General features: G+C 36.5%; 7 protein-coding genes across 7 annotated transcripts; 5 read left to right on the top strand and 2 right to left on the bottom strand.

Moving 5' to 3' along the window:
• The first annotated feature begins 559 nt into the window (after positions 1-559).
• Positions 560-1,519, top strand: LOC130025268 (olfactory receptor 51I2-like). The gene has a single exon (XM_056116220.1). The coding sequence runs from the start codon at positions 560-562 to the stop codon at positions 1,517-1,519; it is 960 nt and encodes a 319-aa protein (XP_055972195.1).
• An 11,043-nt stretch (positions 1,520-12,562) lies between these two features.
• On the top strand, positions 12,563-13,513 carry LOC130025294 (olfactory receptor 51Q1-like). The gene has a single exon (XM_056116250.1). The coding sequence runs from the start codon at positions 12,566-12,568 to the stop codon at positions 13,511-13,513; it is 948 nt and encodes a 315-aa protein (XP_055972225.1). The 5' UTR covers positions 12,563-12,565.
• A 7,054-nt stretch (positions 13,514-20,567) lies between these two features.
• On the top strand, positions 20,568-21,521 carry LOC130025306 (olfactory receptor 51Q1-like). The gene has a single exon (XM_056116262.1). The coding sequence runs from the start codon at positions 20,574-20,576 to the stop codon at positions 21,519-21,521; it is 948 nt and encodes a 315-aa protein (XP_055972237.1). The 5' UTR covers positions 20,568-20,573.
• Positions 21,522-33,321: 11,800 nt separating this feature from the next.
• On the top strand, positions 33,322-34,269 carry LOC130025305 (olfactory receptor 51Q1-like). Its single transcript, XM_056116261.1, has one exon. It carries the CDS (start codon positions 33,322-33,324, stop codon positions 34,267-34,269), a length of 948 nt encoding a protein of 315 aa, XP_055972236.1.
• Positions 34,270-41,974: 7,705 nt separating this feature from the next.
• On the top strand, positions 41,975-42,937 carry LOC130025299 (olfactory receptor 51Q1-like). The gene has a single exon (XM_056116256.1). The coding sequence runs from the start codon at positions 41,984-41,986 to the stop codon at positions 42,935-42,937; it is 954 nt and encodes a 317-aa protein (XP_055972231.1). The 5' UTR covers positions 41,975-41,983.
• Positions 42,938-51,565: 8,628 nt separating this feature from the next.
• On the bottom strand, positions 51,566-52,513 carry LOC130025437 (olfactory receptor 51I2-like). Its single transcript, XM_056116384.1, has one exon. The coding sequence runs from the start codon at positions 52,511-52,513 to the stop codon at positions 51,566-51,568; it is 948 nt and encodes a 315-aa protein (XP_055972359.1).
• A 7,095-nt stretch (positions 52,514-59,608) lies between these two features.
• On the bottom strand, positions 59,609-60,553 carry LOC130025205 (olfactory receptor 51I1). Its single transcript, XM_056116151.1, has one exon. It carries the CDS (start codon positions 60,551-60,553, stop codon positions 59,609-59,611), a length of 945 nt encoding a protein of 314 aa, XP_055972126.1.
• Between the last annotated feature and the right edge of the window lie 11,536 nt (positions 60,554-72,089).

The raw sequence follows: 72,089 nt of genomic DNA, 5'->3' as shown, positions 1-72,089 counted from the left end.
TCTGTTCCAGACTTTGTGGTCAGGGATTGTTTCTGTTGGGGCTCAGGGAAACATATATGGTATCAGAAATTGATCCTTGGGCCTCTCACATACAAAACATTTAGCTCAAAAATCTATCTCCCTGGCTCTGTGATAAATTTTGTTCCACAATTTTTTTCTAGGAAAGCCCTGCTCACCTTTTCCTGATGTTATTTAGATCTTTCACTGAAAGGGTCTACATAAGCCTGTTCTCCCAGCAACTTTATAGGGCCAGTTATCTTCACACCAGGATAAGCAAGCCATTTTTCTCTAAGCAGATACACAACCATACTATAGTTTGAAGAATTAGTTTCTTCTTGCACTTAACTTTTCTTTTTGGAAGATTGTAACCCGCTTAAGAGTGGAAATGTTTTTATAGTTGTCATCAGTCAATTTTTATTAAAAGTGACTTTAGCTACCTGAATTTTCATTCTTCTTTCTTATCCTTGGAATTTCAATGTTTCTCACACTATTAATGGCATCTGACTAGTTTGTTTCTAATTTTGATGGTAGCATCAATCCTATGGGATAAGATTTCAACATGAAGACTTCCAATGATTCTTTTGGATTCTTACCTACAACCTTTATCCTTGCTGGCATCCCTGGGTTGGAAGCAAAGCATATATGGATATCAATCCCATTCTGCCTGATGTACATTATCATCTTCCTTGGGAATGGCACCATTCTTCATGTCATCAGAACAGAAGCTTCCCTACACCAGCCAATGTACCTCTTTCTTGCCATGTTGGCATTAGCTGAGGTTGGCGTTTCTGCATCTACTCTGCCTACAGTGCTAGGCATCTTCCTTTTTGGTACCACTGAGATTGATTTTGATGCATGCCTTTTCCAGATGTTCTCCATCCATTCTTTCTCCATTATGGAGTCAGGTGTGTTATTGGCTATGTCTGTGGACAGATTTGTGGCCATCTACAGTCCACTGCGTTATACATCTATCTTAACTCTGCCCCGTATCCTTTGCACAGGGATCATAATTGGGCTAAAAAGTGTTATGCTCATGGCTCCATTACCCATACTCTTAAGACGCCTGCCTTTCTGTGGTCATAATGTCCTTTCTCACTCTTATTGTCTCCACCCAAACCTTGTTCATTTGCCTTGTGCAGACATTTCCATCAATAATATCTATGGACTTTTTGTTGTTACCTCTACATTTGGACTAGATTCAACACTCATTGTGGTATCCTATGTACTCATACTCCACACTGTATTGAAAATAGCCACTGGAGAGGGACGGAGGAAGGCACTCAACACATGTGGCTCACACGTCAGTGCTGTGCTGGCTTACTATGTGCCTATGATTGGCTTGTCTATGGTGCACCGTATTGGACATCATGTACCTGTATCCCCTTTGGTTCATGTAATGATGGCCAATGCTTACCTCTTCTTCCCACCTGTTGTAAATCCCATTGTATATAGCATTAAGACCAAGGAGATTCGCCGGAGCATTGTTCGATTGCTATCAAAAAAGAGAGTCGAAGTTTAGACAAGAACAAAGTAGAAAGAACTTTTTCCTATAATCAAACGTGATTTTAGCTCACATGTTCAGCAAATAATCATACCATAAAATGTGGTTTATAACTAGAAGTTCCCCATAACCTGGCAGTGAACTGGAAAGGGGGTAAAATTAGAAGTAGATTATATATGTCAGAGCAGTATCCTAATGGAGATTATTTTTAAACATGTTAAATAATGTGAGTTCTTCCAGTACCTTACTTAGCGGTATTAGAAATGCAGAAGAGTATTTATGAGAATATGGCATTTCCCATAAGGAAAAACTAATCAGGAGTTGGACAGTTTCCTTATTGAGTATATATTCTAGAGAAAGAGGAAATAAAATAGTTTGTTTTCTCTTGATTTACTTTAACCTGAGCTCACTAAGAAGAAGACACACTGGCTAGCTTAAAAGATCTTTTAGTACCGGTTCTGATGTGGCAGTGACTCAAACTCACAAGACTCCAAATTGGGAATCAAAAAGAAATCCTTTGCATTATGTAAATTTCTGAAGATCTTGCCACTCATAATGCAGAATCTTTCCAAAAGGCAACCACTTGTAAACATTAAAATCAAAATAGTCTGTTCGCATGGATATGCTTTTGCAGATATTTGAAAAAAAAAAAGAAACAAGTAAATATTTTAAATTCATAATTTTTTTTAGAAAAGGAACTAGGACTTTTAAATGTGAAATTATGTTAGATACTTTATGTTCATTATTTCAGGTGATCTCTATAATAATTTTATGAGGTAAGGCTAATACAATATCATTATTCAAATTAGAAATAGTAATTCAGATATAACAAGTATCTTGCTCAACACCATATGTTTAATAGAATTCAGTTGTGTCAAACTCCAAAGTTTAAGTCATTAAATATGAACAATACTGTCAACTAAATAAGAAATTCAGTTCTTTATATCCTCTTAGTAGTTAGTAGAATTGATAACCCACTCTATGGGTAAGACAATATCTGCATCTTAGAGGTTAAGCGGAATAATTATTCCCTCCTGAAGTTTAGAAATAGTTTAATTCTATCTTTGCAGAGATCTACTTTGTATTTCCTAAAATGATAGTTAAAACTAATTTTAAATAGATCCAACAACGCTAAAACATATGAATAAAATTTTTGAATATGACTATTAAAGATTTTTGTTTTTTTCTTGCTATTTGGGTCATACCCAAAAATGCTCAGGGGTTACTCCTGGCTCTGCACTCAGGAATTACTCCTGGCAGTTCTGAGGAGACCATATGGGATGCCAGGAATCGAACTCGGGTCCGCCACGTGCAAGGCAAACGCCCTACCCTCTGTACTATCACTCTGGCCCCGAATTTAAAGTTTTAAAACATTTTGCTCACATTGCACTTTGTGGAGATGCCAAAGCAGTCAAGGATTTCTTCAACAAAATTAATTCTATACTCTACCTCCAGATTTCCAAATACTTTGTTTACATAAATTCTGACCAATATTCTGTTGACGGTATTTATATGCTAGATTCATACTCCTCTAAATGTGGCAGAACTTTACAGAGAACTATGACTTAGAAATAATCAAACTGGTAAGATATCAAGCAGGGACACATTCTAGATGATTTCGGTAAATAGTGGTCATTCTTTGAAATGAGAAGCACCAAGAGGATGTCATGAGAGTGCCTGTCAAGGAACAGTTTAAGATAGCCAGCTAGCTTAGCCTCCAGTGAGAATCTTAAGCATTCACTTCCACTTTCTCTCTGAGATTGCAGAGAATTTTTTGATTCTTATGTGTAATACTCCTATGTTGAAGATTACCAAAGATATTAAAATTCTTAGTGTAAAGGGTTTGTTTTTTCTTAGCTATACTCATGTCTAATTTAATTGATATCTTCTAGCTCTATCCTAGAAAGGACTTCATCTTTGATGTCCTCTCTCACTTTACTCTTTACCAACTTTGTCATTCTGTCTGCCTGAAGTTCTGTTTCAAAGGCAACCTCAATATTATACAAAACTACAAAATCACAGTGAAGCATCCAGAAGTCTCTAGGTATCTATGGAGCTGAATAATATTCAGAATCCAATATTATCACATAAGAAATATTAAATTTAAAACCATTTATTCTGTTCTTATATTGCTATCTTAACTTAGAATGCAGATATTTTATATGATCTTGATCATTTATTCTTCGGTAGGATCAAATAAGTCATATTCAGGTAGACATGAAGTTATGAAGCTATTTTATAACATAAAATGATGCATGAACTACTACAGAGAGGTTGATATTTATCATGCATATGTGACTTTATTTGAGACCAATATTTCTACCAAGAGAAATTTTAGAAGTTAGGACATAATCACCCACCTGTACGAAAGGGAAAAGTTTACCTTTACATCTAACTTACAGTCATATTGATTTTCTTTCTATTGAATCACCATGAGATAGTTACAAGCTTTCATGTTTGGGTTACAATCACACAATGATCAAACACCCAACCCTCCAACAGTGCACATTCCCCACCACCAATATCCCCAGTATATCTCCCCTTTTTCACCCTCCCCCTGCCTCCATGGCAGACAAGTCATATTAATTTTTACAAACATCTCCAGTTTTATATCCTATATAGACTTTCTGTGTTCCAATGTCTTTAATTGATAAGGATTTCTGAGTCAGTAAGACTCTTTAAATTTTACTCGCTTTTTTTTCAATTAATGATGTTATATATATGGGCTGGAGTGATAGAGCGGTAGGGTGTTTGCCTTGCAAGCCGCCAGCCCGGCCAAGCCAAGTTCAATTCCTCCTCCCCTCTCAGAGAGCCCGGCAAGCTACCGAGAGTATTTCGCCCGCACGGCAAAGCCTGGCAAGCTACCCGTGATGTATTTGATATGCCAAACACAGTAACAACAAGTCTCACAATGGAGACATTACTGGACCTGCTCAAGCAAATTGATGAACAATGGGAGGACAGTGCTACACTGCTACAGATGTTATATTATCATTTTCTGCAAATGAGTTGCCATTCATCTATATGCTCTCTAAATCTTGTTTTTTAATCTTTCTCATTTGTCATTGAATCTGAATTATTATATGTGTAATTTGAATATACACTCGTAATTATCGTTTATATCAGAAGTAAATGCTAGACATAATCGACCTATTTGATTTATATATTTTTGATTTCCATATTTTTCCATGATGTCAAATTTAAAATATTTTAAAATCATTTTTCCTTTTTTGTGTTATAAATTACACTTTTATTATTTGGATAAACTTAAAAGTCATTCAAAATTCCTTTAACTTCAAATAAATAAAGTTTGACATACTTTATAATGTCATTAAATTCTTTGTCTGTTATTTTAAACAATGATTAATTTTGTATGTCTATTCTATATGCTACTATTATTGACAATGTTAGCTATCAGTGAAAATTGTGTAAACTATTCTATTTGATTTTTTAATATACTGTATTCTTTGAGATGATTCACAACTATTACATAAAGGGAAACATTTACTTTGACTTATTATTCCATTTGCTTAATTATATTGGCTTAATATTAACATTGCGTTGTTTCTGCTACATTGTATATTACTTGAATTTATTTATAATTCCAAGCTGATGAATATCTAATTTACAAAAAATTGGAAATGACCTTAGTGTTCATTGATGGGTAAATATGCTATGAAGTTATATGCAGCTATAAATAAATATAAAATCTAGCCATTTACATCAACATGGATAGATATTGTTAATTATTGAAAATATTGTTAGTGAAACAAACAAGTCAGAGAAAGAAAAGCACCACATGATTTTATTTATATGGGTATCTGAAACAGATGAGCTGAATAAAGCAAAAATAAACTTTTTAGGCTAGAAGGTCAGATATTACTTATCAAAGCAGAGGAGAAATCAGGACAAAGTGGATACATGTTGATTTGTATTTATGATCATCTAAAATTTGTATAACATCATAAAACATTGTTGCATCTATAAAATAGATATAAAACGATTACTACCTGATTATATAAAATAAAGTTAATATTTTATTTATACAGAACTTCATGATTGTTATTATTGTTAATAGTGAAATTAATGAATTTCCCTATTCACCACCACCTATTTATCATTTTTAAAGTGTTTTATTAGTGATGTGTACAAACATAAAGAGAAAGAATACTATATGTAATACCCATGTGTTCTCCATGCAACTTCAACTTCAAGAATTACTAATTCTTATATTGACTATTTTTCCATATAATAGTAAATTTAATGTCCAATTTAATATTTCCCTATCTGATTTTTATATTGTTTTTTAAATCCTTTATTACTAAATATGGGTAGTCACATGTTAATACTGTACCCCAAGTGTCATTCAATATTTTCCTCCAAGTTAAATTATATTTTTGTATTTAATTTCTATATTTTAGTGTTTATAATTTCATATTCTACTCTGTTCTTTACCTTATGAGGCATAATAATAGAACAAGAGGTGGATTTTTCTTGGAGCCAGGAAAAATTCTGAAACTATAAGGAAGTCAGATACAAGAAAAATCACTAATACATGCCATTTTTGACAAAACATTGTCCCCATAGTGGGAGAAAATAAAAGACTTCATGGTGATTATAGACCCAAATGCCAATTTCCATTATTACTTTCATACTAAAATCCCAGAACAATTGAATCCAGAGAATATAAATCACAGACCCTTTTTATCAGTGTAGAGCTTTAGCCTTCCTGGCAAGGCATAAAATTCAGTAAAAGTTGAGGCAAATACTTGTAGATCATTGGGGCTGGAAAGATAGTACAGTAGGTGCTTGCATTACACAAAGTTGACCAGGATTCAGTCCTCGGCACCCCATATGGTCTTCCAAGCACTAATAGGAGTAATTTCTTTTTATTTTTTTATTTATAAAAATTTTGTCCATTTTTTAATTCTTTTTTTAAATTTTTATTAGTGAAACACCATGAGGTACAGTTGTAGACTTACAAATTTTTGTGCTTGGTTTTCAGTTATACAATGATCAAGTATCCATCCCTCCACCAGTGCCCATTTCCCACCACCATGGGTCCCAGTTGCCCTCCCACCCCCTTATCCCCCCATCCCACTCTCCCTCTGTGGCAAGGCATTCCCATTTGTTCTCTGTTTCTTTTTGGGTGCTGTGATTTGCAAAAGAGACATTGAGTGGCAATCATTTTTGGTCTATAGTCTACTTTCAGCATGCTTCTCCCATCCTGGGAGGATCCTCCCAACACCCTTTATTTGGTGCTCCCTTCTTATCTGAGCTGCCTTTTCCCCTAGCCTGTATGGCTGGCCTCTAAGCCATGGAGTAAAATTCCTGGTACTAATCTCGGCCATTCTTGAGTGTTAGTCTCCTATTTTGTTACTTTATGTTCCTCAGATGAATGCAATCTTTCTATGTCTATCCCTCTCTTTCTGACTCATTTCGCTTAACATGATACTTTCCATGTAGTACCACTTGTATGTAAATTTCATAACTTCATCTTTTCTAACAGCTACATAGTAATTAGGAGTAATTTCTGAGTGCAGCCAGTAGTAACCTCTGAGCTTCACTGGGTGTCACCCAAAAACTTAAAAAAAGAAAATACTAGTAGGATAAAAGGAGAAATATTTCTATTCACTTATAAGAGGAAACTTCAGTTTGTCTTTCCAATTTAATTCCAGAGATAGTTGATATCGTCACCAAAATCTTCAAACTAAATCAATTCTAAATTTGGTCAATTTACAATGTCAATGACAAAGTTCAATTCTGTTCTAACCTAATAGTCCATCTTAAAACCATAAGCTGCAGCAAAAGATGACTCAACGGGTGCCAGCACAAGCTTTGCTTTAGGGAAGCCTGGTTTTAATCCCAACAACACAGGATCTCTCAAGCACTGAGACTGGAGTAGCACTGAACAAGACCAGGTGCAGACTCCCCAAACTGGAGTAAGTAAGTAAGTAAAGGCCCTCCCGTTGATCATCGATTTGCTCGAGCGGGCCCAGTAACGTCTCCATTGGAGACTTTGTTGTTACTGTGTCTGGCATATCGAATACTCTCGGTAGCTTGCCGGGCTCTCCGAGAGGGGCAGAGGAATCGAACTCGGGTCGGCCATGTTGGCTGCGTGCAGGGCAAACACCCTACCGCTGTGTAGCACTGAACAAGACCAGGTGCAGACTCCCCAAACAAACAAACAAACATATATCATGTTGTAGTAAACAAAAAGGAATTATCACAAGAAAAAATATCTAGCAGACCTATACCTCACAGCCACCACCATGCAAATTAGCTTTACAGCTTCATGACTAACCTCTACAGAGATGCCACACTGAGGAAACTTCCAGGTTCTCCAGGTTTTGGTCTGAAAAATCTGGGTTCTCTGTGTGGGAGTGGGTCGCCCTCACTCCAGTAGAGCCTAAAGGCTCAGCAGCCACACCTACATCCCGTAGCCTCTGCCATGTAAACACTGGCCCAGCTTCATAGTCTCTCAGTTTATCTCAAAATAGAGATGAAAGCCAAGCTGTTGAAACACACCATCTATGTCTAAAAGCTGAAAATTCTAGGGGTCCCTTGGGAGTGGGGCAGACCGAGAAATTTCCCAGTTCTACAGATACTGGAATTCCTGAAGAATGTGCAATGCCTCCAAATTCTACGATACTGTTTGTCAACCCAGTAGGAGCACACCAAATTAGATGGGAAAGTAGCATAGAAGCCAATAAGCTCAATAAACAAAAACAAAATCACAGAAGGCTGAACTAGTAACAAATAGCTCAATATACCCCCAAGCAAATGACTTTAATGACCCTATTGTAAGATATAACAATATTCTCAAATTTTCTTTTACTGAAGTATTTTCCAATAATTCCACTAGCCATTTTGTTGTAATAAGCAATATATGATAAATTATTTTGTGACAAGCGTGGTTGGTGGATGAGAGAATTGGAATAATGGTGTAGGGAATGTCATACTGATGATGAGATTGGTGTTGAAACACTGAATGCTCAAAACAACTGTATTCTGATAAACTTTGTAAACCTTTATTTAAATAAAGTTAGAAAAGAAACATATGGGCTCCCATAGCACCCAAAATGCACAATGTCTTTTTCATGTCATCTAACAAAACCCTAACTCGATTACTGCTGCATGCCAAACACAGTAAATATTATATATTATGTAACATATATAAATATGCTGTATTTATGTAATATTAGCACTGTCCACTGTCTGTAATATTATATTTATGTAATATAATAATACTAATTATATCATAAGATTATTATAATAATTATACATTAAAACATATATAGACTTAAATAATTACATTAACAATAACTGTTACTTTCCTGATTCTGTCCCTTGGGGTCTTAAGTCTCTATACACAACCTTATATAAGATGCTTCCTGAGGTTTCCCCATCTGCCTCCTGTGTTTAAGACAGGGATCTTAAAGATCATATAGCCACACTGAGGCATAGAACAAAGAATAGAATCTAAAAAGAACACTAAAGGAACAAGAAAACATAAAGGTAAGTTTGGACCACTTCATAGATGATCAATAATCAGAGAAGGTGGACACCTGGGCAGAGATTCCTGGAGACAGTCCATAAAGACTAGGAAGAGAAAAAAGTCAACCCAGTTTAGAGACATACTGCCAAGTTGTGGGCCTGGGATGGGGGAATGTGACAGTCAAGGGACATGAAAGAAAGCAGTTCATTGATATATTTATCACTATCCTTGAACTGAAATTAAAAATAGCTTTAATGTAATTATTGTCTCAACACCAAATCAAACCTGCAGTCAACAAAACTGAAGTGTTTTCAGTGCCTGCTGGTAAATGCCAACAGATCTATCAATAAATCCTTGAAAATTGGCAATTTCTGGGTGTGCTCCCTCCCTACCTACTTTTATTTATCCTTTCTTTTATCTTGCAAATGGATCATCAATATTTTAGAAAGAGGGTTTCAAGGGCATAATAAAAGCATTTTAAATGAAGAATGACTAGAAGGAAGCAAGAACCAAACAGAGACGTGTGAATTACACTGTCTTTTTACTTGTGAGAATAATAGCCTATGTGATAATAAAGAAATGACTTACAAAATATTTACCAGTTAATGAGTGCAGACCTAACACACAAGTCATAGAAGCATAGAAAACTAAATATATAAATAAACAATTTCTTCATTTAAATCAGGAATCCATACAAGCCATAACAATTGTTACTATCTTGAAGGGCTAGAGCAATAGCACAGCAGTAGGGCATTTGCCTTGCATGCAGCCAACATGGCCAACCCAAGTTCAATTCCTCCTCCCCTCTGGGAGAGCCCGGCAAGCTACCAAGAGTATCTTGCCCGCATGGCAAAGCCTGGCAAGTTCCTCATGACGGATTCGATATGCCAAACACAGTAACAACAAAGTCTCACCATGGAGATGTTACTGGGCCCACTCGAGCAAATCGATGAACAATGGGAGGACAGTGACAGGACAGTGACTATCTTGAAAGTTAGAGTTGCCTCAGAGACCAATATCGACTGTATTGCAGTAGAATAAAATTATTATCAACTTTTTACAGATACTAAAACTTTTCACTTTTTTTCCCCTCAACATACATTGGCTTTGGATCTGGCTTGGGACAGAAAATAAGTGTCTGATATACTTTGCAGTGGTGCATTTATGTCATCTTTCTTGTCCAACTCTCTCGCTTTCTCTCTCTCTCTCTCTCTCTCTCTCTCATACACACACACACATACACACACATAACACCCATAAATATGCACACACTCAACAGTATTCACAGACATATCTCTTCAGTTTCTTTTTGGGGTAAAAAAAGTAATTTCTAATTTAATTTAATCTTGTTTTGGTTGTGCTCAATTCTAAACAAAAACTGTATTATTACTCTGACTCACATCCTTTTCCTTCTATTTCAGTTTTGGGGACACACTTAATGTGCTCAGGGGTTACTCCTAGTGGGACTTAGGGGACCATATGGGATGCCAGGAATTGAATCTTGGTCAGACACATGCAAAGCAAGTACTCTACCCACTATACTATTGCTCCAACCTCTCTGTGACTTTAAACTTTTTGGGTGGTCCTATTTTATCTTCCAAGACTTTTCTCTATTTTCATCTTTTCTAGATCAGTCCCCACCATTTCTGCAACTGTGGATCTACACTCAGGGCCAAAAGTGGACTGGAGAACATCATATCTCACAGGTGTAAATTTATAAATTCTCTCCCCCTTTCTATTCATTTAAGGGTTTGTTCAAACTATAAAATAACTGATAGAGTATTTCTTCCATCATATACATATTTGCATATATATTTATATATATTTAGTGGGGGACCACAACCAGCAATGCTCAGGGGTAACTCGACTCTGCACTCAGGAATCACTCCTGGCAGTTCTCATGATACTGGGATAACAGAATAACTTCTGAGTGCAGAGCCTAAGTACAGACCCATCCTTTATGGAATCACCATATAGGATTGAACTCAGGTTGGCTATGTGCAAAGCAAACACCCTACCCACTGTACTATTTCTCCAACCCCAATTATGACATTATTAAGTCAGCTAATCTAAGTTTTAGGAGCAACATCTGACATACAATAAATTCTTTGCAAAAAATGTTCCTGTTGCCACTGTTTCCTCTCCTACTCTGCCACCCACAACAATAAACATGAATTTCCTAAGCAGCATTTAACCACAGCAGGATGACCTGTGAAGACCCGAAAATGTATCCGAAGTTCTAACAGAATATCTGCTTTGACTCTAAAGAATTCTCTTAATATATCATGACATAACTGTGATAGTTTTGCTTTTCCTTCTTTTTCTGGCAGTAACTTCCTTTTGAAGTGTTAATTTGTTAGCTCACAGGCGTGATTTTGTCAAAGTCAAATCTACCTGATGTTTATATCTTAGAGATCTGTGCTTTATGAAAACCAAGCATCAGCAAAGTATGAAAACAAAGGGATATATCATATGTGTGAAAAATGTGTGACAGTCAAAATACAACGTATAGAGTCAAATTACGTAGAGCCTGAATCAAAGCAAAACTGCAGTAAGTGATTACATCTCAAATAAAGTCCAGTTAGATAATCCAATAGCATTGCCCTTTCCTCAAGACAAGGACAGAGTATGGCCCAACTCAGTGCTTGTAGACAATACCACTTGTCTCTAGGATTTTCTTCTTTTCTGCTTTTACAACTGAACATTTCAGTTTTGATTCTCTCATATAAATAATTTTAATGTTTTAACTTATTTTTCAAATTTAAAATAAATTCAAAATTATTTTCTCTTTGTCCTACTTACCATTTTTATTTAATTAGTATTCTTCTATAGATCCCCAAGCTTAATAATTTTCAAGGAGTAATTAGTGTGGCATTTATGAACTTTTTAGGGGGACTTTGGTATATAAATTCTACTTAGCCATTAAGTGATATGCATAAATATTCATAAAATATTCTAACATTTCATTTTCAGAAAAATCTATAATTAATGAGTCTGTATTTACCCCCTTGGAGAAAGTATAGTTTATCTTTTATAGACCTTATCGAGTATCTCTTCCTGAGAGTCTTATCTTACTGTAGTATAAATTAATCTATGATGTTATAGATAAAAGTGATCACTGCAACACATGTAGTTACTCAAATAAACATGTGAACATCATCATTCTTCCCATTTTCTAAATTCCTATTCAGTGAAATATATGTCAACTAGAAATAGACTAAAATAAGTCTCCAATGCACTTGGTCACCCAGCATTACCAGGAGTGATCTCTGAGTATAGCTATGAGTGGACCCAAACCCAAAAGTGTTGCAGAAAGCATAAAGCTGAATTTGGTGCACAGAGGTGGGCATAAGTTTAAAAAAATAAGGTCACTTACATAGTTTATGACAGAAGAATTCATAGTTCCATTTGTTAGTGTTGTTGATATTGTATTATTCAGGAATTTAAAAAATTCTTCCATGTTCATAATTGAGTTCTTGACAAAATAGAATATGTCTCTATAATAGCAGAATGCTAATGAAAATTTTTATTGTGAAACACAGATTTGGGATACACAGTCATCGGTTATGTCTGAGATTCCTAACACCACAAATACCAACTTCTACTTTATCCTCACTGGTATTCCTGGATTTGAGGCTTACCACATCTGGATCTCCATTCCCTTCTGCTGTATCTACACCATCTCCATCATGGGCAACACCACCATTTTATCCACCATACGTAGAGAGCCGTCTCTCCACCAGCCTATGTACCTATTTCTCTCCATGCTGGCCCTGACTGACCTGGGCCTCACCCTCACCACCCTGCCCACAGTCATGCAGCTTCTCTGGTTCAATATCCGGCATATCAGCTTTGAAGCTTGCTTTGCCCAGTTCTTCTTCATACACACATTTTCCCTAATGGAATCTTCTGTCCTGTTGGCCATGTCTTTTGACCGCTATGTGGCCATCTGCCGCCCCCTACATTATGCCACCATCCTCACTAACGAAGTCATTGGCAGGATTGGAATAGTCGTCGTTTTCCGCTGTGTTGTGGCTGTACTTCCCTCTCTTTTCCTACTCAAGCGTCTACCCTTTTGCCGCTCCCACCTTCTCTCTCACTCCTACTGTCTTCATCAAGATATGATTCGTCTGGTCTGTGCTGATACCCGATTCAACAGTTGGTATGCACTGGTGGTGGTTTTGCTCATTGTTGGAATGGACCCTTTACTCATTGTGTTGTCCTATGCAATGATTCTGAAAAGTATTTTGGGCACAGCAAGCTGGAATGAGAGGTTGAGAGCTCTCAATAACTGTCTGTCCCACATTCTAGCTGTTCTGGTTCTTTATATTCCTATGGTTGGAGTGTCTATGACTCATCGATTTGCCAAACATGCATCTCCCTTACTCCATGTTATCATGGCTAATGTCTATCTGTTAGCCCCCCCTGTGATGAACCCCATCATTTATAGTGTAAAGACTAAGCAGATCCGTCAGGGAATCATCCATCTCTTCTTCCCCAAAAAAGTACACTAATATTACTAACTACTGGAATTTAGATTACAGAAGCACTGTCATATGCCAACATGAAGATAAGCACAGAGAAATTGCCATCAAAATTTAAAATCCTAAGCAGATGCATCAGGGAGAACCTTCAAAAAATATACACAGTAACTAAGTATTGAAATTTAGCTTACAGGAATAATTTTATAAAGGAACATGGAGATGAAAAGAAATACCATTGTCACCAAAAAGTAGCAGAAATGGAGGAAGGAATATGGTACTATTTAAGAAGCTTTAGAAGTAAAAAAAGATAAGTCTTATTTCTTTACTAGAAAGTAAAAGACTTAGCTTTAAAAACTCTATCTTATTATTCACTAGTAAAATGACTTTCAGTCAAAAATAAAGGTAAAGGTAAAGGCCCTCCCGTTGATCGTCGATTTGCTCGAGTGGGCCCAGTAACATCTCCATTGGAGATTTTGTTGTTACTGTGTCTGGCATATCGAATACGTCACAGGGAGCTTGCCAGGCTCTGCCGTGCGGGCGAGATACTCTCGGTAACTTGCCGGGCTCTCCGAGAGGGGCGGAGGAATCGAACTCGGTCGGCCATGTTGGCCGCTTGTAAGGCGAACGCCCTACCACTGTGCTATCGCTCCAGCCCAGGGAAAAATACTTTTAAAAAATTTAAATATTTTTTGTTGCTTTCTTCACAGTTTTGTTTTAACTTAGTTTTCAGTCAAATTTTACATAATAAACATGAATATTGATAACTATATGAAATGCTTATTGAATCAGTTTCCTGTTAATGCACTTGTAAAATAATCGCTAAAGCAAATGTCAGGTTTTAATTAAGTATAGATGCTCAGGTAATCTCAGTTTGCTATAATGAAAGAAAGCATTTTCTCAGCTTGGATTTTTAGTTAAAGAAGCACAGATATTTGTGTGATATGGTGAAATCAAATATTAAAAGAAAGAAATATCAAGCTGGAGGTTTGAGAAACATTCAAAAGTAATCTTAAGTGAAGGCTTATTTAAGCATAATGGTGTTGTGACTGGAGCGATGGTACAGCAGGCAGGGTGCTTACTTTGCATGAAGCCACCCTGGGTTCAATCCCAAGAACCCCATATTGTCCCTGGAGCAGCAACAGTAGTTTTCTTCCTCCTGGAGAGCCAGATTTAGCCCTTAGAATTATTGTGTCCCAGACACCCCTCAAAAATATGCATTATTGGAATACAGAGAGATTGAAATTACTATGGAAGAAAAATGACAGGCCTGGGTAATAGCTAAAAGAGAGGCACCACGGGAATAAGAGTGTTAAGAGAACGTGATCTTTTTCTTGGGCAGGGGGGGATTTTTTTTCTTTTTGGGTCACACCTGACGATGCTCAGGGGTTCCTCCTGGCTCTGTATTCAGAAATTACTCCTGGTGGTACTTGGGGAAGCATATGGAATGCTGGGAATCTAATCTGGGTCGGCCACGTGCAAGGCAAATGCCCTACCTGCTGTGCTATCGTTCCAGCCAGAAGAGAACTTAAATCTTAAGTACATGTAAGTACATGAATACATAAAATAAAAAATTAAGAAATTATTAGAATCATGATTATTTTCTAAACTGACTCAAACTCTGCTCTTATTTTGTTATGTATTGTTCATTTATGATCCTAACAATATTATATTTGATCTGAGAAAATTGCTCAACTATTTTGAAGGCACACACAGTTTTCATTCTTAAATATCCATCCTTTATATATCCATAGCTGTTTTTTCTATATATTAACTATAAAATGCCTGTAAAGAGTACTAGGTTAGCTTTTAAGTTTACTTTTGACCAAACAACATGAATTTGATGGGAGAGTAAAAATTATGACTGTAAATATTATCAAGGGGGCAAAGGATGAATATTGTCATAAATTTCTAATGTAAATTTGAAGAGCTGCAGTTTAGAGTTCATATTTTTCTTGACAAGTGATATTTTTCTTCTGGTCACTAATTGTTTTTGTAATATTTTCAATTACAATCATATGTCTATATAAGTTTATAAATGTGAGTCTGTGGATTCCTATTACCCCACCTGGCATATTTGGATTTTATTCCTGTGCAACACTTGTCATCTGTCATCGATTTTTAGGCATTGTAAATAAAGCTGTACTCTTATAAAGTTATTCCTAATAACATGAAAAAAGTCCAAGTGAAGTAGGCAGATAGACAGTGGGGCACTCACCGTGAGTTTTAGGTCATTATAAAACAATGATAGAATTTTAAAGATACTCTGTCTCTGGTCCTAGACTAATCAAACACATTAAGGCCAGACCCTCTTGTGGACACAGGATCTGAGATTGATAATACTCTACCTGGTACCAGCAGCTGCCCAGAGAATGCTGGATCATGATGAAAGAAACTTGAACTAAAAGAAAAAGGTTATGATGAAAACAAACAGTATGACCACCAAAAATTCCAAGCTGTATGCCCTCCAAGTTTTCCTGGACAACATTTTAGCAATAGACTCGTCTTCACTAAAAGCTTTATCTGGGTGCAGTTTGGGAGAAAACCTATAAATCCAACTATGCAATGGCAAGCGGGGAGGATCCTCATTCTGAGGTGGGATTGACCTGTGTCTCAACCTGAGAAGAAATTCTCAACTCTCCCCTCTGGAGAAGCCCATGTTACCTCTAATTCCTTGTAATCTCTAAATAAATCTGTCTTACTTCACTCTTCATCTTCTCCTGTCATTATTTTTTTGTGAGGAAAACCACATTCCTGGAAAAACCTGGCTAGAATTTAGACCTGACTTTACTTTCTTTCAAAGAGCAGTTTTCATTCCAGTCTGAGTCCCATGGCTCCCAGAGAAATCAGGTGGTTGAGATGATATCCCATGTAGAACAAGTGGGACTTGGGGTGAGATTTGACAACAGCTTTATTTGGTTAGTGAGATTTAAGATTTGTGCTGGGCAGTGCTGATAGCATAATTTTATCAGTCCTAATCTTTTGGGCACTTTTCTATTTATAAGTAAGGTAGGTAGAGAAAGTGGTAGACACCCCTCTTGAGACTGTCATCTCTATTTCCTTCGCATAGGTCACCTGCAACACAAGCATAAAGAGGATTACATTTCAGATTTGGAAGTTGATTATGAATCTTCCTAGGAAAAAAATACTATTTTTAAAGAATCCGTGATAAATTCTTAGTTACCCAACTCGTATATGTATGTCTCATAAAATATGGCATTGGATTTCTTAAACTCTATTGCAATCCCAAATCTAGTATTATATCAAAGGTGAAACTTCAGGGAACAGAATCTAGTCTTAGAGCATAACTCATATAGCATGTGTTTCATGTTTTGTTTATTGTGGAGAAGGAGTGGGGGCTGAAAAAAAAGAGTCTGTGTCCCAGGAAACCAGGAATTGAACTCAGGATCTTATAAATATAAGGTCAGTGACAAATAGTTATTTGCTCTTTCAGTAAACACTTGACTCTCCCAGTCTTAATTACCACATTATTCCATAAAGAGTCAAGCAGTTATTGTTTTATTTCTTTATCCTCAACTGCTTTCGAAACTTTTAACTTTTTTTGTTTGCTTGTTTTTTAGCCACATTCCACAGTTTCCAGGACCTATTCCTGGCTCTGCACTCAGAGATCAAAGGAATTGTGTCAAATCTATATCATACTTTCGGTAAATTATTATTTTTTATTTGTCTCATTTTCATGAGACAAGTATGAAATTATCTGTGTTGCTATGCCTTTGTCATTAATAATTAATGAACATTGTTATTCAAAATGTCAAAAAGATCTCTTATTTGAAAGACTAAAGCACTGTGCATATAATTAAAATTTTCACTACTGGCTTCTTGAATGAGGTGTACATGATCATATGTATATTATGATATGCTTATTTTTTTTAATTTTTTAATTTTTATTAGTGAGACACCATGAGGTACAATTGTAGACTTACAAGTTTTTGTGCTTGGGTTTCAATTATACAATGATCAAATACCCATCCCTCCACCAGTGCCCATTTCCCACCACCACGGATCCCAGTATCCCTCCCACCCCCCAACCCCCCATCCCACCCTGCCTCTGTGGCAGGGAATTCCCTTTTTTTCTTTCTCTCCTTTTGGGTGTTGTGGTTTGCAAAAGAGGCAATGAGTGGCAATCATGTTTGGTCTATAGTCTACTTTCAGCATGCTTCTCCCATCCTGGGAGGATCCTCTCAACACCCTTTATTTGGTGCTCCCTTCTCTATCTGAGTTCCCTTTTCCCCTAGCATGTATGGCTGACCTCTAAGCCATGGACCAAAATTCCTCGTACTAATCTCGTCCATTCTTGAGTGTTTGTCTCCTATTTTGTTACTTTCTGTTCCCCAGATGAATGCAATCTTTCTATGTCTATCCCTCTCTTTCTGACTCATTTTGCTTAACAAGATACTTTCCATGTAGTACCACTTGTATGTAAATTTCATGACTTCATCTTTTCTAACAGCTACATAGTATGCTTATTTATAGTCACACTTCTATCATAAACTTTTATTCTAACCTTTTCCATTAATGTATTTTAACATTGAAATTGATAAACTTTATTCATTGACTGTCATATTTACATACCATTCATTGTGTGGCATGCTCCTGCAAACACATTTGAGAACTTGTTTTATTTTTTGTTATTTTTATATATTGATAAATCTTTTAAGTCATCTATTTTAGACAATTTCTAAGATGGAAAGAAAATTAAAATTACTTTTGTGATTTGTGAAATAATAATTCTATTGCCGTTAGGCTGTTAAGTTTAGAGATTCATCAATGAGAGATTTTAATGCACTGTTTTCAGTTTTGGTGATTAATATTTGATTACTTTATCCAGTTATATTTAGTTTGAATTGAAGTTAAAACTGATAATTTAAATCTTTTTTTAGTTCAGTTTTTATGTAACTTTCATCATTTATATGTGTTATAAATGTAAAAGGAAAACTTATGACAATAATGTCATAGCTTCATGCTAGGTAAATGATCCTTGAGTGGAGCGATCATTTTTTACCAGCAACTCCCTCTGTTTCATTTCAAACTGTTTAGAATAAAACACTCTTCAGAATAATTATTTGAGAGATGTATACTCCAACCATAATTATGTAGTTTAAATCGCATCAACAAACTTTAAGAGTGAGGTTCAATATAGTTTTCTAACTAGTATTGCAGGCGCGTGTTAGGGATTTAAACAAGGACTCTCACACAGCTGACTTCCTGGATTCCCAGTGTGACCCAGGTCTCATAATATGTGTTAGGTAATCCAGAGGGATCTGTCATACTCTCCACTCTCCAGCCTTAAAGATTTGTAAGAGATGATAATATATCTACGCTGGGAACCAAATAGAGAAAAGAGGTCTCAGCTGGAGAGGAGAGCACAATCAGACAAGACACAGGTAAGACCCATTTAAATTTTCAGGGTTAAGGAAGATCAATGACTAATGTTAAAAGAATAAAAAAAAATTACACAGGTAACATTAAGCAGTTCTTATCCCAGAAAGGAATAAAAAGCATAATTGTATTTACACAAGCTTTATACTCAATGTTTTAATCTACACCCTGCAACTAGTTTCCATTTATTTTAATATTCTAGAAATGCATCCCATAGCGTCAATAAAAATATAAATAAATATAAATAAAGATGTATAAAATATTATTTAAAGGATAATGGTTGCAGTGTAATATGAAATCAGTACGATTGTGGTTAATTTAGATCAAGGTGATTAAAAGATTGTGATTAATTTAGATCAAGAAAAGTAGGTGAGGGTAGTTATAAAAATCAAAAGATTTTATTAGGTTTTACACATTAAGAATTCAAAAAGATAAGAATTATATGTTAGTCAATGTTTTTAATGAGTACAGTTTAAGTCTGTAAGATTATTTTTGGAAATAGAAGTCAGAAAAACGCATAGTTTAAGACCCAATGTACTGATGGGAATGGGAAAATATAAGCAGAAAAGATATTAACAGAATTTGCCATGAATAATAATTAACAGAATTTGCCATGTATTCTAATATCAATAAAGATGTGCTTTTATCCACTTTATTTAAACACTATGGCTTACAATGTTGTTCATGATGATTTTATGTTACAGATATTTAATATTCCAACAGCAATCCTACCACCACTGTCTTCTTCCCTCCACCATTGTCTTCATTTCCCTGTTAACCCCTCAAGCTTGCCCCTTAGCAGAGCCACATAATTTATTTTCCATTGCTTGTTGACACTAAATGACTAACAGAATAATAAAAAAAATGTTTCTGTAGAAGAAAATTTGTGAAAACTATTGTATCTCGGGCTGGAGCGATAGCACTGCGGGTAGGGTGTTTGCCTTGCAAGCAGCCAACATGGCGGTCAACCCAAGTTCAATTCCTCTGCCCCTCTTGGAGAGCCCGGCAAGCTACTGAGAGTATCTTGCTCGCACGGAAGAGCCTGGCAAGCTACCCATGGTGTATTCAATATGCAAAAAACAGTAACAATTGTCACAATGGAGACGTTACTGGGCAAGCTCAAGCAAATCGATGAAAAACAGGAGGACAGTGACAGTGCCAGTGACAGTGATTGTATCTCACCGTAGGGATATTAAGTCCTATCTGAGAGTCTATGAAGCTGTTGTTGCAAGTTAAACCTTCTGTGTTAATTGGTTGGTTTCTGAATTACATCCCATTCAATCTAATGGGCTACTACTGAGAAATCAGTGTTGTAGAGTTTGGAAATGTTGCACCAGTAAATTCAGAAGTCCAACCGGGGGCATTGGGGCAGCTTTGGGGTGTGGGAACAGCTGCCAGGGTTTCGTTTTGTTTGGGTAGGAACTGGCTCACCTGGCTCTGAGATCCTTCTGGAGATCTCAGTCTGGAAGAGGTGTCTAAGAAATTTTGGGATATAGTTGATGATTCTTGAGATTTATTTATGCATCTCTGGAACAAGGTCAGTAGATGGGTTTACACAGCAGCAGTGGGATGTGGGCTTAAAATTGCATACAACTTTGAACTTTGAATTAGGTAAAAATTAAAGAAAATACTTTAAAATATATTGCTAATGTGTCTGTTTCTCTCTAACAGTGTGAGACAACATCCATTAAACATGTCTGAGGTAACTAATAGCACCCAAGTTCCCTTCTACTTCATCCTCACTGGCATCCCAGGATTTGAGGCTTACCACATCTGGATCTCCATCCCTTTCTGCTGTCTCTACACTATCTCCATCATGGGCAACACCACCATTCTATCTGTAATACGCACAGAGCCATCTCTCCACCAGCCTATGTACCTATTTCTCTCCATGCTGGCCCTGACTGACCTGGGTCTCACCCTCACCACCCTGCCCACAGTCATGCAGCTTCTCTGGTTCAATATCCGGCATATCAGCTTTGAAGCTTGCTTTGCCCAATTCTTTTTCCTACATGGATTCTCCTTCATGGAATCTTCTGTCCTGCTGGCCATGTCTTTTGACCGCTACGTGGCCATCTGCCGCCCCTTGCATTATGCCACCATTCTCACCAACAATGTTATTGGCAGGATTGGCATAGCCATCATTTTCCGCTGTGTTCTGGCTGTTCTTCCATCTCTTTTTCTACTCAAACGTCTCCCTTTTTGCCGTTCCCACCTTCTCTATCACTCTTACTGCCTTCACCAGGATATGATTCGCCTGGCCTGTGCTGACATTCGGGTCAACAGCTGGTATGGGTTTGCTCTAGTTTTACTTATTATTGTAATGGACCCTCTACTTATTGTGCTGTCCTATGTAATGATTCTAAAAAGTATTTTGAGCACAGCCACCTGGAATGAGAGGCTCAGAGCCTTTAATAACTGTCTGTCCCACATTCTGGCTGTTCTGGTTCTTTATATTCCCATGGTTGGAGTGTCTATGACTCATCGATTTGCCAAGCACTCCTCTCCCTTGCTCCATGTTATCATGGCCAATGTCTATATGTTGGCACCTCCCGTGATGAACCCTATCATTTATAGTGTAAAGACTAAGCAGATCCGTCAGGGAATTATCCATCTCCTATTTCAGAGGAAAGTACATTAACAATTTGGATTTATATTAACAGAAAATTTTCAACAATAACTTAGTTCAAAGCAAGAATCTACTATTAAAAAATCTAAGTTGTATAGATGGAGAAAAGACATAGATGGCATGCTAACTTCTAATACATTAAAATGAAAAAAGTCACTATTATTTGTTATCATAAGAACTATTTTTTATTTGCTTTACTCTTTCCAAGACATATGACTTTACAAAAATATATTTTATAATATAGTAAAAAATACCATGATGCCTTCAGTGTCCCTTTTATTAAGCTTGCAGTAAAGTGTACAATTTTGTTTTAGAAGCTCAAAATACTGTTAATTATATGAAAATACTTATCAAACCTGTACCCTGTTCATACCTTTATAAGTAATGCTAAGTAAAATGTCACCTTTTTATTAAAAATAATCAAGTAGAAGGTTGAATTGAAGAAAGAGCATATATGTGCTATGTGCAGAAAAAAAGGACCATTGAATATTTAATCTCTCAGTGGCTATAGAGTAATTGACAAATTGTCCCATATATTTTTTTAATTAGAATTCTATTAAACACAATAGTGGAACCAGGGATTTAGTATAAACACTACTGCTAAATGAAATAATAGTATAAACACTACTTATAAACACTACTGCTGAATGAAAATGATAAATGGTGGTAGGTAGTGTATGATATCTGGAATATAAGTATGAAATAATGCTTGAGTAAGAAGATGGATCTATTCAAAATGAGAATTGCTTAACATTAGATTTGTTTCTAAGATGATTCACTTGTGCTCTTATTTCTTTGGTTGTCTGACTTGTCATCACGACTTACTAATGCTTTAACTGAGAAACATTGCTTCACTTTTGAAGATATAGTTTCTTCTCCTATAAATGTGTACAATTATACTTTCAAAATAGGTTTTAATGACTACTAAATGAAAATACAAAAAACTGATTTAGAGTTGTAGGACTTCTTTTGATTTTTTAAAAATCAAATGAACAACAAAAATAACAAAATATGAGTTATGGCAAGAGAGCAAGCACAGGGATAAGAGGATTTTCTTGCATACAGCTGATCCCTAGTTCTATCCTAGGCATGATTCTTGACACTACATAAGTTACCTCAAGCACTACCAGTCCAAAGATCACTCCTGAGCACAAAGTCAGGAATAGCGACTTGGCACAATTGGGTATGTATCAGAATCCACCTCAAACAACAAAGAAAATAAGAATAAACACTTTTTAATGATTTGTTGCTGTTGTTGTTGTTGTTGTTGTTGTTGTTGTTGTTGTTGTTTGGGGGCCACTCCTGGAGCTGCTCAAGAATTATTCCTGACTCCACACTTAGGAATCTCTCCTGGGGGTGCTCAGAGGCCCATATGGGATGCCAGAGATCAAACCCAGGTTAGCTTTGATTAAGACAAGAGCCCTACTCACTGTACTATCTTGTCAGCCCCAAGAAGAAACTTGTTTAAAAAACTGTAAGTAGTAATGTAAAGCAATAAAGAATGAGGACTTAAATAAAAGGCTTTCAAAGTAAATAAAATTTAAAAACCTGTTACTCGGGTTGTTCTGAACAAAAACTATAACCTTGTTGTAAGTCATCCTTTTGTGATGTTTTCTATTGCTGTTAAGCTGTGTATCTCTATATAAAACTACCTAATGGTGTCCAGTAACCCACCTATGATAATATCTATATCTTCTATGCTCTATTTCAGATTTTGTTTCTCTTAAACACTGTAAACAAGATTATACACAGTTAGTTTGAGATGAGGAATAGAGTGGGAGGGGCCTTTGGAAATGAATGTGGTAGAGGGAAGTAGGTACCCTGGTTGTAGAAATATTTTATATTTTGCAGAATCTATAATAAAGTTTTTTTGGTGATGGTGCCATACTCAGCAATGCTCAGAGGTTGTTTACTGAGTTCTAAGACTTAGGGGTAGCTCCTGGCTGTGCCCACAGAGCTATGTGGTACCAGGGATCAAATTCAGGCCTACTGCATGCAAAACATTGCTCAGCCAGTTGCCCCATTTCTCTGCCTCTATGACAAAGTATTAAGGACTCATTACAGATTATGGTGTGACTAAACAACCTTTATACTAATGAGCATTCAGGAGCAGCATTAGGGTTCCAAATTTTGTACCATACTCAAGGGGGATTTTAGGAGGTGGAATTAAAACCCACTGAGATTAGGAACAATAAGCACTTTCAGACAAGAATAGTTGTCAGAAGATAAGGTCAGATGTCTGTCCTTTTCCCCAAAATCTGAAGATAAGAATAGCAGGCCTCATTTTGCTTTTCTCTTAAAAGCCCAGCCTTTTATCATTTAGATTTGCAGATAGCACAGAAGGTGTTTGCCCCGCCAAGCCCAGTTCGATTCCTCCACCCCTCTCAGAGAGCCCGGCAAGCTACTGAGAGTATCTCCCCCGCACGATAAAGCCTGGCAAGCTACCCGTGATGTATTCAATATGCCAAATACAGTAACAACAAGTCTCATGATGGGGACATTACTGGACCAACTCAAACAAATGGATAAACAATGGGAGGACAGTGACAGTGACAGATTCGCAGATAAAAGAATGTGCCTCCTTGGGGAAACTATCCTTAAAAGAATGTAGCCTTCATGCTGGCACAGACTGATATGCAACTAACCCTTTCTAAAATTGTGATTTACTGGTCTCTTTTATTATAGAAATCTGTTTGATTTCCTGTAAGCTAGATGGTTACTTCAAAGACTTATGTCTGCCAGCTTCCAACTTAAGACATCGCTTCCAATAAAGCTTGCCTTTCTTTCTTTCTTTCTTTCTTTCTTTCTTTCTTTCTTTCTTTCTTTCTTTCCTTCTTCTTTCTTTCTTTCTTTCTTTCTTTCTTTCTTTCTTTCTTTCTTTCTTTCTTTCTTTCTCTTTCCTTCTTTCCTTTCTTCCATCCTTCCTTGCTTCCTTCCTCTTTCTCTCTTTCCCTCTTCTCTCTTTTTATTTATTTATTTATTTATTTGCCATGTCTGACTGTGCCCAGGGTTTACTACTACTGCTTGGAGAACTGCACGCAATGCCTAGGCCCAGGGTCAGTAGTGCAAGTGTTTTAACCCCGTTACTCTCTATCCAGCCTTAAAGTTCTTTCTTGATTTGCCACTGTCACTCTGTCTCTCGAGAACCAATGCAACCAGATATTTGTGGTAATGAAAACTGTTATAGTGCATCTTATTTATTAGAATTTGCACTTATTATTTGTTCAAGGTTTACTGATTTACCTGCTTCCAACTTGTGAGAACAAATTCAATTAATTCATTTTTTAAAAATTTAGAGTGTTTATTGGTTCACAACCAACATACTCTGGGTACCTGTTGGTGCCAGGGGTTGAACTAAGGTCAACCACATGCAGGATAAGGTCCTGAAGATGCTTCTGGTGTTTACTGATCTATGTAATTTGGTATAATATGCTATAATATTATGTAGTTTTTTTTTAATCATCCATGCGGCAAAGGAAGGGTTAAAAGTTTGTAAGATTCAGACCCTAAAAAGTTAACAGCAATCATCTGTCCTGGCTCTGTAAATCCCAAAGAGATCCTGAGGTAAGTTCCTAACAGACCCATGGGATTTGCAATCACCTGTGCTGATAAGGGAAGAGCAAAGAGCATGCACTGACCCTGAGTGATGCAAAGAAACAATCTGTTTCTATGTGACATCTGGCTTAACTGCAGTTAAGCTTTACTGATGCATGTCTAAAAGCTTTACTGATGTATAAGTTGCTTTAAACACAAGTAAATCTGCAGTTATTCTTGAATAATCATAATTGATACTTTGAAATATAGTTTTAGGTATACATGATATCTCAGGTTTTTAATCATTTGTCAAATGAGTTAAAGTCCCAAACTCAGGGTGTTCCCCAGCCCACTGTCACTGTCACTGTCTCTGTCCTTCTGTTGTTCATCAATTTGCTCGAGCAGGCCCAGTAACGTCTCCATTGTGAGACTTTGTTGTTACTGTGTTTGACATATTGAATACAACATGGGTAGCTTGCCAGGCTCTGCCGTGAGGGCGAGATGCTCTCGGTAGCTGGCTGGGCTCTCCGAGAGGGGTGGAGGAATCGAACTCGGGTTGGCCATGTTGGCTGCGTGCAAGGCAAACTCCCTAACCGCTGTGCTGTCGCAGTCAACATGGCCGACCCCAGCCCACTAGGATAAAATAAACTTATATCCACGCCCCTTCTCCCCTTCTGTGTCTTGGCTTGCTCACTGAGTTATAATGATCTCCAGCATAATACTCGTACAATCTCTCCAGTCAACATTTATTTTTAAGTTTAAGTTATTAAAAATATTTTGTGTATATAGTTTTTATTTTTAAGAACTACATACAATTTTATTTTTGAAAGAAATAGAATTTTATTTTTGAATCATGAGCAGAAAATGTACTCTAATTTGACAATATTCTTCTATCAGTCATAGTAAATATTCTTTATTACATATACAATATAGTTATCATGTTTTCAGATGGCTTTGGTAAAGTACCAACGAGGAAGGTAGACTTGAGAAAACAGTTCCTCCACCTCTCTGCTCATCCTACCTTGGCCACCCAGTGAAAAGCGTGGTAAATTCAGGAATGGCAAAGACACATCCCGCCGCCAACAATGCTTGCCACCTTGACAGGTATATTTAGAGGTTCCAGCTTATGTCTCATGTACTCAGTGTTGCTGAATCTTGGTTTTGGATATATAACAAAACCCCTCTCCCATCAGTGTTGTCAGGGATGTGGTGAAAGAGGCTCCAGGTAATTTCTTGTTTTATTATTTCCCAAAAGCTTATGACCAGCACTCTTACTCCCCGTACCTATCAGACTGTAACTAAAAGTTTGATTTTAACCATATCTAGCTTAGATTTATACATAACATAGATTGTGCCTCTTGTGGACCAGCCCAGAAGAGAATGTTTTGTTTTTCTTTGTCTTTTCTAATCCCAGCTACTTGCAATCTACTCTTCCTTTACTTCTTTTATCTAAAAAATCTTTTTCTTGTAACTATACAGTCAAGAAAGTTGCTTTGAGAATATGAGTTCAGTCTTTTCCAAACTGCTGGCTTATTGACATTAAAGCTTTTTCTTAAACTATAACCACGTGTTTCATTTGATAGGCCCTCAAGTGGTAATGAAACTTGCCTTTGTAGTTACATGGTCATTATTTTTGTTCTTGGTTTTCTTGCTACTGTTATTATGGTCACTTGATCACTTGATCACTTGACTTCCCGTTAATCATCGATTTGCTAGAGCGGGTACCAGTAACGTCTCCATTCATCCCTGTTGCGTGCTAGTGTAGCCCAATGGTATCTGTTCATTCTAAGAACACGAAGAGCCTCAAACCGATCATTCAGGGTCTTGACGAAGAAGTCCGACCAACATGTAGGTGGGAGGCCACACGGTCTTTTGAGATCCCATGGAATCCAGTCGGTAACAACTCTAGTCCAGCAGTCGTCTCCAAATCTCATTACGTGTCTAGCCCATTTGATTTTAAATTTTCGTCCCCGATCCTTGACCATCAATGGAGGTCAGAACTCCGGATTCTTTCTCTCATTTGAGTGATACTTTAAGCATAGCTCTTTCAATTTCTCTTTGGGAGACCCGAATAGCATTCTCATCCTGTTTTCATAGGGCCCAGGTGTATGTTAATGCAGGAAGAACAGTGGAATCAGAGATGTGCCCAGAGTCGGAGGTTCTTTGTCCTCTTAGCTATTTCTTCGATGCTCTTGAAGGTGTTCCAAGCCGCTCTCTTCTTCCTGCGCAACTCAGGTGCAGGTCATTCATCATGTTGACTTCTCTCGACCCAGGTACACACATAATTGTTGCATTTGAAAATGGTCATTCTATTGAGAGTGAATGGAACATCAGGAAAGAGAGTGTTTCTCATAAAAATTGTCTTCAGGAGATTCAGCTGGAGTCCGACCTATTCAACTGGAGTCTGACCTGTTATGGTAGTGGTAGTAATAGTAGTAGTACAATGGGGTAGTTACACATCTACTAATAACTGTATAGTCTAAACTGCAGTATTTTTTCATGTTAATAACTCACAGAGACTAGACTCATTTTATACATTGTGAAAATTAAGATATTTAGACTCCAAAGTCAACTGACCATCAAAGTCAAATAGCCTTATAAATATTCTGTTTACACAAAAGTCAAATAACTGATTCCAAGAATCATTATTAGCACTAGCTAAAATAATGTTTGCGTGGTCCTTAGCATAGACCAGAATAAGCAAGCATATTGCTACTTACATCACAGAATATAAACTGAAAATTACAATCTTTGGAAGACAAATGTGATTAACTAATAGCAATCATTTTAATTATATTTATAGAATGTATATCACTGTATCATTGTATCACTGTCATCCCATTGATCGTCGAATTACTCGAGCGGGCACCAGTAACATCTCTATTCCTCCAAGCCCTGAGATTTTAGCAGGCTCTTCTTACTCGTCTATTCCTAACTATTGGAGGCTTTTTTGGGGTCAGGGGAATGAGACCTATTGTCACTACTATATTTGGCATACTGAATACTACACGGGGAGCTTGCCAGGCTCTGCCCGTGTGGGCAGGATACTCTTGGTAGCTTGCCAGGCTCTCCGAGAGGCATAAATGGGTAGGAAATGTCTTATAATGTGTCATGCATCTGCAAAGATGTCCGGAAAATGACCTGGAACATGACGGTGGTTGGGCAGTGGAGCTGGGCTGCCTAGGATGGGTCCCTTGGGGTGGGGAGGGCTCTCACCCGCCCCACAGCCTGATGTGGAGTCCAGTGGCATGGTTCTGGGAGCCTCCTTTTATACTCCCATCTGAGAGGAGCACCCGTGAGTTCTGGAGAATGGCCTTACATTCCATACATTATAGAATGTATAAGTGTTATATATATTAATTTGATAATATTTGGTTCTGTGCAGTTTATTTTATAATTTCACTGAGAAAAAAAATCTTACCTGACAAGAATTAAATGATTTTGACTACCTACTTTGGCTATATGTTGTTTAGCTTGTTGTTGCAATTACTACAAAAAAAAGCTAAAAAAAACACCTCATTATTTATAAAGCATTATGCTAATTTAAATAATTTTCTATTTATTTCAAGATAAAAATTTCAGATTAAGACCAAGTACATATACACATATATTTAATCAAAATAGTTTTTTGAGAGACATTTACTTATAGAAATGTGAGGAGAGAGAAAGAGAATTTTTTTATTAATTTTTATTAGTGAAACACCATGAGGTATAGTTATAGACTTACATATTTTTGTGCTTGGGTTTCGATTATACAATGATCAAATACCCATCCCTCCACCAGTGCCCATTTTCCACCACCATGGATCCCAATATCCCTCCCACCCCCATCGAGAGAGAGCATGTTTAAGAGAGAACATGAATTTCTCCAGAAATGAAAAAAAAACAGAGAAAGTTTCTTGAAAGAAGGTTATATAAAATTTCTCCAAATTGTTTTGGCCTGGAATTCACAGCATATAATCTGTGACTTGTCATAGGGAAAGCCTTAGACCTCTGATGGTCCTTTTATATTATCATGACATTTATCTTTCTTTCTTTTAAAAAAATTATTGAATTGCTCTTTGTATAATATAAAGTTACAAATTTATTCATAACTGAATTTAAGGTGCACAAAATTTGAAAACCAATCCTTTGCCAGTGTCCACTTCCCTTCACCAATGTTTCTAGTTTCACTCCCTCCTAGTAGTCTGCCTCTAGAGCGGATACTTTTTTTTTTCCTTTTTTCCTTTTAGAAACTGGTTTATAGTACTTTTACTGAAAGGGTATTATGCCTCATTCTCTGAGGGGTTTCACCTGAAAAGTATTCTTATCCCCTTTTTTGAGGGGGGTTCATATTCTCTTCTCTTCCTATTTCTCTTTCTTTCTCCCTTCTTTACTCTCTTCCTTCCCTCCTTTCTTCTATCTCTTCTCTTTTTATCTTTCATTTCTCTCCTTCCTTCTCTCCTCCCTTCATTCCTTCCTTTCTTCCCCTTTCCCTCCTCCCTCCCTCCCTCTTTTTTTCTTTCCTTTTTCTTGGTTTCTTCAAAGAAGACCATAACATAAACTTTTTCCGTTTCTTTTGTGTCTGATAAGTCTGCTTTAAAATAAATTTTTAGTTTCTATTATTACTGCTTTCTGTAAAGACAAGTTCAAAATAATGAACATATAATTTGGCTTTTATCATTGGATTTTCTTAGAGAATATTCAAGCATTTAGTGTGTTCAGAGCAAAATCCTCTTTCTCCCTTCCTTCCTTCCTTCCTTCCTTCCTTCCTTCCTTCCTTCCTTCCTTCCTTCCTTCCAGCCTGATCATAGGGCTATGTCTATATAGTTGATTTTATCTTGTACAGATGAAGCTAGTTAGAAATTTCATTAAGTTTTACAGTGCTGAGTATGCTTAAGATAACTTGGTAAGATCCCTTCCATTTAGGTAGAGGTTGACTGGAAGGAGATTCAATTTTCCAAGCTTTAAGGAAGACTTAAATTCCAGACTGAATTTTTGGTTGAGGTTAATTCTTTGTTCTAGGAAGGTAAAACAGTATTTCCATATTTTTGAATTGCCTGATACACCACTCCTAACTTAGTTACACATTTAGTTAACTCCCAAGCTATTTTAGACTCTCTGAGTTCAATAAAATTATTATTAATGCAAACACTTAAGCTGGATCTATAATACAATATTTTCTAATAAAAAGCCTACATTCCCTTTCTTAGGATGTAACAAACTTTTATACTTTTCTAGGCTTATTCAAACTTTCCTGGTTAAGTTTTCTTAATTCTCTTCTCTTAGACATAGAATTTATCCATTTTATGTAAACTTTTAAATGTATTAGCACAAAAATATCCATTATCACTGTTCTGAGGGGAGTCAACCTCCCACGGTGACCTTGCTGCATTTGGGATCAAATCACTGACCCACCAGCCACCCAGTGATGGACAAATGAAGGAATGGGGACCACCAAGTTGGTTGGTAATCAGTGGACATTTTTCAAGTCTCGCAGCAAGAACAAAATCTCATCTAAGGGCTCAGGACTCCAGTTCCATCCATGCTGCTGCAACTTGAATGGTTTCACCATTCCTTACAACTGTGTATTATTCCATTGCATATATATACCACATTTTCATGATCCACTTATCTGTCATTGGGCATCTAGTTTGATTCCAAATCTTAGTTGTTGTAGAGTTCTGTAATGAGTAGTGGTTTGAATGTGTTCTTTTGAATGAATGTTTTTTACAGTGTGGTTATTTTTTCTACTTTTATGGGTGATTAGGGGTGTCAATCTGTGTGCAATTCATAATTTTTAAAGCAGATGCTAAGGTAAGAGCAATAGTACAGTGGGTAGGCCACTTGTGGTGCACATGACTTAGACAGGTTCAATTCCCTTGCACCCCAAATAATTCCCTAACTTCACCAGGAGTGATCTCTGAGTTTAGAACCATAAATAAAGCCTAAGCACAGCTGGGTGTGGCTCAAAACTAAATTGTATAAATGAAATAAAGTAAAGGCAAAATTTGGGGTGACTTTAGAAGTGAAGGAAGTACTATTTACACTCTGTTGTGACCTGGGTAAGCCCAAATATAGAAATTATTTCCTCAAGTAACAACTTAGACACTTTTCTGGTCTTCTCAGAATTGGTAGAAAATGCTTCTACTCCCTCAGTAAAGGTTTCAATGAGAATTAGCTAATATTTTTAGCCTGAGCTTTTGGGTCATTGTGTAAAGATAAGTTGCCAACCCTCCCTGGGGTAGGTTCCTCAGAAGAGCATGGAAATTTTTTTTTTTTTTTTGCTTTTTGGGTCACATCCGGCGATGCACAGGGGTTCCTCCTGGCTCTGCACTCAGGAATTACTCCTGGCAGTGGTTGGAGGACCATATGGGATGCTGGGAATCGAACTAAGATCGGCCACATGCAAGGCAAATGCCCTCCCCAGTGTGCTATCGCTCCAGCCCCGAGCATAAAAATATTTTAAGAGGCAATTATGGTATAATTGTTTTTCAGAAGTTATCGCATATATTTTACTTTCATCAGAAAAGTAAAAGTTTCTGAATTGTTATTTCTGTATCAGAATCGAGTGTTGCAATTAAAAAGCTCTTTATTATTTTGAAAGGTTAAGATATCAGTTATGTATGACTTAATTTTCCATTATTAGATATTTAAATAGCTGTTACAATACATGTCGTATTATTAAAACATTAATTTTATTTCCTATTGACAAATACCCATTTGGCTAAATTTTTCTGTATATAAAGTGCCAGCACCTTTATATAATCTCTCAAAAGTAATTTTGATGTAATTTCTCAAATCACCATCAACTAAGACCAATGTTTCACTTGTTCATGCTTATATTTTCCTTTGTGACTTTTTTGTTTATTGTGGTTAAGTTTAGAGATTTCTTTGTAATGAGATATTTAGATAATTAGAGGGTTTTCTCTAGTTCTGTTAGTAATTTCCATGTAATTAATTTTTCATTTGGAATTCAGTTATTGGTGAGTTTGTGACATGCGTAAGCAAATAATAAGTTAATTTGTTCTAATTTTAATCTAATGTTTTCTCATTTGAATTTTAATTTAATACGGTTTTATCATTTCTTTATTTTATAAATATACTAAAAAATGTAATATATCTGGACACTCTCTGCAAAGAACTTTCGTTAAAGAGTGGATGACATTTATTTTACCTGCCTCTCCTGTCCTCTAATTTTGCAAATGCTCATAGCAGAAAGTTTTTCAGAAAAAATAATTGTCTAGGAGGTGTATACACTAAGAATGAGTATGTACATCAAATCACACTTAACCATCTGGAGAAATGGGACTTCCTGCAACTTTCTTCCTCCCTGAGGAAATAACTATATAAGAGATAGCAAATGCTTTCACAGAGCTAACTTTCTGGATTCCCTGTGGGATCCCAGGTCTCAGGTCTTGTCATATAATCCTGAGGGATAATTCAAATGTCCCAGAGATTTGCAAGGATTTATAGCATGTCTACTTCTGATCTAAATAGAAGATAGTGATGACATATAAAGAGAGCACCAACAGATAGGAGAAACCACAGGTAAGAATTCCTTGGGAATGAAGGAAAACAACAGTTGGCTGTTGTTAGAGGAGGAAAAGCAACAATACAGGCAATGAGATCACAGCAGGCCTATTTTAGAAAACAAGAAACACCTGGTTTTCACTCTCATATTAGCCTATCCACTCAGCATTTTGCTTCCAATTATGTTATATCAAATAAATGCAATAAAGGTATCAGATCACATAAATTAATAAGAACAGGAAAGAAGATTAGAAATAAGGAATACCTTAGAAGAATAATGACTAGAGTGTGATGCTAAAGGAAGGGAATAGAGAAAGAGATGCTGAAGACTTATAGCAGGAGAAGGAGGTAAGAATATCATAAAGGTCAAAGAAAAAGATTCAAAAGTTGATGTTGCATATAAAGAATTCAAAGAATGTTGAGACTTTAGCCATTCAATTTGCACTTAGGAATTAATTTTATAACTTTGTGTAATATTTGTAGAGGATATAAGGAAGATTTCTAGGCTCCAAAAACTGAACGCAAGCTAAAAGGCAGAAAAAAGATCATGTGCATTGAATTATAAGGAGTAAAACTTCTATGGATTAATTATTGCAGGGGTAATCTAAGGATAAGGAGCCATAGTAATCTAGAAAGTTCTTTATTTACTTTCAAGACAAAGTATTATTTAAATAGAGTTCATGGATACAAATGCCATAGAATAATTTTAATATTTATTTTTTATTCTTGAATACATATTCTGAAACAGGAGTGACACTGGTCAAGCATGTCCACGATAACCAACTTCACACAAAGACCCTTTCAATTCATCCTCACTGGCATCCCGGGATTTGAAGCTTACCACATCTGGATCTCCATTCCCTTCTGCTTTCTCTACACTATCTCCATCACGGGCAACACCACCATTCTATCTGTCATCCACAGAGAACCGTCTCTCCACCAGCCCATGTACCTATTTCTCTTCATGCTGGCCCTGACTGACCTGGGTCTCACCCTCACCACCTTGCCCACAGTCATGCAGCTTCTCTGGTTCAATATTCAGACAATCAGCTATGAAGCTTGCTTTACTCAGTTATTTTTCATTCATACATTCTCCTTCATGGAATCGTCTGTCCTGCTTGCCATGTCTTTTGACCGCTACGTGGCCATCTGCCGCCCCCTGCATTATGCCACCATCCTCACCAACAATGTTATTGGCAGGATTGGAATAGCCATCCTTTTTCGTTGTGTTCTGGCTATTCTTCCCTCTTTTTTCTTACTCAAGCGTTTACCCTTTTGCCATTCCCACCTTCTGTCTCACTCCTACTGTCTTCACCAGGATTTGATTCGTCTAGTCTGCGCTGACATTAGGGTTAACAGCTGGTATGGGTTTGCTCTAGTTTTACTTATTATTGTAATGGACCCTCTACTTATTGTGGTCTCCTATGCACTGATTCTGAAAAGTATCTTGGGAACATCCACCAGGGCTGAGCAACTTCGAGCCCTCAATAACTGTCTGTCCCACATTTTAGCTGTTCTGGTTCTTTATATTCCCATGGTTGGAGTATCTATGACTCATCGATTTGCCAAGCATGCCTCTCCCTTGCTCCATGTTATCATGGCTAATGTCTATATGTTGGCACCTCCCGTGATGAACCCCATCATTTATAGTGTAAAGACTAAGCAGATCTGCCAAGGAATCTTCCATCTTCTTTTCCGGAGGAAAGCACACTAAACCCTAGAGTTTAATATTAATGGAGAATTTTATATAACAACATAGAGTCAAGATCAGGAGCCACAACCATCAAAACTGTACGTAAGTACTATAAATAGTATAGATGAAAGAAGGAAAAGATGCTGTGTAACAAGTTTCTGTCTAAATAAAGCAAAGTAATAATTTCTTAACTAGAAATTGATATGTTTAAAGACCAATTTAACTCTTCACTAGCTATATGACTTTGAGAAAAATATTTTAAAATATGATTATATAGACTACGTCCTTTTTTTCAGTCTTGTTACTATTATGTAGTAAAAAATGAGTTCTGCATGGTAAATTCAAAATAATGCTAATGTTATAAAACTGCTTAAAAATGTGTCCCTGCCTTTATAGTTAATCACTGAAAAAATAGCGCTTTTTAAGTAAACATAAATGCTCGTGAAATCTCTGGTTTAACTGAGAATTTTCATAAAGTTTTCATAAAGTCAGATGAAGAAAAAATATTTTTGTAGACATAGTTAATACACAGGAAAACTAATAATAAAGATTGAATAAGAAATTCCAAAGTGTCAGTTAGTACTTTGAGGTTGAGATACTGTCAGGCAACTTTCGATGCAGATTTCACTCCAGCTCACTAGAAACAAGTATCCAGGAAGTGAAAACTACTGTTGAGGGTTAGAGAGATAGTACTTCTGGTAGATATTGTCCTTGCTCGTGGCTGACCTGGATTTGATCTGTGACAACCCATACGATCCTCAAGCAATGCCACGGGTGATCCTTGAACACAGAGTCAGAATTTCTGAGCAATGCATGGTGTGGTCCATAAACAAACAACAATGATAAAAAAAAAAACTGCTGAAAGAAAATGTAAGTTTAGATGGCAGCTGTAAGACTGCTATCTCTGGAAAACAATATGAAAATCAGATCATTGAATGGTAAAAGTGCAAATTTATAAAAATACCTAATAACTATTTAAATTGATATATTTTCTAATCTAGCTCAAACTGTGTTTTTTAAATATACCTGATTGCCATCTTAACCTAAATATTAATGTGATAAAGTTATTGAACATTTTGTTGTATTTTATTTTATTTTTTATAATTTATTTATTTATTGAATCACTGTGGGAAAAGTTACAAAGCTTTCAGGTTTAGGTCTCGGTCATGCAAATATCAAACACATTTCCCTTTACCAATACTTATTTTTCACCACGAAGAACCCCAATAAACCCCCACCCCCCACCCCCACCCCCAATGCCTGTGAGGCAGATGAATTCTAGTTAACACTCTATCTACTTTGACTAGATTCATTGTTTCGATAAAAGATGCACCATTATTATTTAGAGTTTATCCCCCCACCCCCCAAATCAGACATGCTGAAAAAGCATTGTGAAATGATTTGCTTTCTACAGCTGGGTTCAAGAATTAAATGATGTCGCGCGGTTTTGGATTACTGCTATTTTACTCATTAACCCTGGAAGTATTTCTGAGAGTCAGATAATTAAGAGATTGGTTTCTGTGCTCTGGAGTCATGGCCGTGCTGGAGAGCCGCTCGTGGGGGGCAACTGGTGACCTCGGTAGGGCATGAAGGACGGGCAGGAACGCCCCCCTTCCCTTGAGGTTTTAGTCGCCCCATCACCCCCGGCTCATACCTGCTCTCCACAAAGCTTTCATGCGGCCATTATTGAACATTTTAGAGGTATTTTCTTCATCTTCAAAATGTTATTATTGAGGCCAGAGCGATAGTACAGCGGGTAGGGCGTTTGCCTTGCACACAGCCGACCAGGTTTAATCCCCAGCATCCCAGTATTGCCAGGGGTACCTCAGCACCGTCAGGAGTGCAGAGCCAGGAGTAGCCCTGAGCATTGCTGGGTGTGACCCAAAAAGAAAAAAAAATGTTATAATTAAGTAACCGTATTGGTATAAATGAATGTTAAGTAGAAAGTACACATAATCTGCCATAGGGTTGTAGAAATACTTTTTATAAAGGATCCATGAGTTGGGAGGAGGGAACTGTTAATAAATCACTGTCACTGTCCTCCCGTTGTTCATCAATTTGCTCAAGCGGGCCCAGTAACGTCTCCATTGGAGACTTTGTTGTTACTGTGTTTGGCATATCAAATACATCACGGGTAGCTTGCCAGGCTCTGCCGTGCGGGCGAGATACTCTCGGTAGCTTGCCAGGCTCTCCGAGAGGGGTGGAGGAATTGAACTCAGGTCGGCCATGTTGGCTGCGTGCAAGGCAAACGCCCTACCACTGTGTTATCACTCCGGCCCCTGTTAATAAATCAATGGGAGATAATAAAAAAAATGGAGTCTGTAAATAAAGAACACCACTCTTTGTATTGCAGATTAATAAAGGCCATTTCATTCCCTTCATGAATACTGTTTTTTTTTTCGGTATTTTCAATTTTCTACATGTATGTATATATGTAAATTTGCCTGGAATGTCCACTAACCCAGCTAGGATAACTCATGCCATAGTTCTATTTCTCTCCTATTGGATTTTTCAATAACAGAAACAACTCAGAAATAAGAGAATTAAAACTTAGAATTGTGTGTTGATTAATAATCCTTCAGGAAAATTTTAATTTTATAGTGTATTATAAACTCTTAACCAGCTCATCTTATATTACATGTATATAAAGTACAATATTAATGGTTTCATGCAATAGTTTTGGAGCCCCAATTCTACTACAACATGCAAACAAAGGCCCAGGGAATAAATCTGATGTGAGAGTTTAACTAATTTAAAATGTGACCCACACCAGTTGTCAAGGCCTACTGGCTAATCTCCCATATTTTGTTGTAAATTCCTTCTTTGTTTCTTTGTTTCTTCTTTCTTTTTTCTTTCTTTCTTTATTTCTCTCTGTTTCTTTTCCTTCATTCCTTCCTTTCTTCCTCTTTATCGCGTCCTCTCTTCCTTTTTTTCCTTTCTCTCATCCTCTTTTTCTTCTTCCTTCCTTCCTTCCTTCCTTCCTTCCTTCCTTCCTTCCTTCCTTCCTTCCTTTCTTCCTTCCTTCCTTCCTTCCTTCCTTCCTTCCTCTCTGTTTCTTTTCCTTCTTTCCTTCCTTCCTCTCTTTCTCTTCCTTCCTCTTTATCTTCTCTTCCTCTTCTCCCTCTTTCTCTCTTCCTTTTTCTTCTTTCTTTCTTTCTTTCTTTCTTTCTTTCTTTCTTTCTTTCTTTCTTTCTTTCTCTCTTTCTTTCTTTCATCCTTTTCTCCTTTCTTTCTCGTCCTCCTTTCTTTCTTTCTTTCTTTCTTTCTTTCTTTCTTTCTTTCTTTCTTTCTTTCTCTTTCTTTCTTTCTCTCTTTCTTTTTTTCTTCTTGTCTGTCATGTCCACAGGTGCTCAGGACTTACTCCTGTTTCTGTACCTGAAAATTATTCATAGCGATATTCTAGGAACTATATGCAATGTAGGGATCAAATCAGGATCAACCAAGTGTTAGGCATATTGAATACATCACAGGTAGCTTGCCAGACTTTGCTGTGCGGGCAAGATACTCTTGGTAGCTTGCCGGGCTCTCTGAGAGGGGTGGAGGAATCGAATTCGGGTCAGCCATGATGACTGTGTGTAAGGCAAACCCCTACCGCTACCACTGTGCAATCGCTCCAGTCCATATAATTGCCTATATTATTTATATTGGTGTATAAAGCATGACTGAAAAGTGGGAAGTCCCACATTTGTAAAATTTGCATGTGACAACAAACACAAGGAATAGAAAAATAGAAAGTGGAAAATTTAAGATGCTTTTCTCGTTGATAAAAGAACTTCTGATTGTCACACTTATCAAATGGCATAATTGTTAGTAATCTTCCTTGGCCCTTTGCTTTCTCACTGCAATTTTTTTGCATATTTTTTTCTTTTATAAATACCATGGTTTACACAGTTGGTCATAATACAATTGTTATGGCTTTTAATGTTCCAATATCAATCTTACGACCTCCCCAACACACCCAAGCCTGAGTACACACCAACCCCCTGAGTAGGCATACAATAGTTTGTTTCATATTGCTTGCTACAACCAAGCAGTGAAAGGAATTATCAAAAATATTTCGATTTGCTCAATTTGCTCGAGTGGGCCCAGTAACGTCTCCATTGGAGATTTTGTTGTTACTGTGTTTGGCATATCGAATACATCACGGGTGGCTTGCCAGGCTCTGCTGTGTGGGCGAGATACTCTTGGTATCTTGCTGGGCTCTCTGAGAGGGGCGGAGGAATCGAACTCAGGTCGGCCGTGTTGGCTGCGTGCAACGCAAACGCCCTACCACTGTAAAATATTTCAGTAAAATAAAATTCGTGGAAATTGTTATGTTCACCATGGGGTTGGTAAGTCTTTGAGGATTTATTAATCTTTTCATTGCTAGTTCATAGTTCAATCATTTCTGTTGTTTTTGTTGAGATTAGTTGGCTTCTATGTTAGTTTATCACCTAATATGGTGAATTTGTACTGGAATTTCTGTACTGTGAAATTGGGCAGTATTGTGGCCACACAGTCCTGAAACTTTTAGATCTGTAGAACTTAAATGATTCTGTGGAGACTCTTAGTGAAACCATGGAGTATGTTGTTGGCCTGGTGGTAAGTGGGGTCATTGATAGTAGGGAATATACATTGGTGAAGGGATGTGTGATAGAACATTGTATGACTGAAACCCAATCATGAACAACTTTGTAACTGTGTACCTTGTGGTGATTCACTAAAATAATAATTGTAAAAACATAATTTTTTATCATCTCAAATTCATTATATCTAAAACTACATTACTTATTACCTATACTTTTTCTTTAAAACATTTTAAGCACTGTAGCTTAAAAATTGTTATGGGCAGAGTTTCATACATAAAACATTCCACGCCACCCTCCACCAGAGTGTCCACTTGCCTCCAATATTGTCCTAGTGTCCCCTGAGTTCCCTCTGTGTTATGCTTCCTAATATCTTCCATAACAGTCCCTCCCTCAAAAAACACCATATACCCCAAAACATGCGTTTAATTTCTGGCACTATTTCTGTAATATAAACTCCCACGTGTTTCCAAATTAGAAACCTGGACAGTTGTCTCTCAGTGTATCTAGGAGGACAAGTAAAAACTGCTAATTAACGTAGGCTGATTTAAAAAAATAAACCCTTGACTCTACCTCTCCTAATCATCATGTTTTCTCATTACACAAGTTCCTTCTTATCCTGTATCCTAAATGAATTTCAAAATATTTAATTTTCTTTATTTTCACTTCTCCCAGTGATGTACAAATAATTCTCTAGTGTTATCTGGATTATTTTAGCATTTTAAAAAGTGTTATATAGAGAAGGGACCACTATGATAATGATAGTTGGAAATGATCACTATCACACCACAAGGCATTAATTCTTGCTTCCTGTCCAATATACACTGTTTTTTAACATTTGTACATTTCTTTGAAAGTACATATTTTGTGATTCTCATTAACTTTTTTCTTAGTTATTAGTCAGGAAAAACACCCCAATTATCTAAAGATTTCTGACTGTTTTCAGATAAAGGCATGTTTCTGGACAAAGTTACTTGCTCAAAATAGCAATAAACAGTAAAAGATATTCAAGCTACAAAATGATGTATTGACTGCAGTGGTGACTATTTTCATTATCTACAAAAATCTTAATTTTTCTAAACAACTTCAAAATACTAGAGAACAGAGCTAGAAAGAGAATAAAGGGGTTGTGGTGCTTGCCTTGTACTTGGCTGACCCAGGTTTGATCCCTGGCAACACACATGATATCCTGAGCACTGCCAGGAGTGATCCCTAAGCACAGAGGTGGAAGTAAAGCCCTGATCACTAGTGGATGTGACCCAAAGCCCCACCCCAAAGTAGTACAAAACAAATAGTCAATAATAAAAAGTATACAAAAATTACTTCAAATATTCACAATTTTGGCCAAGTCTTGTAAATTAATAGGAGCAATAGCACAGCGGGTAGGACGTTTGTTTGTCTTGCATGTGGCCTACCCGAGTTTGATTCCTCCGTTCCTCTCAGAGAGTCTGGCAAGCTACTGAGGGTATCCCGCCCTCGTGGCAGAGTCTGGCAAGCTCCCAGTGGCGTATTCTATATGCCAAAAACAGTCACAACAAGTCTCACAATGGAGACATTACTGGTGCCCGCTCGAGCAAATCGATGAACAATGGGAGGACAGTGCTAACGTGCTACAGTGAACAATTTTTTATTTATTGGAGTCCTTTTGGTACCACACCCAGGAACAAGTGCTTGGGGTTACTTCTGCCTCTGTCCTTGGAAGTCATTCAAAGCAGTGCCCCAAGGACCATGTGGTCCTAAAATCAAACAGGGTTTGAATAGTGCAAAAAAATACCTGAAACTCCTCAATATATACTTAATTCTTCAACAAATTTAGAAGAAAATCTTACAAAGTTATCAATGATAACAGAAAATCCCCTTTCGTGCATCCATTATACTCAGAAAAAAACTGAAATGTATTCACATAACCTGTTTCTGGTTTTGCTTATTCTTTCTGCAGTTGCTTGTTACATCATTTTCCTCAGTTTCTCCCTGAATTATGTCAGTATCATACTGCACTCATTTTCTGCAAGCTCAGATTAACTTTCAATTAACATTTTATAGCAAACTATTGTTTCTCTGTATTGATTTTTCATCCTTGCTTGCTTATGCCAGTACCCATCTGACTATTTATTCCTCTTGTAGAATGAGTTTATGCAGAAACCATAATTTTCTAAAATAGTTTTTTTTCTGTGGTTTTCTAGATTAGGTCTCAATGTGCATAGGATAGTAAAGACTCAACAGATAGAACTGATTCCCTGGGTTCCCTGGAGACCTCCAGGTCCCAAGACATCTCTTTACATATTCCTGTCGGATAATCAACACTCCCCAACCTCCAGATGGGTGGTTTGCAAGAGTTTATAACAGACCTGTATGAGCCAAATATAGAAAGCAGATGCATCAGATATCAGAGAAAAATAATATAGGAGAAACTACAGGTAAGATTCTTCTGTGGATGAGTGAAGAAAAGACAGAAAGGTGCTCTTTTATTTTTAAAAATGAAACTTATCAAAATATGCAATGCACTTCCAGCAGTGCCTAATAAAAAGTTATTATAAAAAGTTATTTTTCTAACCAAAGTTCTAGACTCACTGCTCTCCTGTCACTCTCTGGTTTCTTATGTTGTTCTGGCATCCATAGCGTGAGAAGACATCAAAGAATGACATGTCATATTAGAAATAAAAATTGATCTAATGAAATAATGACCTTAAGTATTATTAAATGGGTGAGAGATTGAAAAATATGGTGATGAATTTTATATAAAGGAAAATATGAGAGCGTATTATCAGAATCAAAAGAAAATTTGACTGTAAATTCTGGCTTAAAACCAAGTAGGATTTGACATTGGATTTGCAGCTAGGAGTAGATTTGAATTTTTTGTGAAAGTAGTATAGGAATTTAAATCAACGTTCTAGGAACTTAATGGGCATGAGAGTTTAGAAGTGAAAATAAAATAATAGTAAGCATTCTCCATATATTGGAACATATTGGGGTCTCAAGGTAAATAAGTATTATATGAGCAGTTGCTATATAGATGGTTTTTAAAAGCTCAATCTTGAACCTTTGTTTACTCATACACAATAACTGTGTTTTTAGTTGAATAGAGTTCAGATCAAACCAGGTAAAGATTGTGGTTATTTCTGTTGTCTTTCTGAACATAGCTACAGAATTTAAAACTACACTCACCTGTCATGTCCGAGGTGACTAACATCACCAAAGAATCCTTCTACTTCATCCTCACTGGCATCCCGGGATTTGAAGCTTACCACGTCTGGATCTCCATTCCCTTCTTCTGTTTCTACACCATCTCCATCATGGGCAATACCACTATTCTATCTGTCATCCACAGAGAGCCATCTCTCCATCAGCCCATGTACCTATTTCTCTCGATGCTGGCCCTGACTGACCTGGGTCTCACCCTAACCACTCTGCCCACAGTCATGAGGCTTCTCTGGTTTGATATCCAAACAATCAGCTTTGAAGCCTGCTTTGCACAGTTATTTTTCATGCATACATTCTCCTTCATGGAATCTTCTGTCCTGCTGGCCATGTCTTTTGACCGCTATGTGGCCATCTGTCGCCCTCTACATTATGCCACCATCCTTACCAACACTGTCATTAGCAAAATTGGAATAGCCATCATTTTCCGTTGTGTTCTAGCTGTTCTTCCACCACTTTTCTTACTCAAGCGTTTGCCCTTTTGCCGTTCCCACCTTCTCACTCACTCCTACTGTCTTCATCCAGATATGATACGCTTGGTCTGTGCTGATACCCGGATCAACAGTTGGTATGGTTTGGCTCTAATTGTGCTTATTACTGTGCTGGACCCACTGCTCATTGTGCTGTCCTATGTAATGATTTTGAAAAGTGTCTTAGGAGCGGCATCTACAGCTGAAAGACTCCGGGCCCTCAATAACTGTCTGTCCCACATTCTAGCTGTTCTGGTCCTGTTTGTTCCCATGGTTGCAGTATCTGTGACACACCGTTTTGCTAAACATACCTCTCCACTGATCCATGCCATCATAGCCAATATCTATCTGTTGGCACCCCCTGTGATGAATCCTATCATTTACAGTGTCAAGACTAAGCAAATCCGACAAGGAATTGGGCGTTTGTTCTCCCAAAGAAATATTCATTTAAGGTGATATAATATATTGTTAACAATTCATGTTATAATTATAGGTTTGAAAACTTAGAACTGAAAGGGTAAATAGACATCATAAAATTAAAAAGCAATTGTTTTAAAGACACTGTGAAGTAGTGTTGACCTTAAGCAAGAAATTTTTTTTTTAAGCAAGTAATTTTTATTTAAGATGTCCTTATCTCAAGGAAACATGGAACTGAGTTGACTAAATTCCAACACATTTTTTCCCCCTGGCTGGTAAAATGTGCTTAATTTATTGAGTAGAATTCTGTGTAAGTTTTTTCTTCTGGTTAATCTTCTTTCATACAGACTTGGTGAAATAAGTTTGGAATTACCTCAGTTCTTGTCCCCACCACCCATTCCCTTAGGCAGATCCATTTACATATCAGGTAAGTTCTAGTTCCTGTGCTCTGACATCTCAACCTGGGTAGTGCTGCTATACTTTTATCTTCTTACACTCTGTGGAGATAAAATTATGTTTCAAAATACTTTAGATAATTTTTAGGGGTGAATATATATATCAAATTTTTTAGTCATACTTAGTACCCAACATGATTATTTCAGCAGACCAGATGAACAGCTACAAAAACTATAAAAGTTAGGGGGAAATATTTAGATCCCCTACAGCTAGAATAGTTTCTTTCCTGCGTCAATAGGGACTCATTGAATTTTTTTTTTTTTTTTTTTTTTTTTTTTTTTGCTTTTTTGAGTCACACCCAGCATTACACAAGGGTTACTCCTGGCTCGTGTATTCAGGAATTATTCCTGGCAGTGCTCAGGGGGACCATATGGGATGCTGGGAATCGAATCCATGTCGGCCACATGCAAGGCAAATGCCCTACTCACTATGCTATTGCTCCAGCCCCAAGACTCATTGAATTTTGAATTAAATTTTTAAATAAGTCTATAAATTCTATTTTTTGAGTAGTAATTTTTTACTCATGAAAACAAATTAAAAATTAGACTTTGATGTTCCTAATGTAATTCACATCTTTAGGGAGAGTTTTCCGCTAGTATCACAGACTTTGTAATAAAAAAAGATCTAGTAGGGAAACGTGGTACCAATAACAACAAATATTACTTAGTGGAACCTAGATTAATTTTCCCCAAAATATGTTTGAAAGAAGTTACAATTTTAGTCATAACTTCTGATTATTAAACACATGAAGATAGCCAATATTTGGATCAAAATAGATTTGAATAAAATTTGACAGTGCTTTAGTGAAAGCATAAAGGAAGGAAAGACCAGGAGATAAAAGAAATAGAGCAGAGGGGAAGATATCTTTTTTCTTCAATACACTTTACCACTTACATTTTTCTGTGTTTTTATCAGAACCTATAATTTATTGTATTTTGCCAAAGAACCATGTACCAGCAAACATAAGAAAATTAACTGTAGGCCCAGAGCCATGTTCAGTTTCAATCTAGAGTAGATTAGGACCAGGAAGCAAATTAGTTAAGTTGATTTGCTTTTTGAGCTCTTGACAAAAAGTCAAGAAAATGGATTGAATATAGATCAAAAGAAGCTTTACTTTCAACAGGTGGTATAGATATTAAAATCTCCTAAATCGTTATAAAAGGAAGTTAAATTCTAGAAATAAGTCAATTTTGCAAGAGAGACACATGATGATATTACTAATATCTTCATGAGAGTAATATGTCTATTAAATTTTATGGCCACAGATCATGAACTTCTAACAACAGCATAAGTTTTACAAGAGATCAAATGAAGATTGCAATGGGAAGTTTTTCCTACTTCTCATTCTACCAAATCTTTCTCTTTTCTTTCCCTACACACATCTTTGACTCTTGTTTGTATGTATCATGTGCATGTATGTATATGGAGTTTAGTTTTGTTTTTGTTTTGTTTGGGGGTCACATCTAGCACTGCTCAGGACTTACTCCTGGCTCTTCACTCAAAAATTACTCCTGGCAGTGCTCAGAGAACAATATGGGGGTGTCAGGATCAAATTTGATTTGGTATAAAATGTCTTATCTACTACATTATTTTTCTGGCCACTGTCTAAGTTTATAGTTAAGAAATAGTGTAAAATATTAAAATATATTTTAACTATTGATAAATATTTCCATATATATTATTTAGTGCTTACAATGGGATATAGCTTACTGGTCACATTTTACTACAGAATAGTTTCCCTTTTATAAAATTTAGAGGATGATATGTTTGATTCTATTATATTAAATAAGATGTATAATTAACATAGACTGGATAGTGATGTTTGCAGACATTAGTGGATTATATTAGTTCAAGTGGACAAATAGTCCGGATTGCTTCTACAGAATAAAATATGCTATACTAATTTACCTAAGAATATTTTTGAGAATAGAAAGATGAGTCATAATATTTAAAGTAATAAAAATGTCCTTAAGTAAGAGAATAGACAAACCAGTTTTGATGCAGGCATACAATGGCACACTACTGAGAAATTAAAAGGAAATTAGCTCTCAGGCTGCACAAAGGCAGATATGAATACCACATGCGTATTGCTAAGTTAAAGAAGCTAGTCTGAAAAGTGTTAAAAACGTGTATTTAATTTATATTAAATTACAGAAAAGGAAAAAACTGTGGGTAAACTGATTCAGTGTTAACCGAAATAAGAATAACTTGAATTGACGAAGATCAGATAATTTTTTTCATTTTTTTTTTGCACTACTACCCTGGTGTGTACATGACACGTTCATTGCCATAACCCATAGAACTTTACAGTAGCAAAATGTAAACTTTAGTGAATGTAAATTTTTAAAAGCACTTAGGACTTCAAAGAATCTCAAGTTGGAATCCAGAATCTGACAAAAAAAAAAAAAACCTCTATTACAAATGTATGGGGAAAAAACATGCTGAAAGTGATATGAGAAAAAATAAAATTACTTTGGAAGTGAGTATGAGTCTCAAGATTAAAAGTAAAACAAAGTATTAATCTTTATAGATGAAACTGTTACTCACAGGAGTTCTTATTAACATATCTGCATCCACCATACACTTAGGATAGGAACTTAACAATTAAATGTAAATAACAGACTGCAGACATCTTTTTCTCAGTATTGTATTAAGAAGTTATTGAGAAAGTGGAGGTTTGAAGACTGTGGACAGGACTCAGAGACATCAATGTAAATAACGTGATATTTAGCTTAATGTAGATTCAGATGGCTAAGAACAGAATCTTTTATGGATATGTAATAACCTAGATTGTTACACAGGTATTTATTAGTTGTATGGATCTGGAAGCAATGTATAATCTGGTAACAATACAATCATATATATCACTGGATCACTGTCATTCTGTTCCTCATCTATTGCTCTAGAGGCCGCCAGTAACATCTCCATTTGTCCCTGTTGTGTGCTAGTCTAGCCCAACGGCATCTGCTCGCTCCAGGAACATAAAGAGCACGTTATTGTTACTGTTTTTGGCATATCGAATATGTCACAGATAGCTTGCCAGGCTCTGATCATATGTATTTACAAACATTAAATGTTTTGGGAAGGTATGTTAATTAATCCAAAAATAAAATCAATATAGGAAACAGTGTAAATTAAGAAAATAAAACAAACATACTGCAACTATTTTTTAAAAAAATAGTTTAAAATTTTTAAAAAACAAGTCTGTCTAGCAATTTACTCTTGCCAAGATACTAAGATGAGTACCTGAAATATATTTCTGTATTTATATAAAACGTTATTTGATAAACATTTATGAGTATGATCATTTTTATTTATTTTTTGTGATTATGAATTTCAAAACATGATATGTAATTATATTTCTTTACCTGGCAATTTGAAAGCTAGGTTGCAATTTTTTTAGACTTGACTAGTCATTACAGTATCAAAGTTAGACTCTCTTCCTGTACATGTGTATGTATATATAATATATGATGTACAAATATATATATATACAAAGTTATGAAATGTGGGATGTTATTTTTCTGTCACTTGTGCTGGAAAATTCATGACCCTAATTTTATAAAATTTATTAAACAGATACTGATAGATAACATCAGCTTGTTATTCTAGTTTGCTACTATTTCTATTTGTTTCCACATTTTGATCCTAGTGTTTACTGTATAATAGACATATAATATAAGATAAATTTATGTTACGATTTTTATAGTAGTGATATTACTGAAAAGAAGTAGGTAAAAGTAAATTTCAAGTGATATCTTGTTAAAACCAATATACCAAAATATTATCATTTCAATTTGCAACCCAATTTGGTGGGGAATGACTGTGCTTATTCTTTACTCAGTACTCAGGGATCACTCCGTAGGGGTCCATATGTGGTGTCAGGCCTTGAATTCGGAGAACCCATATATATAAGGCATATGTCCTAAAGTAACACAAAATTTTTAAATGGGGCATTTTGCATTGTTTTTATTTATTGTGACATCTTTAAAGTCTAGTCAGAGCATGACTGCAGGGGGCCCCGGTAACCACTCTCTGGCCCGTGGAGGTGGCCCGAGGATTGATCCGATGGTGCAAGGAGGGACCAACCGAATGAACACTAGACACAAGAGACAGAGTACAGTTTAGAAACAGAGAGAAAAAGGGACAGGCTTCATTGAGGGATACAGGCTGTTTATATAGGGTCCAGGCAGCTCAGTCAGGAGCAGAGGCAATATAACCATATATGGTAAGGTCAGCAACAAGAGCTTTACCTAACATTCAAGGTAGACATTTGCACATCAAAGGGTCTTGTGGCAGTAGGTTCATCCTGAGCTTTACATTTGTATATCAAAGGGTCTTAGGGAGTAGATGCATCCTGGAGGTTACTATAGATAAGGCCAGATAAGCTGTCAGCCTGATGTGTGGCTATAGATCAGGTATCCGCTGAGATCAGGAAGTCCTGGGAGACTGTCACCAGTGTCTGTCCCAAGCAGTTCCTAACATGGGAACCATGGCCAGGGTCTATGAGAGGGCTCTTGGCTTCCCACACATGACAACATATCACTTAAAACAAGGAACATTTCAAGTACTCAATATTTATGTAGGCCTAGGGGTTACCATGTTAGAATCAACCCAAATCTGCTACATAAAAACTGTGCTTTTGAACTTTAGACATTATTACTCAAAGTTACAATCTGTGAGTGTAACAGTAAGAAGGCTTGATAATTTCTTATATTTTTATTATGCTTTAATAGTTCTAAATTTGTCTAAGCTTGGATATCTGAATGATTATAAATCTATTAAGAATAATATCTAATGTTGTGTATTTCTGAATAATGATTGTGAATATTGCTGCCAGTAATAAGTTATATTATGAAAGAAGTGACTATGAAAGTAATTACAAAAACAAAATTTCATCACTTTTCAAAAATATACATTTGTAGCTTTTGAGAGATATCCATCTCCTGACTTTTAAAGCTTAGCAAGAGCTATTGATCCTGCACCAAGAAATTACTGCAATATTCATTCTTAAGCTTTCATATTTTAAACCATTCTTAATTTCAAAATAAAATATTATTTCATGCATAATTTCCATATATATATCTCAAGAGAGTAATTTGTCTATTAAATTTTATGGCCACAGATCATGAACTCCTAACAACAGCAAAAGTTGTTAGGTAGAAATGAAGATAGAAGATGAGGAAACATACATAAGACATCTTTTTTACATTCATTCACAAGTTTTTGTATACCACTATAGAGGGAATCATTTCTCATGTTATTTGGTGATGAAATTTAATGAAAATTTCTGCATATAATTACATGGTCATAGAGAAGATATTGGAGGATGTCTAATATATAAGCCTTCAAAATAATTACATGAATACCCAAAGAAAAGAAGACATTTCTGGAAGTATCTGTACATAAACAATTTTAAATAATGTAATTTTTAGATGAGCTGGAGCGATAGCATAGCAGGTAGGCTGTTTGTCTTGCACGCGGCTGACCTGGGTTCAATTCTTTCATCTCTCTCGTAGAGCCTGTCATGCTACCAAAAGAATCCCACCCACAGTGCAGAGCCTGGCAAGCTCCCCATGGCACATTAAATATGTCAAAAACAGTAACAAGTGACAACAGTAACAACAGTAACAAGTCTCACAATGGAGACCTTACTGGTGCCCACTTGAGCAAACCAATGAATAAGGGAGGACAGTGCTACAATGCTATAATTTTTAGACACTTAATATCCATATACTCTCTTTGTTTAAATTGCTTTGTTGGAGAAAATCTAGTTTCACTACTCCTGTCGGACAATATTTGCTTCCTCTTTACAATCTCATTCCTCTTTTTTACCAGCTCTCCCACCTTTAAATAGAAAAATTAAATTGAACTAAAATAAGAAAGAAAAAGACAAAGGGACAAAACAAAGGAAAAACTGGGAATTTAGTATAGATCTGCATAAAGTAAATGACATCAACAATTCTATAACCAACTATAGAATAAAGCAAATTGCATACTTTTTTGACTTTGAAAACAGAGACAAATTAATTATCACTTATGAGGTCATTAAATATTATTGATAAGATATCATCATATAATTTTGCTAATTAATCCCCAAAGCATTAAAAGTGTAACAGGACTCTGAGGAAACAGTTCTATTCCCACCTTTTTTATTAAGTTATCAAACATCAGTATTAATATATACAAAAATGGGATAAAGAAATAATTCTTCTGGAACCTGTATCATTGTATTTTTTTTCAGATTCAGTAAAGGTCTGTATATCTCATTAAAAGATTAATTTCTATTAAAATTTTATCATATACATATCAATATTTATATTATACCTATGTTGGTGTTATCAACTATGTACAATAAATATTGGAAAAACAACTTAGTCTATAATACATTTTAAAAACTGCTTTATGTGCCACCATTTTTCACTTAAAATTTTACCTTATATTCATATTTATGATACAATGGTTTATGATAACATAGTAATATAGGTTTAAGCATAAAAATGCATTATATGATCAAAACACTTTGGTGAAATAAAATAAAATATTGGTTAAAGTGGAAAATTGACTGATAGAAAAAATCTGAGATTAAAATTAAGTGTTTATACACATCTCAATTCATGATGCCAGATGCCCTTAGGTTCAGTTAGCATTTAGGTACAATTGAACATTAAAATATATAATATAATCATTCATCTTAAACCAGCTATTATATGTCCCCAAATATATGTTCAACAACCCTATTAATTTAATAATAAAAATTAGTTGTCAACCGGAAAGTACAAAATTTTGTTTTTATTGTTTCATGGAGTACATAAAAATTTTCTGCTTATAATTCCAAACACACTGAGTGCTTTGAAAGGTTTACTTGTGAAGATAATCCTGGTGAGTCTGATAGATTAAGGGAAAATAACATATAGTGAGGAAAGCATTTTAATTAGAATTCCTGAAATGAGAAATGTCCAAAATCTGAGACTAGTCATTCACCAATCAGCTCAGTCCTAAAAATACACTCTACGTTAAGAGCTGTGTTGTTTGAGAGTGTAAGCATGGTCCTTGTTTGACCAAAGATTTCCAAGAAACCTAAATACCTAGACAGAAGCAAGCAGTGCCTGCTAGATCCATGCTGACAGGGCTGAAAGAGGGGTGGAAATCAAAGAACACATACAAATGTACCTTTCACGGGGCATGTTAAATTTGCCAAAGGCTTATGGTAACAGAAGAAAGGAGAATGGTAATATCCAAGGTCAGGAACACCAGACCCATTTGGCAGTGTATGTTTATCTAACAGGAGGACTTGAAATTCTATAAAAGCAGAACTTCCTTCCCGCATTTGCCAGAATTCTTAGGATCTCAATTAAATTATGTCTGTGTTCATATTTTACTTTATACCTAAGTTAAAACTATTTAAGCAGTCGTTTCTTTCCTCCATGTCTCTGAGTACATTTAATTTGTTGTTAAAATAAGAACACTTTTGAGAAGGGAATGATGTGCTATTGAAAGCGATGTTGAAGACTCTAAATATATACCATGACTACCTGGAGCAAATCAGAGTCTGCTTCCCTCACTCAAAGGCACACTCCTAGGAGTATCATCTTTATAGGGATAAACAGTTAACCTCTGCCTAAGTCATCAAAACAAAAGTTTGTTTTATGTCAATTTAAATACCTTTAAGCCTCAATCTTTTGGAGGGAGGAGGTTGGGACACAAGGTTTGGGTTACAACTGGAAGTGCTCCGGGATTACTCCTGGCTCTGTGATTACTCCTGGCTCTGTGTTTAGGGAGCATTTCTGGTGCTTGATGGACAATACATGGTGCCAGGGATTGAATCAGGGTTAGTCATGTGAAAGGAAAGCACCCTATCTGCTGTACTATCATTCAGTCCCCCAACCCTTTATTTTTAATTTATCATTTATTAAATTTTTGTTGTCGTTGTTTGAAGTTTTGAGGGAAAGGGAAAGATTTGTAATCTCTATCCTAAAACTAATTATATCTGTATGACATCAGATATAATTATTTAGAGATAAAACATATTAATAATATATGAGAAAGGACGGATTAGGTATAACTGTTGTGGTCTACAATCAACTGTGCTACAAAGATTTGAATTCCTTATACATATTCTTTCTCAAAATGCTTAATACAGAGTTTTGCCCACAGCAGAAATGCTGCCATAGTTTGAACTGATGCAAAAGCTGAGCCGTGTTAAATGATTCAGGGCAATTCTTTTTTCTGGAATAAGGCAAAAATTCCCTGTCGGATTGGCTTAGTCTTAACACTATAGATAATAGGATTGAGTACAGGTGGCACAAAGAGGTAGACACTAGACATGAGTGTGTGTGCCAGGGGTGAGGCATGCTTGGCAGCTCGATGCATCACAGACACACCAATCATAGGCACATAGTATATGAGAACTGCACAGATATGTGACACACATGTGTTGAGAGCCTTCCGACGTCCCTCCCCAGAAGCAATGCCCAGAACTGTGTAAAGAATCAGTACATAAGAGACCACAATGAGCAATGAGTCTAGCCCAAAAGAGGCCAAGACAATGGATAGTCCTAAAATGCTGTTGAGTTTAGTGTCAGCACAAGGCAGCTGGATCAGGTCTGAATGGAGACAGTAGGAGTGGGAGAGGACATTAACGTGACAATAGGGCAATTTTCTTAGAAGGATTGGAAGTGGTGCCATGAATATCACACTCTTCAGTGTAATGCCCACCCCAATGGAGATGATGCGTGACAAGGTCAAGATGGCTGTGTATCGTAGTGGATTGTAAATGGCTACAAAGCGATCATAACTCATAGCTAGCAGGACCCCTGATTCCATACAGGAGAAGGTGTGAATAAAGAACATCTGGGCCAAACAGCCATCAAAGTTAATCTTGCGGATATCAAACCAAAGAATACCCATGACAGTGGGCAGAGTAGACACAGAGACACCAACCTCAGTGACAGCCAGCATGGAGAGGAATAGATACATGGGCTCATGTAGGGCAGTATCTGCCTGCACAGCTGCCATAATTAGGCTGTTTCCCACAATGGCCACAATGTACATGGCAAAGAATGGAATAGAAAGCCATCCATGTTCAGCTTCCAGACCCGGGATTCCAGTCAAGAAGACAGAGAGGAAGTCTACGCTTTCATTGCTTTTCAGTTGCATGTTACCATAGCAGAAAGCAGCCTTCACCTGCTGGTTGAAAAGAAAAATCATTATTCCTCACCAAGAATAAGTTCTGTCTTAACAGCCCACCTTTAAAAGCTAAAATATTGAGCAAAACAACAATCTTTCCCAGTTTTCTAATATTTATTAGTAAAACAGGACTGAAACACATCTGCTTGAGTTTCTTTTAAATAAATAAGCTATTGTATGACATATGAAACACTGAATAAACATGATAAACTATTTTATCCTTAGAGAGAAACTAAAACTTGGAGTGGTAGACTAGCCTAGATTTTGGCTGAGATCAAAATGATCACTCATTTTGTAGTGAAACTTCCATTTCATTATGAAAATAAGAATAAAATTCAGTTGTATCTAGGATCGAACAATAAACAAGAATTGAATTTTAAGAAAGAACTGAATAGTAAGAAATAACACTACTGGTCAGTGTGCCAAATTATATCAAATATGCAAATATGCATAGATATAAACCAAGATATAAAGAAAGGAAGAATATTAGAGAACAAGGAATAGTATTGTAATCAAAACACTTCTTGCATACATTCTAAAAATATAGAAATAGATTCAAATTCACCTGATAAAGCTTTGTGAAGTGACAATTAAAAGACCGACAAACTGAACTCACAATGGTTTCACAATGGGCCTTGGACAGAAACTGAGACAAGAAGCCAACTTTATGTCTATGAAAATTCCCAGAAGTCAAGGCCTCTGAGGTCCTATTTGTCTGAGTTGGTTGCTGTGTTGATAATGGGGAAAGGAGGCATATGATCTCTTACACTGGGAATGGAAAAGAGGAAAAAAAGAACTTCCCCAATGATGTTTCTCTTTTTCTCTCCTGAAAGAAAGCGATTTCAACTACAGCTTGTGATGAGGTAGAAGTTGGAATTATAAATTGAGGTAAATGGGAAAACTCGTTCCTGATTTCTCCTTTGTACCCATTCCCCATATGCTTCACTTATCTGGCCTCAAAATTGAAACACTTAATTTAGAATTCAATTCCTTCCAATATTCATTTAAAAATCCTTACAGCAGACCAACGTTTAAAACCCAATAGATAAATATTAGAGCTCAGAGATCATTAAGTAAAATTTGGAATCCAGATTCAATACCAGAATTTAAAGAATATGACCATGGTTGCTTCTATTCATATATCACTATTGCTTTGTAGACAATCCACTCTTATAAAATCCACCAAGATCAGAGTCTTCTGCAAGAGAGACTTAGCAAAGTAACCAAAAGAACATGGGATTCAAACTAACACAAAACTAAATTTGAGTTCTATTTTTAACACCTACTGGCTTCATTATTTTAGAATAATTGCATTGCTTTAATTTAAATGAATTTATTTATAAGAATAGTACCTGTTTTCAGAGGGTTAAAAAAAATCAATGTGACATTTTTAGTATGATCACATCACACAATATAATCATTCTCATTATATGTTCTCAGCAGACCTCAATTTCATACCTCCAAAGAGATTATTTGTCCAAGTATCTGTTTTTCCTATTATAAATTTTAGTTTATGTCTTCCTTGTTTAATTTTAAGTGGAGTAAAATTATACTGAGGCAAGATAAGTGACAGAAAGCTCCTGCTTTTTCTGTCAAGTGGTGGCATCGGTGGTGGGAGGTGATGAGAAGAAATAATAGATAAGTATAGAAAAAATAACCTTCCCTTGATGTATATCCAAAGTACACTGAGAACTTATCTTTTTCCATTTTTATAGGATTGATTAAATTAGCACTTATGAGTTGTGAATCAGAATATGGGATTCAGGAAGATACAGACAACCTAATAAATAAAATCCTAGAATTGTGGAGAAAGAAATTAAGAAAATGATGCCTGAATTTGGATACAAGTTACAAAGAGGAAAGATTAATTTTGAGAAATCATAGAGCAAAGTGAATCTAATAATGATATCAGTGACAGAATAATAAGGTATAAGCATTGGCCCAAAACCAGTTCACCCATTCATTAATCTTTCAATCATAAATTTAATTGACATATTCTGTGTATAAAGCACTTTGATAAGTGCAATATCATTCATTTTTATTAACATTATCTCTTTAAATTCTTAAAAAGTCATTTTTAGAAACATGAAAAAATGTTCTACATTGATAATCATCAGGGAGATACAAATTAAAACAGCAATGAGATATTATCTCACACCACAGAGATTGGCACACATCAAAAAGAACAAGAACAATCAGTTCTGGTACAGATGTGGGGAGAAAAGGACTCTTATTGGTGAAAATACCAACTGGTGCAATCTTTTTGGAAAACAATGGGCATTCTTAAAAAACTAGAAATTGAGCTTCCATATGACCCAGCAATACCACCTCTGAGAATATATGCCAAGGGTGCAAAAAAACACAGTAGAAATGACATCTGCACTTGTACGTTCATTGCAGCACTGTTCACAATAGCCAGAATCTAGAAACAACCCTAGCGTCCGAGAACAGAGGACTGGTTAAAAAAACTTTGGATCTACACAATGAAATACTATGTAGCTCTTAGGAAAGATGAAGTCATGAAATTTGCTTATAAGTGGATGGTCATGGAGAGTATCATGCTAAGTGGAATGAGTCAGAAAGAGAGGGACAGACATAGAATGACTACACTCATTTGTGGAATATTGAATAACATAATTATCAGACTGACACCCAAGGACAGTAGAAACAAGAGCCAGGAATATTGCTCCATATTTGGAAGCCTGCCTCATGAGCTGGAGGAGAAGGCAGCTGGCATAGAAAAGGGATCACTAAGTCAATGATGGTTGGTAGAGAAGGGATTACTAAGTCAATGATGGTTGGAAGATTCATTCGGGAAGGGAGATGTGTGCTGAAAGTTGATAAAGGACCAAACATGATAGCCTCTCAGTACCTGTATTGCAAACCATAATGCATAAAAGTAGAAAGAGAATAGAGAGAGACTATGGGGGAAGTTGTCTGCCATAGAGACAGGGGGAGGGTTGGGATGGGGTAGATACTGGGGACAGTGGTGGTGGAAAATGTGCACTGGTGGAGGGATGGGTATTCAAGGGTATTCAATCATTGTATGATTGAAACTCAAACCTGAAAGATTTTAACTGTATCTCACAGTGACTCAATTAAAAAAAATTCCTTTTTTAAAGCCTCACTTCCATGCCTATTAAATTACAGAATAAGTCAAGAGAAATCACAATTTATTTTTAGACCAACAATGCAAAACAATATCTGTGAAAATTATCCAAATGGAATTTACTATGTGTTACAAATCATCTGCATGTAAATTGAGAAACTTAGAGTTTTAATAGAGAAATAAATTGGTCCTATAGAAAGGTAATACTTTTGCAATGGAGTAAAGCAAAAATGGGTAATATTAGCAAGTTCCCGTCTGTCATAGAAGAAACAACAAGATTAAACATATGTCATCTGCAGAATGAACACACTATAGTGAAGTCAACAGACTTTATAGGAAAAAATAATAAGTTATATAAAATGTTATTTATTGAAGACATAATGATAGAGACCTATAATGCATTGTGAATGCCAGCTCATTTAATATCAATTTTCTATTTATCTAGAGTGCAGAGTGAATATGAATTTTATATTTTATCTAGGTTGTGACAGTAAGGGCTTCTAATTGAGGGAAAAGAAAGAAATCACAGATTGAGGTAGTATCCTCATGGAGCAAAAGAGGGGTTGGGATTGTTCATCAAATTCTGTGAAGCTACTTGTGCGCTCAATTAGAAACACCTTGTGGAGATAACAGGCTACAACTCCATTTTTCTCTGTATCACGACCACCATGTAGTCATGCACTCAGTTCCCTTCAGCTTTGGGGAATAACAAATGGTGAAAGATCCCAAAATTTGGCCATAGAACTGATTTTGCCTGTCAGAGTGGGATGTTGAACCAGGATCTTGAGACACTGGTAGAATGATGCTGACATATTGATGGGGGCTGTGGTGTCGGAAAATTGTATCCTTGAAGCCTTATCCTTGAAGGATCATCAAGCTTTAACAACTTCAGCCTGAATTTAAAGCACAATTAAACCAAACTTAAAATATGATTATTTGTAAACTTCTACCAGTGCCTTATATATTTTTATCAATAGTATTGTAAATCATGATGTCTAAGTAAATAGAAGTGAAAAATAAAAATAGAATAAGCACCACTCCTAATCTGATTTAGACAAATCCCTCAAGTTTTTCAATGTGAAACATTCCCTTTGTATATAGGCAGCTATTTATAATTTTCAAAAATAATCAAGGTCAACATTCTAAGTTAAAAATTTTTTCATATATATTACAATAAACATATATATAAATTACTTCAATAAATTATTAAAACAGAAATGGTTGCAACCTATCTTGTAGAGACTCTAGTTCAGGAGATCTGAGGAAAGGCCTGAGGATTTACATGACTGACAAATTATCAAGTCATGTCTGATGATGTTTGGAAATTACATTTTATGAAACACTTTTCCAGAACTGTTATGCATGAGTAATTGTTTTCATCCTCTTGTTTATATTTTTTAAGCATGAAATTGGCATTATTTGAGATGCAATAGAAAAAGGAATCACTGTGTACTTCAAGATATAACAACTTCAGCTTGAATTTAAAACATGATTAAACCAAACTTAAAATATGATTATCTTGCAAACATGAAAGTTTGTAAGTTTGTAACTGTACCCCATGATGATTCACTAATAAAATATATAAAAAATATATATGACTATCTTGTAAAGTTCTACCAGTGCTTTATATTTATGTTAAGACCTTATCAGATGTGCATTGGCTAAATAATTTTTCAATTTTATGAGCTATCTTTGTATCATGGTCACCATTTATTTTGAGGTGCAGAAGCTTCTTAGTTTAATGTAGTCCCATTTGTTTATCTTTGCTTCCACTTGCTTCAATGTCATGAAGGTTTCTGCCTATGTTTTCCTCTATGTACCTCATGGATTCAGGTGCCCTAGGGACCAAAAATACACTGCATAAAAGACATCTGCACTTCTATGTTCATTGCAGCACTATTCACAATAGCCAGAATCTTAAAAATAACCCAAGTGCCAAAGTACAAACAACCAGATTAAGAAATTATGGTACATATATACAATAGAATACCATGCCGTCACTATAAAAAATAGCGTCATGAAATTCACTTATAAATGAACGTATGTGAAGAGTATCATGCTGAGGGAAGTGAATTAGAAGGAGAGGGACAGACAGAATGATTGCACTCATTCGTGAGCTATTAAAAAAAAACGTAGTACGAGATTAATACCCCAGGACAGTAGAAACTAGGGCCAAGAGGATTGGTCCATGCTTGGATGTTTGCCACAAGTCATGTGGGGCAGTGGGGGTGGGGGGGCAGTTAGGATATAGAAGGAACCACTATGATTACTATAGTTGAAAATGATCACTCTGGTGAAGAACTGGGTGCTGAAAAGTGGTAAAGGTACAAACCTGATTACCTTTTAGTACCTGTATGGCAAACCATAATACCCAAAAGGAAAGAGAAAGAAAGAGAAGAAAAGTTCTTGCCATAGAGGCAGTCTGGGGTGGAGAAGAGTGATGGAAAGGAAACTGTGGACATGGTTGTAGAAAATGTACACTGGTGAAAGGAGGAGTGTTAGAGCATTGTATGACTCAAACACAATCATGAAAAACTTTGTAAATATGTATATCACAGTCATTCAATGGAAAAAAATTAACAAAAAATGTGGGTCAAGTTTAGTAGGTCTTTGTGGGGCTTAAGATTTTGTTTCTCTTATGGTACATCTACACAATGAAATACTATGCAGCTGTTAGTGAAAATTAAATAATGAAATCTGCTTATATATGGATCAACAGGAAGAGTATATGTTATGTGAATGTGTCACAAGGAAAGGGATAAGCAGAATTATTTCACTCATTTACAGGATTTAAAAAAAATATGTAGTATAAGAATACTACTCAAAAACTGGTCCATGGTAGGAAGTTTGCCATAAAGGGCCAGGGGGAGTGCAGTTGGACAGAGAAGATACCACTATGACAATGATAGTTGGAAATGATCACTTTGGGCAAGAACTAAGTGCTGAAAGGAGGTAAATTGCCATGGATTATACCCTTTCAGTAGCAGTATTGCAAACCACAGTTCCTGAAAAGAGAATGTGTGTGTGGGGCGGGGGGAGTGAGAGAGAGAGAGAGAGAGAGAGAGAGAGAGAGAGAGAGAGAAAGGGGGGAGGGAGAGAAGTGTTTGCCATAGAGGTAAGTTGTGGGGGCTATCGGACTATTGGGCTATGGGAAATTGGGGACATTGGTGACAGGAAATATACACTGGTGAGGGGATTGCTGTTGGAAAATTGTATGACTGAAACTCAATTATGAACAACTTTGTAACTGCATATCTCACAGTGATTCAATTTTTAAAAAGAAAAATAAAAGTACATGTTTCTAACAGTCTACCAGACACCAAGTCTAGAACACACTTGGGATAGAGAGATTCTAAATGTTGTTGACTTAATACTTCTTATCTAGTGGTAAATCAAAATTGTCTTCTTCCCTTTTTCTTAAAGCTTTGTTCAAAGTACTTTAGTTCCTCTTATACTTTACATGCTACTACACATATACATTAAAAGCCTATGATAATTTTACAAAACAAATAGAATCTCTTCAAGAAGCACCAACATTCATCCCACAGACTTTTATTTCTTTTTACTGTTTATGTTATTTTCCTCACTCTGAGGAGTAAGTATATTTATTTGTGTTCAAAGCTATTTGCTGTTACTTGAACGTCTGTTGTTTCTATATATGTGACAAAGCTTTTCAGCATAACTTTTGCTCTTTTTAAAATGGTTCCTATTAATAAGCTTATCTCACTGTTTATGAATGTCTTACTTATTATTAAACATTCTCAGCAACCAGTATACAGATTTCACATAAAATTCAATATATATTGATGTCATTTTATTGAATCAGATAAACCTTTGTTAGTTCCATAGCAACTATCAAGATTGTGGGCTCCTCCTCCTGTTTGTAGATTCTAAAAATTGATAAACATATCTAAGACTTTAGTACAGAGGATTTCTCTTAGCTTCGGCAATCTTCTTTAACTCTGGGATTTATTAAAGACCTTGAGGATCCCTTTGCGTATCTCTTTAGTCTTTACGCTATAGATGATGGGGTTGAGCATGGGGGGTACAAATAGGTAAACATTGGACATCATGACATGAACAACAGGTGGAGCACTTTTCCAGAAGCGGTGGATCATGGAAACAGCGATGATAGGCACATAAAAGGCCAGCACTGCACAGATATGTGACATGCAAGTGTTGAGTGCCTTGAGACGCTGTTCCCGGGATGCAATGGCTAGCACAGCTCTCAGGATCAATGCATAGGAAAGCAAGATGAACGATGAGTCTACACCATATGTGAAAATGACCACAAAGAGTCCATAGATGTTGTTAACATGAATGTCTCCACATGCAACTTTCATGAGATCTGGATGGAGGCAATATGAGTGGTGCAAAACATTGCCCTTGCAGAAAGGCAGTCTCTTCACCAGAAAGGGAAAAGGAAAGAGAGTGGTAAAACTCTTGGCAAGGATGCCCAAGCCCATCCCCAAGATGCGGCTGTTGGTAAGTACAGTTGCATAGTGCAGTGGATCACAAATAGCTACAAAACGGTCGAAACTCATGGCCAGTAAAATGCCTGATTCCATGAAAGAGAAAGTGTGGATGAAGAACATCTGAACCAAGCAGGCATCAAAGCCAACGTGACGGTAGTCGAAGCAGAAGGTAGCAAGTACAGTGGGAAGTGTAGAGAGGGACACTCCCAAATCATTGAGAGAAAGCATAGAGAGGAAGTAGTACATGGGTTGGTGCAGAGCAGGCTCCCGAATCACCAGAGCGAGGATGCTGAGATTGCCTAAGATGGAGATCAGGTAGAGGATGCAGAAAACCAGAGCAACCCAGCCTTGACCTGTCTGCATCCCAGGAATGCCTGTCAACTGGAGTGTGGCTGGCTGGAAGGGGGTACCATTGAAGCCCAACATGGCAGGCAGGTGGGAGAATACAGATGGGGGATGAGACCAAGAGGGTGTGTTGGGGGAGTTCTTCACTTTCTTTCAAACATCCTGTCTCCAACACAAAAGGTCAGCAATTGAACGTGTTTATCCATGTTTCGGCTCCCCACCCCCTCATTAGACTATGAGCATTTTGTGGTTAACAATTTCAGGTCTACTCATTTCTGAGTCACTGATTTCTACTTCTCTATCTTGAACTTATAGAAACCCCATAAAGGTGTGATAGTTATTTGAGTAATTATACATGGCAAGGGAAAAAGATAAGATAGAAGACAACATAAACAAATCTTCCTAATTCTTACCTTAAGCTACAGTATCCCTTCACTTTCTTGCCATACACTATAGCCTGTATTCTGGGAATTTGGAGAAAAGCAGAAAATCAGATAAACATGGAAGAAGAAACTGCAAACAAGACATTAGAAATCCTTTCATGGCACAAATAAAACATTTAAAACTGTCAAATAATAATTTTAATAAACTTTTTTCAGACTTTATTTTGATCTCCCAATTCTGTGAAGACCCCTGAATTTATCATCATTCCATCTATTCTACTATGAAACACTAAATTCCTTTTTTTTTCATTTAGACCACAGACTTATATTTCCAAGTTTCCCTATATTCTTATGCTTTTTTATCTTAGTCTCAATATTTATTCAATTTTATACTGATCTATTTGTCTATTTATCATGCTCTTTAATAATGTATGTCTCTGAGATAAAAGATATTATTGCTTCATTTTTATCTTAACCTACTCTCCCATAAGACTGTAATATTCATTTCCTTATTTCTTTTCCTTCATGCTACATCAACCTTCAGTGAGGTGTATAATGAAAATGGGTATAGAGCTGAATAAAAGCAAAGAAGCATGCATTTTATTAGCAATAAATAAGCACAACTAAAATATTATCATATTAGAACATGGTAATTTAAAATTATAATCAAAAGATCGCGTGGATGCCCACCTATAAGATTGTCAGACTTCTTCATCAAGACCCTGAATGATCGGTTTGAGGCTCTGCATGTTCCTAGAACGAGCAGATGCCATTGGGCTACACTAGCACGCAACAGGGATGAATGGAGATGCTACTGGCACCTGCTTGAGTAAATCGATGAGTATCAACCTAATATTAAATTTATTCACAACTTTACTCTTACCTGCTAGTTTCTGAGGAAAAAAATAGTTTTTCCTTCTTGAAGACCCAACTTTATTATTCCATTTTATTCCAAAATTTTATAGACCTCTTTTTCAGTTTGTGCAAGACTACGTTGTCATAAATATATATACATAACTTTTCCTCTCTAGTTATCACTCTTTTTCCTGAATCCTGTATAAAATTTCCTTAAAATATACTGCAGATAACAAGAAAAGAAGGTTCTTTATTTAGAGTTTTCTTAAATGCAATTCTCAGATCCTCAGTGCCAAGGATTTAATCTTTTTGGCCTTGACTTTTAATGCCCACCAACTTACTATATTGTGACTTCCATATTCTCCCAAATAAAACTGATTTCTCTATGTTCATCAGTGCCTGTTTGTCACCAAATCTAATGAAAATATTTATCTCCTAATCTATTTGGCCTTTTGATTAGAGTTAATACAGTAGTCAATTTGTTGCTTTATGAAAGATTTTTACCCATTTCGACCCATTTCTGTCGTTTTTACCCATTTTTCCTCCTACCTTGGAGTCTCATCCTTTGCCTCATCTTGTAAATCATCTTTATCGGTTTTTGTTCTTGAGCATCCTTAGCCTTACTCTAAGAAAAGTCAGCAATAGTCATAAAAGTACAAATTGGAAAATATCATAGACGATTTCTCAATTGTTATCCACAATATCTTTGAAACTTCGATTTTAAAATAAAAGTTTCATTCTGGAATTTGGGAATAAATACTCCCTTACTTATGTGATTTTTTTCTTGGACTTTTCATTCTCTAATTCTGCTAGCAAATACGTGAAATTTTATGGATGCAAGGGGCTTGGATAAGGCCCAGGTATCAGTCATACTCCTGAAAATATATGAGCTATAAGAAAGACCTGGTCTATTCATTTGGATTCTTTCCTTTCAAACTTAGAAAGCAAAGAAACCCACAATCTGTAAATTTTTATTCCTTTACTTTCCCTATAACTTCTTTTTTAAAATCTCATCCTCACTAGTGAGTTTATTTTTATATTGGCCTACTTTAAAACTTTAAAACTTTCTTTCACAAACCTTCATAATCCCAACCCAGATTTAAATTCTATATGTCCAATAATTTTTAGATTCAGCCTGTTCAATTGCACATTTGACAAAATAATTTCACTCCATGATAATTCTACTTATTAAAGAAACAAAGTCTCTAGTACTAATAGATACTAAAAATTCTTATATAATTGATACACAATTTTATACTAATCGTTATACAATTTTACTTAACCTAGAAAGATATATTTCACCTATACTCCAGATTTTCCTGTTAAGTAAGTTACCTAAAAAACTTATTCCTTAAAAGCACATGCTTGGTCACTATCCTATAATTATTCCTCTTTGTTTTAGTTATGATGGTATCAGTTAAGGATTCCAAAATATGACTAACTTTGGAAACATGCAATGCATTTCTTTCATTCATTTTTCTGTGTTTACTCACAAAAGGTTGTCAGAAAATATACACTTTATATTCTTATTCACATTAATGTGCTCAGATCGTTCTACCTCACAACACACAGACAGAAAATATCATATACTTCTTACTCATGCATGACATTACCCACAATCACAGAGTTTAGGGAGACTCATCATTATCATTGGTATTGTACAATATATTTCAAATATCCTACATAATTTGACCATCCTAGACACATGTTTATAAATACATTACATATGCACACATACAAGCATAAATACAATCTAATAGATACAAAATGACACAAAAGTATCAGAATGGCAGACCCAAAATAATTTCATTCCAGCTGTAATTACATAATATATACAATATTGAAAATTCAATTAGAATTAAGGATCACATTGTCAGATAATATCAGGTCATTTGATTCCATGATATTTCTTTCTAGTCACCTAAGAGGTATAAGGAAACAATAATTTAAATTTCAGGATAGGGGAAACATATAGAATACCCCAAAAAAATACAAATTTAATGAATGAACCAGTCTCTAATGATTTATCTGTATTAGGGATAGTATTCAGAAGGGAACTGGGCATCTGGGCTTGTAATCCTAGACTTTCAAAGGGAACAGATTTACCAGTTTATGTTTGGAGGTGAATGTGAGTTAGTCTGCCTAAAGTAGCAGTAAGAGCGCTAAAACTTAGGACAAGTTCTAATTAAAAAGCTCTCAGAGTGATAGTACAATGGATAGGGTGCTTGTCTTGCAGACCCAGCTTCGAACCAGGACTTCCCATATGGAACTCCAAGCACTGCCAGGAGTAATTCCTGAGCACAGAGCCAGGAGTAACCCCTGCACATCGCTGGGTATGCACCCCCCAAAAAACTAAACAAATTAACAAAGAGCTCAGATGAATAATCTGAAAGGCCACTCACAGGGTGTCAGAAGTTTCTGTTCCGTGTGACTGAATATACTACTCTATGGGTCCAGTCTGTGACTGGCATCTGTTCACTTTAAGGTGATTCACATATTTATAAATATCTCCAAATCCCTAGGCTTGTTTTTTTTTGTGGGAGGAAATGGGAAAGTAGAAATACTGGTGAGGCTAGTCTCAAAGCATAATGAGTTGGCCCATAGGAGAATTGTTCCCAGAAGAATACCAACTTTTGCCCCATCATCTATGATGTCATCATTCATATATATTACTATGATTATTTATCCTTGATCAGAAAGTACAGATGAATGTAGTCATAAATACATTGTGTGACCCCGCACTCACATATAATTTTAGATATATTTATTTATTTGTTCATTGTTCATTTCCACTTTAACAGCCATACTCATACAAAAAAATTAAAAATGTGTCTATAGAACTACCAAATGATCTTTCTCTAATTACATGTTGTGTCACATCAAATATCCATTATAAATCATATATTCTCATACTTATTATAATGACTAATATAGACATACTTTTAGGTAAATTCACATACTTGAAGAAACAATATTTTGAATATACCCCACATTATCATTTCCCAAAGTGTTTAAAATGCATACTTACATTTTTATGAACAGAACAACAAAATGTACGACAAATTAATATCTCCACATCTCTTCACAAATTCATATATGGAATTTATATTGAGATTTTTACAAATCAACATCAGCATCTATAAAATATATCTGTATTAAAACTCATTTTTAGTCCACTACGGGGCCTAAATTATAAAATTAGTTTAATTCAAGTAATGCCAAACAAAAATTAAATATTTGAGCACTATTTTGTTCCATATATTATTATCAGCACTGATATACACTGCAAAATAGAACAAAATATAAATATCTATAATGGGATTCACTCAATATTCCAGCAAATATGACTCCAGATATTACCTGAACATGTGCAATAAATGTATTTTGAAGCAATATCAGTGCATTTGTCAGAATTTAATTCAGTGTATATGTGTGTGAATTTTGTCATTCAAAAAAACCAAAGAGCTTTGCAAAATATTAAGGTTAAATTATAAAACTTGAAATATTAAAGTGTATTATATTGACATTAGAACTTAGTTTTAAACTATCACTACAATAAAATTGATAAAATATTAAAAATAAATATGTATAGATACAAGTAAAGCAAGTATATTATATTACTTTATAAGTATTATAAGTATTATATTATTAGTATTATCAGCATAGTATATATATTATAAAGCAAAAATATTAGTCACAGCAATAATTATCAAAGGGGAACAAGAATAGGACAGAATTTGTTTAAAGGCAAAGAAACAACAAAATGTTTAAATAAAGAGTCAATACAGCACACAAAAATTGTATCTCTTAAGATCAATCCTCACAGTAACAAGAAAAACGAAAAATTTGGGGTTTAGACACATGGCCTTGCATGTGGCTATCCCTGGTTTTATCCCCAGCACCACATGGGGCAAAAAGTTTGACAAGATGTTGCCTAACCCCTGTCCCTCTAAAGTCATGAATTTAAAATTTAAATAAGATACAGCCGGAACAGAAGGGCCACATGGAGGGCGGGACCCACAGCTCCGGAGAAAAAGAAAAAGCAGGTTCCAAAAAGAGCCGAGATCATCGGGAAGTCCCAGATGGGGTAGGTACCGCATCCCGCCTCCCCCAGATGGAACCCTGGTGACCAGAAGCCTCTACAAGCACAGCTCGAGTATGCGGGAACTAAGACTTTTTCTCAAATCTGCCGGGACTACAGCTCCCAGGTAACCTATGATTCCAGAAGTCACGCCCACAGCCCGCCCCCCAGCGCCATCATTACAGCATACAGCCTGAAGAGAACGGCCACATGGAGGGCAGGACCCACAACTCCCGGAGAAAAAGAAAAAGACAGGTTCCAAAAAGAGCCGAGATCATCGGGAAGTCCCAGATGGGAGTTAAGCTTGGAGCACAGCCACAACCCCAGAAGCACAAGGACTTAATGCAGAACCCGGCAGCTTGGAGCAGAAAAGTGAAAGGACTATGCGTTAATCCAGGCCATCATGTCTGTCCGTAGGGGAAAGGGTGTTGCCCCATTCGCCCTCTCCTCTCTGGAAGGAAAGATGGTGGCCGCAAGGGAGCCTTGTGGACAGCAGGTATGAGCCGGGGGTGTGGGGGTGACTAAAACCTCATGGGAAGGGGGGCGTTCCGGTCCGTCCTTCACGCCCTACCGAGGTCACCAGTTGCCCCCCACGAGCGGCTCTCCAGCACGGAGACAGCCCCAGAAGCACAAGGACTTAATGCAGAACCCGGCAGCTTGGAGCAGAAAAGTGAACGGACTATGCATTAATCCAGGCCATCATGTCTGCCCGGAGCAGAAAGGTTGTTGCTCCCTTCCGCCCTCCCCCCTCTGGAAAGAAAGATGGCGGCCACACGGGAGCCTTGTGGACAGCAGGTATGAGCCGGGGGTGTGGGGGTGACTAAAACCTCATGGGAAGGGGGGCGTTCCGGTCCGTCCTTCACGCCCTACCGAGGTCACCAGTTGCCCCCCACGAGCGGCTCTCCAGCACGGAGACAGCCCCAGAAGCACAAGGACTTAATGCAGAACCCGGCAGCTTGGAGCAGAAAAGTGAACGGACTATGCGTTAATCCAGGCCATCATGTCTGCCCGGAGCAGAAAGGGTGTTGCTCCCTTCCGCCCTCCTCCCTCTGGAAAGAAAGATGGCGGCCACACGGGAGCCTTGTGGACAGCAGGTATGAGCTGGGGGTGTGGGGGCGACTAAAACCTCATGGGAAGGGGGGCGTTCCGGTCCACCCTTCACGCCCTACCGAGGCCACCAGTTGCCCCCCACTAGCGGCTCTCCAGCACGGCCATGACTCCAGAGCACAGAAACCAATTTCTTAACTATCTGACTTTCAGTAGAAATACTTTCAGGGTCAATAAGTAAAATAGCAGAAATCCAAAACCAACATTTAATTCTTGAACCCAGCTGTAGAAAGCAAATCACTTCACAATGCTTTTTCAGCATGTCTGATTGGGGGGGGGGGGGGTAAACTCTAAATAATAGTGGTGAATCTTTTAATGAAACAATGAATCTAATCAAAGCAGATAGAGTGTTAACTAGAATTCATCTGCCTCACAGGGACTGGGATGGGTGGGGGGTGGGGTCTTATTGGGGTTCTTCATGGTAAAAAATAAGTATTGGTAAAGGGAAATATGTTTGATTTGCATGACTGAGACCTAAACCTGAAAGCTTTGTAACCTTTCCCACAGTGATTCAATAAATAAATTAAAAAAAAACACAAAAAATAAAAAATAAACTAGTTAATTTATGTTTCTCAGAAATTTTAATACTAATATCTATATAAATATTACCTTCCCCATGTAGTTAAATAGTAAAATAATAAAGCAATTCTGAAATTTGAAAAAAAAATTTAAATAAAGAATTTCTGGGTCTGTATATATGGCACAATGGGTAGGACACTTGCCGTGTATGCAACCAACCTGGGTTTGATCCCAGAGGACCACCAGAAGTAATTTCTCAGAACAGAGCTGAAAGTAAGCCCTGAGGATTGCTGATGTGGACCAAAAACCAAAACAAAACACACCAAAAAATACCAAATTTCTGAGGGGGTCCATTGAAAACAGCTGAGTTTTAGTCAATATTCTCTTTAGTCAATATTCCACAACCAAGGTAAAGCAATATGGAGGTAGATCTCACTTTGGGTGTAAAGAAAGGGACCTCAAGAATTGCATTTGTCAAATTGATGTCTCTTGAAATAGAATTGCACTTATCAAATTTATGTCCTTTGAAATTTGAGGGGAGCATGACACAGCAGATTTTCTTTCCCCATTTGAGGGGAGCATGACACAGTAGACTGTTCTTTCCACATTGGAAATATCAAAGTGACATTTCTACTCCTATAACAGTATTGAAGGGTAGAGTATTAATTGCAAAAAAAGAAAGGCTAACCTTGCTGAAGAACAAATAGTTCCACAAGGAGATCTAGCTTTGGATTCAGTCATAAGCAAGCAAGTGCACAAGAGAAAAGATTTTGTATTTCATTTTACATTATATTGTAATATATTTCATATCATTACACTTTATTAAGCAATACAATAATTATAAAAAGATTGGGGGGACATAAATAATTCTCTGGAAGCCTAGGAGCCCCTCTCAACAGTTCTCGGTCAACTGGGTGAGTGATTCAATGCAAGAATCTGAGGATGTGGTGATGCTCAGGATTCACAGTTCTAGGGGTGACTGAGGAAAAAGTCAGTATTTTATTTTTTCTAATAACTGAGTAATATTCCATCCAAGACATATTTTTTAAAAGTGGAGAAGTAAAGAAGGGGTAGAAAGTTTTGTGAATAACATAGTAAAGTTTTTCATAAGATTCAGATTCACAATCCAGAAGAGGAAAATTGAAGGCAGCATCATATTTGATTTTTAGCTATATTAAGAATTTATGGTGGGAAGGATATTCGCCCAATACATATCCTACAGGGGGTTGATATCAAGGATATACAGAGTACTGGTTGAACTTCACAAGAAGAAAACATCCAACCCGATAAAAAAAATGGGGCGACAAAATCAACAGAAACTTTCTCAAAGAAGAAATCCAAATGGCTAAAAGGCACATGAGAAAATGCTCTACATCATCAATCATCAGGGAGATGCAGATCAAAATAACAATAAGATATCATTTCACACCACAGAGACTGGCCCACATCCAAAAGAAGAAAAGAAACCGGTGCTGGCGCGGATGTGGTGAGAAAGGGACCCTTCTACACTGCTGGTGGGAATGCCGACTGGTTCAGCCCTTTTGGAAAACAGTATGGACAATTCTCAAAAAATTAGAAATTGAGTTCCCATTTGACCCAGCAATACCACTCCTGGGAATATATCTCAGAGAGACAAAAGAGTATAGTCGAACTGACATCTGCACTTGTTTGTCCTATGCAACACTGTTTACAATAGCCAGAATCTGGAAAAAACCTGAGTGCCTGAGAACAGATGACTGGTTGAAGAAACTTTGGTACATCTACACAATGGAGTACTATGTAGCTGTTAAAAAAGATGAAGTCATGAAATTTGCATACAAGTTGGACTACATGGAAAGTATCATGCTAAGTGAAATGAGTCACAAGGAGAGGGACAGACATAGAAAGATTGCATTCATCTGGGGAACATAAAGTAACAAAATAGGATACTAACACCCAAGAATAGCCGAGGTAAGTAGCAGGAGGTTTACTCCATGGCATGGAGGCCAACCACACATGCTAGGGGAAAAGGGAGCTCAGATAGAGAAGGGAACACCAAATAAAGGGTGTTGGGAGGATCCTCCCAGGATGGGAGAAGCATGCTGAAAGTAGACTATAGACCGAACATGATTGCTACTCAATGCCTCTTTTGCAAACTAGATCACCCAAAAGGAGAGAAAGAACAAAGGGGAATGTTCTGCCACAGAGGCAGGGTGGGACAAGCAGGTGAGGGGTGGAAGGGATACTGGAATCAGTGGTGGTGGAGAATGGGCACTGGTAGAGGAATGGGTACTCGATCATTGTATGACTGAAACCCAAGCACAAAAGCTTGTAATTCTACAACTGTGCCTCATGGTGTTTCTCTAATAAAAATTTAAAAAAAAGAACTGATGGTGAGGCTGGAGCAATAGCACAGCAGGTAGGGCGTTTGTCTTGCATGAGGCTGACCCGGTTAGATTCCCAGCATCCCATATGTTCTCCCGAGCATCACCAGGGGTAATTCCTGAGTGCATGAGCCAGGAGTAACCCCTGTGCCACACTGGGTGTGATCTAAAAAAGAAAAAGAAAAAGAATTGTTGGTGATCAAAACAGGGTGATTCTACAACAAACATAGATACACAGAGTAATATAATATAATTGAGACTCACATATGTAATCAGGTGATTTATACAAAGAACTCAAGAAATTAAAATGGATAAAATAATGTTTTATTCTAGGGAAGAAGAAAGAATGAATGAATGAGAGAAGAAAGAAAATAAAGAGAAAAGGAATGTAGGTAGGATGAAAAGAAGGAAAGAAGGACTAGAGCACATTAAAAGTAAAAGAAACAAGTATTTAAACAGAAAGACATCCTACCACATGGAAAATATTTGCATTCTATACATCTTCCAAAGAGCTAATATCCAAGATGTATAAAATTTAACAACAAAAATAAATAATCCATCAAAAAACAAAGAAGGGCTGAATAGAAAATTCACCAAGAAGTATAGATGATCAAGAATATTAAAATAAAATTATCATTACTGTTTATCACATAAATGCAAATAAAATGTTAAAGAAATACCACCTAAGACCTATAGAGTGACTTATATAATGACTTACATAAAAAAAGATCAGAAACAAATGTTGATAGAATTATGGAGAGAGAAAAATCCTCATATACTTTGATGGGAATGTATGCTTTCCAGATTCTATTGGTAAACAGCACTAGTATAGAGATCTCTAAAAATTAAAAACATAACTATTATGTCATTCAGTAGCTCCACTTGTAGGTATCTATACAAAGAAAGCAAAAACACTAATTTTAAAGGATACATATCATTGCAGTGTTTCATGATTTTTTAAAATAGCCAAGTTTAAAAATAATACAAGTGCCAATGACAAATGAGTGTATCAAAAGGTGTAATATACAGAGTGAAATAACATCCACTATAAAAATAGAACACCTTGCTTTTAATTACACTATAGATTAAACTTAAGGAACCATACTAAGTGAAATAAGTCAGAAGGCAAAAGGCAAAGAACAGATGATTTCACTCATAGCTGATATATATAAAAGGAAAGCAAATAAATAGAGCCAAATGAAAGTAAACCCTTAGACTATCACTGTAGAGCTGAGTTTACCAATAGGGACTGGAAGGATGGGGGCTGGGGGCTGAAATGATTGAGGGGTTCAGTGGACTTGGTAGAGTAATACTGTTACTTTTAGAGGTATGCAAAGTATCTTGCAAACTTTTGTGTACAGACCTGTGTAACATATGATATATATATATATATATATATCAGGGCTGGAGCAATAGCACAGCAGGTAGGATTTTTGCCTTGCATGCGGCCGTCTCGGTTTCGATTCCTCCTTCCCGGGAAGCTACTGAGAGTATCCTGCCCACATGGCAAAGTCAGGCAAGCTCCCCATGGCGTATTCGACATGCCAAAAAACAGCAACAATAAGTTTCACAATGGAGACGTTACTGGCGCCCGCTGAGCAAATCAATGAACAACAGGAGGACAGTGCTACAGACAGTGCTACCTCAACAAAATAAATATATTCATAGAAGAATAGGAAAAATTATGTATAAGCAATGAGAGTATTGAAGTAAATAGAGCTAGCACAGTGGTAGGGCATTTGCCTTGCGCGCGGCCAACTTGGCCGACCCTGGTTTGATTCCTCTACCCCTCTTGGAGAGCCTGGCAAGCTACCAAGAGTATCTCACCCACACAGCAAAGCCTGGCAAGCTACACAATATGCCAAAGACAGTAACAACAAGTCTTACAATGGAGACATTACTGGGCCCGCTCGAGCAAATCGATGAACAACGGGAGGACAGTGCAGTGCAGTGCAGTGCTACTTTAATGAATCAGTATTAAACATTTAATATTTAATATAATAAGTTTATTATGCTTATTATATTAAATATTTAATATAATTACAGTGAACTACAGCTCTAGTGAATTATGAATTTCTGCATCTTTTTCTTTTTGGAGAAGTCAGAAACCATGACTAGCAAGTGAGAAATAGGGAAAGAGGAAGTATTAATATTGTAGATAATGGTAGGTTTGAGTGTTTCCTAAGTCTTAATATTCCAGTTACTCAACTGAGGGTATCTTATTATCAGAATATGAGAAGAAATCCTATGAAACTAGTTTAATTCCAGAGAATGAGCATTTTGAGAGACATTTGTTAGGAAAGGTAAAG

Source organism: Sorex fumeus, unplaced genomic scaffold (genome assembly GCF_029834395.1).
Source record: "Sorex fumeus unplaced genomic scaffold, SorFum_2.1 ptg000030l, whole genome shotgun sequence".
In the NCBI taxonomy this organism is placed as follows: Eukaryota; Metazoa; Chordata; class Mammalia; order Eulipotyphla; family Soricidae; genus Sorex; species Sorex fumeus.
Note: the sequence above shows the minus strand (reverse complement) of the source record. Positions and strands in the feature narration are given on the sequence as shown.

What these genes read in the sequence shown, in the direction of transcription:
- LOC130025268 (XM_056116220.1), top strand. Translation starts at nt 560, where the DNA reads ATGAAGACTTCCAATGATTCTTTTGGATTCTTACCTACAACCTTTATC.
- LOC130025294 (XM_056116250.1), top strand. Translation starts at nt 12,566, where the DNA reads ATGTCTGAGATTCCTAACACCACAAATACCAACTTCTACTTTATCCTC.
- LOC130025306 (XM_056116262.1), top strand. Translation starts at nt 20,574, where the DNA reads ATGTCTGAGGTAACTAATAGCACCCAAGTTCCCTTCTACTTCATCCTC.
- LOC130025305 (XM_056116261.1), top strand. Translation starts at nt 33,322, where the DNA reads ATGTCCACGATAACCAACTTCACACAAAGACCCTTTCAATTCATCCTC.
- LOC130025299 (XM_056116256.1), top strand. Translation starts at nt 41,984, where the DNA reads ATGTCCGAGGTGACTAACATCACCAAAGAATCCTTCTACTTCATCCTC.
- LOC130025437 (XM_056116384.1), bottom strand. Translation starts at nt 52,513, where the DNA reads ATGCAACTGAAAAGCAATGAAAGCGTAGACTTCCTCTCTGTCTTCTTG.
- LOC130025205 (XM_056116151.1), bottom strand. Translation starts at nt 60,553, where the DNA reads ATGTTGGGCTTCAATGGTACCCCCTTCCAGCCAGCCACACTCCAGTTG.